This window comes from Diospyros lotus, chromosome 13 (genome assembly GCF_014633365.1).
Source record: "Diospyros lotus cultivar Yz01 chromosome 13, ASM1463336v1, whole genome shotgun sequence".
Taxonomy (NCBI): Eukaryota; Viridiplantae; Streptophyta; class Magnoliopsida; order Ericales; family Ebenaceae; genus Diospyros; species Diospyros lotus.
This window is the reverse complement of record NC_068350.1, coordinates 25014874-25086962: the sequence shown is the minus strand read 5'-3', so window position 1 is coordinate 25086962 and position 72089 is coordinate 25014874. Positions and strand designations below refer to the sequence as shown.

Below are 72089 nucleotides of genomic sequence, written 5' to 3'. Positions count from 1 at the left end.
CCGGTATTACATGGTATTGAAAATAAATAATTTTTGATTATTTTGAAAGGACCTCGGGTGGTCCGGGAAGCCCAAGGGTCAACCTCGAGGAATTAAATAATAAAAATTGCCGAATTGGCGGCCGGTAGTGCCTCGGGACTTGGATGTCCAGGGAAGAGGGCAAGAGATTGATGAGCGTCTCGAAATGAGGCCAATGACGCTGGTGGCGGTCCGACCGGGAATAATTTTCAGAATAAATTCTGTATAAGCCTGAATGGGTGCCAATACCGAATGGTTGCAGGGGACCTCCTGGAAGCTGAGGGGACCCTAGGGGTGCTTCGGTTTTCTGAGTAAGGCAACCCTTTAGTGCTTCAGGATCGAATAAACGTCCCGTGCAGGCGTAGGGACAAGGTCGGTATTCCCGAGTAGCGGTCGATTATTAATTTCGAATAAACCAAGATTTTAAGTGGCTTAATTATAATTAATTTAAGCATTGGGAGGGCCCAAGTGTAATTGGTAAATTCCTAAAGTGCAATTAGTAAGTTGCTTAAGTGGAGTTAAGTGTGATTAAGGGGTTAAATGTGTAAAATTGTAAATTATATATATATATGTATGTAGGCGCGTCTGTGAGGAAGCTTCCTAGCCTCTGATATTTGAAATGGCCGATTGGAGCAGAGAGATGGAGAGGGAGGCTAAGAGATTTCAGAGAGAGCAGAGGAGAGTGAGAGCTCGTGGCTAAGGGGGAGAGCATGGCCGAGAGAGTGAGAGCATGAGAAAGAGAGAGATAGCGATCGAGAGATGGCCTGTAAGGGCCCACTCCCGAATGTGCCCGCTAGCATAGGACATTCGAAAGGAGGTCATCACAAGGATGATATAGAACAATACCTCATAATAAACACACACATTATCTATTTTCACGCAGCGGAATATCAATAACTTTCGTTACAAACCAATGTTGATACATCTAGGCTCTTAGGCCATACAAACCGAATATGAGGCTTTAATGTAAAACAATAATTTAAAATCTCATCAATCTACCTCACCAAAACGCAACTAGGATCTCCGAGTTGAGTGCCTCTGTACACCACTACCCTTGGGTTGTAGTCCCACTGGACTCGCCTTTAATGACTGCTTTACCTTTACCTGGAATGGCATAAGAAGATCAAGTGAGCCACAAGGCTCAGCAAGTTCTAGTACAAAGGAGCAGTATGAAGAAAGAGAAATCATGATGACACCGAGAGGAGTGTACAACGACTTCATATCAATATTCAATTATATAAGTCAGAAATCATATCTCATAAAATTATAAATTTCAATTTTTTGTTCATGTATAATCATACAAGTGCATACATCATAAGTATAAATCCCATAGGCTCATAAGCCACGATGCAAAATATGCGTTAATCATCATATCAGTAAATCAACACATAACGTATCGAGCACAACCTGTCGGGCTATGGCCACCTCGTCCTGCGTCAGGCGCTCCTAGGGTACCCTTTATTTCCGCACAAAATAATAAGTGCGCTAAGAACATATATATATGAGCATCATGTACATGTATGCATCATGTATGCATTTACCAGCAATGTAGAATTTAAATTCTCGTTCTCAATATACATTTAATACCATTGAAGAATGTTATGGCAAAATTTGTTATTTTTCCACCATACAATTGCTCTAATACATTAAGTAAATGTTTAATTAATATTAATAAAAATTTTCGGATGGGTACTGTAGCGGGGTACTATACGGATACGGTATGGTACTGTAGCAAGATACTGTATGTATACTGTACGAATACGGTATTATACTATAGCGAGATACTGTATAGGTACTGTATGGTACTGTATTGAGATACTGTATTGAGATACTATATAGGTACTGTATGGTACTGTATCGAGATACTGTATAGGTACTGTATTGAGATACTATATAGGTACTGTATTGAGATATTGTATAGGTACTGTATGGTACTATATTGAGATACTGTATAGGTACTATATGGTACTGTAGCATCCGAATTTTTCACACATTAACTTGATATTTTTCCACAATTTCATGGGACATTCGGGTATAGACATTAATTATCCAAACATCATTCACATATAAGATATACCAATAAATACACTACAATGAGCAATGAAGGTGAACAAACTCCCATCATAATGGAGGTGAAAAATGCCATTCACAGAATAATATTGGGGTGAATCAAACCCCTTTTGAGACATCAAATAGACTCACAATATTTAGGAATTTTATACTATGTAGATAGAAAAAATTTAATAGAGATGCTACACATGGAAGGGGAGAAAAATAAAACAAGAAGAAGAAGGGATACTTGCCTGAGGATGAATAAATCAAGATGAAGCACCCGCACAGAAGCTCCAATTGCCATAGAAAATTTAACAGAATAGAAGTAGTAGAGGAGAAAAAGAATGCGTATCAGATGAGGAAGAAGAAGAAGAAGAAGAAGAAGAAGAAGAAGAAGAAGTCGGGAGGGAGAAGAAGAAAAGGAGATAAAGAGGAAGAAAAAGAAGGTGTAAAAAAAAAGAAGTGAAAGAAGAAAGTAGGAGTAAAAAGAAAAAGAATAAGTAAAATGAGGAGTGAAAGAAGAAAGGAGAAGTAAAAGAGGGAGTGAAAAACAATAAAGAGTGAAAGAAAAGGTGAGAGAAGAAAAAGAAAAGGGGGGTTGGGAAGTAATGATGCGTAGATGGTGGGTGTTTATTTATTTATTTATTTATTTATTTATTATTCTTTTTTTGTATTGGGCTTAAGCCCAAATAAATGGCCCATCTTCTATTTCCTTAAAGGCCCAAGCCCAACTCTTAGCCCACTTGCCTTAAATAAATTGAAGCCCAACTCATTATCCCATCCATTTAATTTAAACCCATACATACAAGCCCATAGATCTATTTCAACATTAAGAATCAATTTTGCTCAACTTATATAATAACTAAAATAAGTTAATACATCATTCTAAAATTCTAGACCCAATAATGGGTCGTTACATGGCCGGTTAGAGGCTGCGTGATGCAGCAGTGGCCATGGAAGCAGTGTCGGCTTGATGAAGCCGCAGCCATGGCCGCAGGTGTAGGAGCTCGGGGCGACGAGGGAACCAGCGAGGGTGCGATGAAACTCGTGAGGGGCCGAAGTGGCCGCCTTGGTGCGTCGATGGCCGGTCGAGACCCGCGGTGATGGCAGCGGCGGTGCGCGCAAGCTGCTCGGGGGAAGCTTCCATGGCAGCTTGTGATGGCAGCAGCCAAGGCGGGCGAAGGCTGGTTCGGTGGCTGCAATAGCGCGATGGCTGGTTACAGCGGCTTGCGGGGGAGCGAGCAATGGCGGTGAAAGGCGACCGCGATATGGCGGCCAGGAGCTTCGACCGGCAGCCATGGCGGACGCGAGGATGTGCAGCTGCTGCTGTGCACGCGGGAAGCCGGTGGTGGATGTTGCTCACAACGGCGGCGGTAGCGGTGCAGTGGTGGAGGCCGGCGGAGCCAAGCGGCGGCATGCGCAGGCGCTATGCACGCCGTGGGAGAAGAAGAAGATTAATGGAGGAAGCAGCTGCGGGAGTGAATAAACGAAGAAGATGGTGAACAGTAGAGAATGAAGAAAAATAAAGAGAAAAGAAAAAGAAAATTAGAAAATAAAATAAAAGGAAATTCTGAAAATTAAGGAAAAAAGGGAGAAAAATGCTAGAAAATTCCATAAAAATGGAGGAAGAATCTGGAAACTATTTTGGGGCACAAGAAGCGTGTCAAAATCTTGAAAATGGGATGTTGGGCATAAGTGGCAGCTCGGGAGCCAACGCCGGTGTGGGCGTCTAATCAATTTTCTCCTTCAAATTGTTGAGGTAAATTAATTTAATTGTTTTTCAGTTATTTTCATTATGTGAGATATTGAATTGTGTTGTATTGTTGGATTAAACCCTGGGTCGGGGTTGTTTGGAATTTATTGACGGTTGGTGTATGCCGTGGTTAGTGTTGTTTATAGATAGTGTTGATGCGTGATTTTGCGGTGTAAGCAAAAACGAAGGCGTTGATTAATGCTTAATATGTTGGGGTTGTGTGTTGTATCTAGGTTCGACCGAGAAGGCAGTGATCCTAGAAGGACTCGAGGTTCGGGCTGGCGTTCTCGCCGAGGCTGAGATGAGGCTTCGAGCCAGGTAAGGGACGGCCCCATGTGGAGGTGGCCTTATAAGTTGGTAAATGTGTTTGATAATGTTTTTATGTTGCATTGGCATGTAGTGGTTATATCTTGTGTGATGCAAGCTCTAGTGGACCTGTGGCCATAAGGAGGACTAGTGGTGGGGGCTGATAGGTTGATGCCTCAAACCTTAGTGGGTTGTGAGGATGTGTGAGCCTAGCCTCATTTGCATGCATTTGGCATACATAAACATGATTATATTCATATTTACATGCATTGCACCCTTACTGAGTCTTTATGACTCACGAGGTTTTACCTCATGTGTAGATATTGCAAGTCCAGAGGCAAGCAGGGATGGCACCGGGAAGCTGTTGTGGCAATTAAATTTGTTGCCTGAGATGTGTTGTTGTGTATTCCCTTGTAAATTTTTATACGTATTCATGTAATTGAGTGTAAGTGATATTGAGTATTAGATGTATTTAATTGTTATAATCATCATAGTGTGATAAATGATTGTGAGATTGCTTGTTGAATGTGGCATAGTCGGTAAAGCCAAGGTTCGGACCGAGTCAAGATCAGCAAGGTATGTTCTCATAAATCCCCAATACTCAACGAAGTGTTTGTATGCTAGCCTTGTGCCTGGGTCACCTCTGGCTTGCTATGGGGTGAGCTGAAGAGAGGTGAAGCTCACTCGGGTTTCGGGTCTTGGTCCGCTGGATTTTTCTTATTTGAGTTGGGACCGATTCCTGAGTGGAGCGAAGGAAAGGACGAAGCCTAGTTCCCACCTAAGGCGTTTCCTGTTGAAACATAGTCCAACCCTTCAGTTGTGGTTGTCGGGTGAGTAATCCGGTCGATTATTTACCGGTGGCGCCCGTAAGTGGGAGCGGGTCGTTACATAAGGTGCTAGTCTTCCAGACTTAGAAAAAATATTGAAACGTTATCAAAATGAGTTTCAAGACATGATGCATGAACTAAAGGATTTTTCATACGATTAAGTTTCAAGCCAAAACCTTTCATGCACGTTTCAAAATATGAAAGCTTATTTTGAAGTATGAGATTAACATAAATGATTTTTCATACTTAAGATTGGATTTTCATCAAACACATATATGTTCAAGATGGTCTTTTGCCTTAGAACAATTTTAGCTCTATGTTGACCAATGACTTCAAAGCTAATTTGAAAATCATTTTAGGAGATTCTTTTAAGACTAAATACTTGACTTTGCAAATCTCCAACTAATATAGAAAATGATAAATCTTTTTGGTATTCATTTTAACAAAGCACTTGAAATTGATTTTTGTTGAAAACCATAGACTTGACTCATGACTTAGGGATAAAACAAGGTATTTTTTTCATCATCAAAACTAAACACAAGGGTAGAACATCAATCTCAACCCTTGGAAGAAAACACAATCCATGCCATGGTCTCTTTAATTCTCAACCATTGGATTATTTTACCTTTCAAGAGTTAATCTCCCCCATTAAAAGAAAGCACACTTTTAATGTGTTGGCAATCCATGCCATTTACTCTATTTAAATCTCCACCCTTGGATTTATTCTCCTTCTCAAGAATGCATCTCACCCATTAGATCTCTTGAATTTCCCATTTATTTCTCATTTACTTGAATGAGACTATTTTCCAATCATCACACTTGAGAGACATAATTTAATTTCCTTCCCATTTAATTTAATGGGACAATTTCCACCATTAATGCATGACTAATTTATTTTCTTTTGGATTTTTTCTTAAATCCAACACCATAATGCCTCTCATTAAATGCTTGAAAGACTAATATAATTTCTTTTTGCATTTAATTAAATCATCCCATTTATACTTGAACAAGACTTTGCCAAGTGTCACCTTTTAAACCCATACTTGGCTCTCGAGATCTCATCTGATCCATCCATATGGCATTTCCATATTTATTCACCAATTTAGGGAAAATATAATTATTTTCTCAAATAATTCAATATCCACTATTTTCCCTATTTTTCATAATTAAATTCCTTTATGGAATAACTTCAAATGACCAAAATACCCCTTTCATGAATTATTAATCCCATATCTCCACATAAATACAAAATTGGAATTTAATTCACTTACTCACTTAATTCCACATAGGAATTATTTCCAATTTACTAAAATACCCTTTATTGGATTTCACTAACAAATTACCAAAATACCCCTCTTATAGGGCATCCTCAATCTCAAGGATCCATCACCTTCTCAAGGGTATTTTTGGAAGTTTCACACTTCCTTTCTTATTCTCTTAACACCGGGATTACTGGGTGTTACAGCATGTGCAGCCAACGCAAACGGCGCTCGGCTAGCCCAAACGGCCAACGCACAAGGGGGCCCGCGCGAGCCCCAGGAGTGCCAGCAGGCCCCGCTAGCCATTTTTTTTCAAAGAGTTGGAATTTGGGGGGGATTTTGGGGCATTTCTTAATTGATTTTGGGCCCAGGAGGAATTTTCAAAATAAAGGGATTTTTTGGGCATTTTTGGAGATAAATGCCGAATTTTGAAAATTGAAAATTTTTGAGTTTTTCCTCCAAAATTGGTAATCAATCAATGTATGGATTGAGCTTGTGAATTTTCAAAGCCCAGTGAAATTCTTGGATGGAAAAAGAATTAAAAATAAATGAGAAAATGGCAATTGGGCATCTTAATGAGAATTTCTTTTTAGCCAAGTGCGGTGTGGTAAAGCCCAATTCTTCTAGTGAATCCTAGGGTTAAGGGAAGGGAAGGACGAGCCTAGTTCCCATCTAGGGCATTTCATCTTGAAACATGGTCCGCCCTTCACCCAAGATAGGACAGGTGGACAATTCGGGTAATTGTTCACAAGTGGCACCCGTAAGTGGGAACGGGGTGTCACATGCAATTCTTGCAAAAACATCTGTTTACGTTCTTGGCCTGGCAGTTCAATCTCGTCTGGTAGAACAGATCTAGCAAGCTACTATGGAAGACCCAAGGATAAAGTTGTGGGTTGATGACCAGGGTTAGGTTAAAAGCCCAGACTTCAATCTTGTACATGGAATCTTGCAATTTGGGAATCGAATCTATGTGCCCAAAGCTAGGGAACTGAGGTAAACTATACTGAATGAGGCACACCGGGATAAATACACTATCCACCCTGGTGCTACTAAGATGTATCACGATTTGAGGAATTTTTACTTGTGGCCAGATATGAAGAAAGACATAGCCCGACATGTAGCCCGATGCGATGTCTGCCAAAGGATAAAGATCAAGCATTAAAGACCTACTGGGAGACTTCAACCTCTAGAGATTCCCGAGTGAAAATGAGAACATATCATTATGGATTTCGTTACTGAACTACAAAGGGGACCTACGGGCAATGATGCAATATGGGTGATAGTGGATCGATTGACAAAGTCCGCTCACTTTTTACCCATGAGGGTAGGACAACCAGTTAGCAAGTTGGCCCAATTGTATGTGAGGGAGATAATCAAATTGCATGGAGCTCCAGTAAGTATTGTGTCTGATAGGGACCTGAGGTTTACCTCTTGATTTTGGGAAAGTTTACAGAAATGCCTAGGAACACAGTTACGCCTGAGTACAACATATCACCCTCAAACAGATGGATAGTCTGAGCGAACGATCCAAACTTTGGAAGATATGCTACGGGCTTGCATAATCAATTTCTCTAAAAGATGGGAGGAACACCTTCCTCTAGTGGAGTTTGCATACAACAATAGCCATCATAGTAGTATTGGTACGGCACCCTATGAGGCTTTCTATGGCTGAAGGTGTAGGACGCCCTTGTGCTGGGCAGAGGTAGGTGAAAGGCAACTCACAGGCCCAGAATTAGTGCAAGAGACTAATGACAAAGTCAAGATAATTCAAGAACGAATAGAAGCAACCCAAAGTTGACAGAAATCGTATGCAGACAATTGAAGGAGAAATTTGGAATTTCAGCTCAGAGACAAGGTGTACCTAAAAATTTTGCCCTCCCAAGTCTTATACCAAGGTATGAGGCGAGGAAAGCTAAACCCTCGATACATTGGACCGTATGAAATCCTGGAACGAGTTGGATTAGTGGCTTATCGATTGGCGTTACCCCCGACGATGTCTGGTATACATAATGTCTTCCATATCTCCCGACTCTGAAAGTGCGAGCCTGATCCCTCTCAAAGAATTCCTGAAGAAGCTATGGAGCTATAAGAAGATCTAACGTACTTGGAAGAACCCGTAGAAATCTTGGATCAAAAAGAGCAAATTTTGAGGAACAAGACGATACCCTTGGTTAAGGTCCTGTGGAGACATCACAACCTAGAACAAGTAACTTGGGAAAGAGAACAGGAAATGCGATTGAAGTACCCACACCTTTTTGAAAATGCGATGTTGCTGGAGTGAATTTCGAGGATGAAATTTTCTTTTAAGGGGAGGTGGATGTAATACCCAAAAATTTGTAAGCTATTTTCATTAATGAAATGAAGCATTTTCCCGATTTTCCTTAGGTTCTCGAAAACTCAGGAATTTGTGGGATTCAAGGATCTTTAGGGGACCTAAGTGCAATGGACTTCAAAGTTTTATTAAAACTAACTTTGGATTCCAAAAAGTTATTAAAAGTGGCTATGGATTTCAAACCCAAATTAAATCAAGCTTGGGACACATAGCGTAGTAGGAAGAAAGTAATGATGATAGCTCATATCTCGAGGACACATTGTAACACCCGAGATTTTTAGACTGAAATATGATATAATACACAGGATTTTTAGCTTCTAATACTTGAGGAAATATGACATTTCAAGGGAATATAGAAGCCTTGAGACAAATGTTCAATTTTTGAGCCTGTGGCAAAATCGTAAATATTGAAGTTCAAGTAAAATTGTAATTTACCTAAAATCTTGGGGTATTAGCGTAATTTATCCTTTCTTCAGGGGCTAAAATGCAATTAAAAAATGGCCCGGGGACTAAGTTCCAAGGGCCTAACTGCAAATTATTCGAAAAGTTTGGGCCATTGTAGTTCTTGAAACCTTAAAATATTTCATCAAAATATCTCAAACTAAGTGGTTAAGGTAACCAAATATAGCTAACTAGTTAAATGTGTAATGATGGGAAATGTAGAAAATCAATTAACCATGTGGGAGTAATGATGGGAAATGTAGAAAAATGAATCCACATAAGATGTAATGATGGAAGTGTTGAAAATGTAATTAAGCATGTGAGGCTCAAAATATCAAGGACACATGGAAAGCTTCCATTGGTCATTAGAAAGATAAGATAAGATCACATGATGGCTCATAATGACCCCCCTAAGGTGGCTTCGTGTGATTGGCCAAGGAAAAGTTTACTTAGCCTTCAAGTTTACAAAAGTCTCCAAACCTTATCTTAAGGACATGTGGCAAGCATTTATTGGCCACACATGAAAGGTAATAATGAGGCCTCATGATGATAGGACATGTGGTAAAACATGATTGGCCAAAAATGTTTATAAATAGGCCTTAAGGTGATCATGAATGAGGAGATCGGGACGTGGACATGGAGCGTGGTGGCTCGTTGAAAAAGGATTTTCAAGAATTTAAGTTTTAGTTTCCTTTTGAATCAAAGCTTTTAGGGCTGAACTCTGATCTTTTTCTATATGTATGCCATAAAACGTGTCTTGAAATTTTATTTGATTTAAAAAAGGTTTGGATTTGGTTTTAAGCTCCGAATTTCTCTATATGGATGTTGTTGCTGCCAAGCATATTCGTGAAGTCTTTCTGTCTTCTGTTGAAACCATGTTTTCTGTGTCAAACTTTATACATACACTAAACTTGCTTGAATTTTATTATGTTTTGAAACTTTACTTAAGTTTATAAAAGTCTTGTTTCTCAAGTTTTTCTGCGCTAAACCCCGAAGTTCATATGAAAATTATTATTGTTAAGCATGTAAGTAAGTTACGGGTGTCACACACGTGGCGCTGTAGGATGAAAGTAATCATTATGGCTCAAATCTCCATGACACATGGAAAAAATCCATTTGTTGAAGGGTTTAAAATGTCATGATTAGGCCCATATCTCAAGGGCCACTTGTCACAAGGGAAAGAAAGCAATGATTATGGTGCAAATCTCAAGTGCCAAGTGTCACCATCTTAAGAAAGCCAAGTGTCCCAATCTTATGGATTTAAGGGCTCTATATAAGCATGATTTAGGTTGGGTTTTTGGCCACTAAATTAAGGGGGTAAGTTGCTTATAAGAAGGGAGAAATTCTGTAAGAAAAAGGGAAGGAAGCTCTACCCGAGTGGAAGTCGAAAGCAAGTCGCGGGAAGATACGAGCTCGTCTTGAAATCCGTGCAAACATTTACCAAAACTGTGAGCTAGGCTAATTTTTTTGTTTTTTTATAATCACGTAGAGGGTCGAAAGAGGAGTTCGTAGGTTCAAACGAGACTCTAATCGGAATTAAAATGAGAGAGTTATGCCCGTTTTAATTTTTAGGGTCGGAAGTCCGTGCGGCGTGTGCGCCACACGTGCCCAGCAAGGCTGTGCGTCTAGGCGCGTGGTAGCCCCTTGTGGCTGCACGTGTGGGCGCGTGAAAGGCCCTCTAGACTTGAAATTTTTTTTGTAATCTAATATTTTTAATAGATACTTACCTATCCAAAAATATTTTAAGTTTGGGTACCAAAAAGTCTCAGTTTTTACAGAAACAGTTCACTTGGAGCGACGTTTGGCCTTAAATTTGTGCAACCGAGAAGTGAGAAGCTACGGTGAGTGGTTTATGCATCTATCTAATACATACTGATCATGTTTTCTTACATTTGTGTGAGGCTTGTGGTTGCATCTCACATTTCTTTATGTTTCATGCATACTTTTCTTATGTTCATTGCGCTTCGTTGCATTTATGGCTGTGGCAAGTTCAGGGGGCTGACATGTACGATTGGGGACCGTGAAATGGATTCGGTGTGATGGACATGTCAGTGCGGGGGTGATTGCAACACCCTGGCATGGGCTTCCACAGATTATAACACCCGAGATTTTTAGACTGAAATATGATGTAATACTCAGGATTTTTAGCTTCTAATACTTGAGGAAATATGTCCTTTCAAGGGATTATAGAAACCTTGAGACAAAGGTTTAGTTTCTGAGCCAGTGGCAAAATCATAAATATTAAAGTTCGAGTAAAAGTGTAATTTACCTAAAATCTTGAGGTATTAGCGTAATTTATCATTTCTTCGGGGGCTAAAATGCAATTAAAAAATGGCCCGGGGACCAAGTTGCAAGGACCTAAGTGCAAATTATTCGAAAAATTTGGGGCAAGGTGTAGTTCTTGAAACCTTAAAATATCTCATCAAAATATCTCAAACTAAGTGGTTAGGGTAACCAAATATAACTAACTAGTTAAAGGTGTAATGATGGGAAATGTAGAAAATAAATTAACCATGTGGAAGTAATAATAGGAAATGTAGAAAATCAATTAACCATGTGGGAGTAATGATGGGAAATGTAGAAAAATGAATTAAACCATGTGAGATGTAATGATGGAAGTGTTGAAAATGTAATTAAGCATGTGAAGCTCAAAATATCAAGGACACATGGCAAGCTTTCATTGGTCATTAGAAAGATAAGATAAGATCACATGATGGCTCATAATGAACCCCCCTAAGGTGGCATTGCGTGATTGGCTAGGAAAAAGCTTACTTAGCCTCCAAGTTTGAAAAAGTCTCCAAACCTTATCTTGAGGACATGTGGCAAGCATTTATTAGCCAGACATGAAAGGTAATAATGAGGCCTCATGATGATGGGACATGTGGCAAAACATGATTGGCCGAAAATGTCTATAAATAGGCCTTAAGGTAGTTCACAAGTTTTATAAGAATTTGGGTAAGGTTGAGAGAATCAGAAGAGAGGATTTTGTGATATAGAGTGAGGGGAAAATTCTGAAGAAAGAAAGAGAAAATTTGGTGTAAAAATAAGAGCAAAACAACCTCGCCGAAAAAGTTGGATCCTTTCCAACCAAGTTAAGGTAAGTACACTATGAACTATCTACGATGTTTAGGTATGCTCATGAATTATGTTTATGTGGTCCCTTATGTTATGTTTCAAGCAAGTTTCATATTCTCAAGAAAGTTATGGGACCAGGGTTTAGTAACGCTACGCACGGAGGTTCTTTCCCCCTGCAAGTTGGTAGAACCTACCGTGTCCCCTTATGTTATATGTTCATGTTGCAAGTTCATGTCATGTTTAAATACGTTTGTAGTTCTCTTGTACTTACTGAGATTTGCGTAATCTCACCCCTTATGTTTCCCTCCCAGGTGATCATGAATGAGGAGATCGGGATGTGGACATGGAGTGTGATGGCTCATTGAAAAAGAATTTTCAAGAATTTAAGTTTTAGTTTCCTTTTGAAACAAAGTTCTTGGGGTTGAACTCTGATCTTTTCCTATATGTATGCCATAACGCAAGTCTTGGATTTTTATCTAATTTAAAGGAAGTATGAGTTTGGCTTTAAGCTCTGGGTATTTTTATATATGCTATTGCTGTAAAGCATCTTCGCGAAGTCTTCCTTTCTTCTGTTGAAACCATGTTTCCATGTCAAACTTTATATTTACACAAAACATGCTTTGAATTTTATTATATTCGAAACTTTACTTAAGTTTATAAAAGTCTGGTTTCTTCAATTTTTCTACGCTAAACCTTAAAGTTCATTCGAATATTATTATTATTGTTAAGCATGTAAGTAAATTACGGGTGTCACAGAAGGGGAGAAACTGCATAGCATCTCATTTTTGGCATTTTCATGCATTTATTTCTCTCACTTCACAAACCACCTCACTTAGATATAGCTATCTAATTTGAGTATTCATACTCTTGGGATATTTGACGTCCCGGGTAAGTCTGACTTTCCAAGTACCCCGAGCTTAAGTTCTGAAAAAATGCAAGAAGGTGGTAAATGTTTAGATCATTGTACTTTAGTTTTCAATATTATGTGCAAGCTACGTATTGTAATATGATTGGCAGTTAGATTACTTAAACTAAAGTATGTACCAGACTTGTATTTTTTGGTTGTATTATAAGTATTGTACGAAATTTATATATTAATCTAGTAGGAATCCTACCACTCCAGGTTCGATCCTAGCTTTCATATATTAGGATTCCTTTAACACCCAGGATATGTTTATGAGCCTCATGGTTATAGAAGTGGGGGTGTTACTGTAACACCCAGTAATCCTAGTGTTATGAGAATGAGAATGGAAGTGAGAAAATTCCAAAAATGCCCTTGAGAATGTGAAAGATTTTGAGATTAAGGGTACCCTATGAGAGGGGTATTTTGGTATTTTGGATAGTGAAGTCCAATAAAAAAGGGTATTTTGGTAAATTGGAAATAATTCCTATGTGGAATTAGGTGAGTAAGTGAATTAAATCCCAATTTTGGTATTTATGTGGAGATATATGGGATTAATAATTCACAAAGGATATTTTGGTAATTTTGGAATTAATTCCATAGAGGAATTTAATTATGGAATATTGGGAAAATGGTGGATATTCTATTATTTGAGAAAATAATTATATTTTCCCTAAAATGGTGAATTAATGTGGTAATGCCACATGGAGGGATGAGATTAGAACTTAGGAGCCAAGGTTGGTGTCTTAGAGTGACACATGGCTTAATGTGGTCCAAGTTAAATGAGGGAATTAATTAAATACAAAAAGAAATGCTAATCAGTCTCTCAAGCATTTAATAAAGAGAATGATTAAGGAGAATTAAATAAATCCAAATGAAATGGGAAATTAGTCACCCATTAATGGTTGAAAATTGTGGGAGTTATTTAAATGAGAAAGAAAGCATTTATGTCTTTCAAGTGGTCTCTCATGTGATGGTGGAAATTAGTTGTAACGACCCGCTCCCACTTACGGGTGCCACCGGTAAATAATCGACTAGATTACTCACCGACAAACCACAACTGAAGGGTTAGACTATGTTTCAACAAGAAACGCCCTAGGTGGGAACTAGGCTTCGTCCTTCCCCTCGCTCCACTCAGGAATCGGTCCTAACTCAATCAAGAGGACACAGCGGACTGAGACCCGAAACCCGAGTGAGCTTCACCTCTCTTCAGCTCGCCCCATAGCAAGCCAGAGGTGACCCAGGCACAAAGCTAGCATACAAACACTTTGCCGAGTATTGGGGATTTATGAGAACATACCTTGCTGATCTTTACTCGGTCCGAAACTTGGTTTTACCGACTATGTCACATTCAACAAGCAATCTCACAATCATTTATCACACTACGATGATTTCAACAATTAAATACATCTAGTGCTCAATATCATTTACATTCAATTACATGAATACATATAAAAATTACAGGAGATTACACATCAGCACATCTCAGGCAACAAGCTAATTGCCACAACGGCCTCCCAGCACCATCCCTGCTTGTATCTGGACTTGTATCATCTACACATGAGGTAAAACCTCATGAGTCATAAAGACTCAGTAAGGGTGCAATGCATATAAATATGAATATAATCATGTTTATGTATGCCAAATGCATGCAAATGAGGCTAGGTCCACTCATCCTCACAACCCACTAAGGTTTGAGGCATCAACCTATCAGCCCCCACCTCACTAGTCCTCCATATGGCCATAGGTCCACTAGGTCTTGCATCACACAAGATATAACCACTACATGCCAATGCAACATAAAAACATTATCAAACATATTTACCAACGTGCAATGCCACCTCCACATAGGGCCATCCCTTACCTGGCTCGAAGCCTCATCTCTGCCTCGGCCCGAATTCCAGCCCGAACCTCTAGTTCCTCTAGGATCACCGCCTCCCCGGTCAAACCTAGATGCAAAACACACAAAACCCCAACTCCATTAACATCCGGCATTTAACCAATGCCCTCAACTATGCCGTATATCGCAAAACCCCCGACAACAACTTCAATAAAAACAACCCCAACCAAGGCATAAACCATTCAATTGATCACATTTCATTATCTCACATAATGAAAATCTTTTGAAAAGAATTAAATTAATTACCTTGATTAATCTGGAGAAGAAGACTGATCAAACGCCCACACCGGCGTTGGCTCCCGAGCTGCCACTTGCGCCCAAAACCCCATTTTCGAGCTTCCACCACGCTCCTCAAGCCCCAATTTAATTTCCAGAGCTTTCCCCCATTTTCTGGAATTTTTAGCTATTTTTTCAGATTTTCCTTCTTTCTTTTTTTTTATTTTCTTTTCTTTTTTTTTATTTTTTTTCCTTCTTCACTTTTCTTCTTTCCCGCGTGCGCTGGTCCTGTTCATCTTCCTCCTCCTTCATGCGCAGCCTCGGCGCACAGCGCGCCTGCCACCACCGCTCGGCCTCCTCCGTCCATCGCGGCAGCTGCACCACCATCGGCCGACACCGCCCCCCTCGCCCCATTGCAGCCATCGGAACCGACCTTCCCGCGCGCAGCCAGACGCTTCCAGCCCGAGGCCCCCGCGTCTGCCATTGCCGACCACCGAAGGTCCTGGCCGCTTTGCTGCCTCGGCCTTCTGCAACGAGCCCATCACTGGCCACCACCGCAGCCATCGGCCTCCTTCGCAGCACCTCATCGCGAGCCACCGCGGCTGCTGCTGCCTTCATCATGCGTCGGCCATGGCCGATCTGCCTTTAGCAGTTGCCGCTGTCCAGCCAACCTCCATCGTTTTAGGCCGGCCTTCGGCCTTCTCTCTCGCGAGCTCTCTCACTCTCGCTCACGAACTCTCTACTTCAAGCGAAATCCATTATATCTCAAAATGGCCTTCTCCCGCTTTGCATTTCTCGGCCATTTCAAAATGGCAGGGATCATTACATAGGAAGCTTCAAGGAAGCTTCCTCTCACGTAGGGATATATATACATTTATATATATATTACACTAATTACATATAAACCCTCCATATATCTCAAAACTCCCCTTAAGCAATTAATAATTGCTCTTAAGGATCTTTATAATTACACTTGGGCCCTCCCAATGCTTAAATTAATTATAATTAAGCCACTCAAAATCTCGATTTATTCGAAATTAATAATCGACCGCTACTTAGGAATACTGACCTTGTCCCTGCGCCTGCACGGGACCTTTATTCGACCCGAAAACACTTAAGGGATGCCTTACTTGAAAAACCGAACCACCCCTAGGGTCCCCTCAGCTTCCAGGAGGTCCCCTCTGACTATTCGGTATTGGCACCCACTCGAGCTTATACAGAATTTATTCCAAAAATTATTCCTGGTCGGACCGCTTCCAGCGTCCTTAATCTCATCTTAAGAAGCTCATCAATCTCTTGCCCTCTTCCCTGGACATCCAAGCCCCGAGGCACTCCCTGTCGCCAACTCGACAATTTATATTAATAAATTACTTGAATTTGACTTTTGGCCTTCCCGGACCACTCGAGGCCCTGCCAAAATAGTCAAAACTTATTTATTTTCAATACCATGTAATACCGGGTATTACATTAGTCCTATTAAATTAAATGAAAAAGAAATTAATTATATCTCTCAAGTGTGATGGTTGGAAATTAGTCAAAATAAATTAATTGGAAATAAAAAGAAATTTCCAAGTGATCCAATGGTTGTGCTTAAGTCTTGAAAAAGAAAAATAATCCAATGGATGAGATTAATCAAGATAAAGAGCTTGGATTGTGCTTTATCCAAGAGAGGAGACTTGTTTATTTAAAATGAATGGTGGAGATTTAATTCTCCTTAAGCACATGGATTGTGCTTTTAGTGAATGGTGGAGATCCATTCTTGAAAATGGGAAAGGGTAGTATAAAATGGCAAGTGTGGAAGACTTGTCTCCCTTTGGCCATTTGTAGAAAGAATGAAAGAAAGAAGAGATGAGAGGAAAGGAAGAAGAAGAAGAGAAAGGAATCAAGGTAAGTGCATTCTTTTTCTCTTTATTTAGTGTTCTTGTATGCAAAGTAAGTGAGTTCTTGTTTGAATGCCATCTTAGATGGGAGAAGATGTTGATGGAAGCTCTCTTAAAATGAAGATTTGAAGATTCAAGAAGAGGTAAGGGATGGCCCCATGAGTTCTTGATTTTTAAATTGAAATGAGATAGTGGCTTATGGCATGTGGAAGCCTAGGTTAAATCTCACTTTGGTATCAGTTGTTGTGGAAGCATCAAGAGTATTGTTTAAACCTTAATTATGGAGAAATAGAGGCAAAAATTAAATGAAAGTGAAGTATTTTTATTTAATTTATTTTCTGGAAAGTTTGAGTTAGGAAGGCCTAAGAAAAAAAAAAAAATAAGTGTGGAAGGCAGCAGGAGGCAGCAGCAGGCTGCTGGGCACGCGATAGGCGCGCGGCCAGCCTGCGCGCCCAGCACCCAGTAGGGCCCCGCTCGCACCAGCGGGCCCCGTAGTCCAATTTTTTTAAAAAAATTGGAATTTTGGGGCATTTCTTAATTGAATTTGGGCCCCGGAGGAATTTTCAAAATAAAGAGATTTTTCAGGCATTTTTGGAGAAAATGCCGAAATTTTGAAAAATTGAAAATTTGAGTTTTTCCTCCAAAATTGGTAATCAATCAATGGATTGATTTTAATGGTGATTTATGGATGTAACACCCCAAATTTTTCGGGCGTGTTATAACTTAGGATTTCGGGAACATAAAAATTTTTCATACCACAATCGCTGCCATACATCACACAAATTCCCAAAAACCCTAATTTTCACATTCTCAGCTTAACAAACCCAATAATCAAATAGCTAAGACAGGCGATATCATTACAAATGCGAAAGCTGGATCGAACTTGATGTGGTTCACAACCATAATGCTTTATTTATCATAAAATTGTTCAAAACGTTTACAAAAGGTATTACAAGGACATCATCTCTCGTAAGTGATAACTGAACGTCTTAAACATATCCAAGACATACATAAGCTTGCACATAAATAAAGATAATCTAAACATATTACAGATAGCAAATTAAACTTATTCTTCAGCTACCTCCTCTCCCTTAGAGCTGCTCGTCGAACCTGAAACGTTTGAATATTCTAGGGACATAGTCCAATTAGAAGAAGAATCTTCTAGTGAGAAACTAAAAAAAAAAAAAAAATAGTTTATATCGATGCATGATCAGGTATAAAATGTATGAGAAGACAACGAGAACTACTATAAAGTGCCTCGTGAATACGTTAGCCTCCTCCAACGAGAGCTTTCTCAATGGCGCAAGCATAGCACCTCTCGGGAGGTCCCTAACCATGTCACTTTGGCCCGACCTCATAGAACTCATGCAAGCACCACATTCATTGTTCCTTAGACTCACGATCTTCCCCACGAGAGCTTTCTCAATGGTGCACGCATAGAGCCTCTCGGGGGATATCCGACTTTTACCCTCGGTCAACAACAAATAGGTACAACAGTATGGCCACACGAATTTTATAAATGCAACAGTTAAAAAACCAATAGCATATAATTTTCAAAAAAATACATTTCATATATGCAACATGATTTCACGTAAGAGAATAATAAGAGTTTATGTATAAGAACTTCGCGAAACACGTCTCATGCAATAGAAGTCTCTCAAAAGAGAATAAAAAATAGGATTTGGAGTATAGGAGTCTCACTTTGTTAGTTTATCTCTTGGACGGTACGGTTTCACTGCAAACGGCCTAGGTTTCTGCAGAAAACATGCATTTTGGTAAACCTAATCTCAAATATTTTTATATAGGGTTGAGGGGCATTAAATTAGGGGCATAACTGGAACATTTCAAGGAAAAAAGACTTCTCATGCACCCCAAGAATGTCGGCCACGCGCAGCTACTTCCGGCGCGTGTAACTCACGCGCTGCCAAGCAGAATTCGGACAACTTCGTCCCGTTTTCGTATTTCGGTCATAACTTCCTCATTTTAACTCTGATTCGACCTCCATTTGAACCTACGTGACCCTCTCTTCCCCCTCTACAGGATTAACAAAAAAAATGGACTTACCTCACTTTTTTTCTGACTGATTTTGATGAATTCTGGTAAAGACCCGCAACTCCGACGAGGCTCGTTCTCCGCCCCTTTCTTCCCGCCTTCTTGCCGAACTTCTTTCTCTCTCTCTAGAGAAACCTTCTCCACTTAGAGTGCTTCACTCCTCAAAGCTCTCTTGAATGGTTTGAGAACAACCCATGGTGCCTATTTATAGATTTCTTCAACCAATCACATTATGCCACTTGTCACAATCTAAGCCATGGACTCTAATGACTCAAAGATATATTTTACCACATAAGCTTTTAATTTTATCCTTATTTCGTTTGGATAATTCTCTAATTACAATTATACCCTCAAACATCAAATTTATATAGATACTTAAAATCTCAAAATTACTCGATATGTATGATTTCTGCGAAGCCCTTACCATCATTCGGTCTTTTTAGGCTACAACTTAGCTTAACCAAAAAACCGTCTCTGATTTAATTTCTTTCAGCGTCATAAATCTCGCCTCGGGACGCTCATAAAAAATATACCTTTATCCTCATGTATCTAAGATCTAGGGCACTCCCTACGACTGATTTGGTCACTTGTTGCCATTTCAAACATATTTTGCGGTATTTTAAACTCACTTAAAATACGTGGCATCTTCGTGAAAATATGGGGTACTATAATGGAGCCCGGTAAAATTCTTAGATGGAAAAGAATTAAATATAAATTGAAAGTAAAGCAAGATCGCTATGGGGTAAACAGTGTAGTTCAAAATTTTTGAACTTACCCCGATCCTGGCGATTGGATCAATGTTAAAATTGAATCATTCATAAACAAATAAATAAATCTAACCTTTAGATTATCGAGTCGTTCACAGATTCGAGCCGTCCAAGCGTCCGGCCTCTAACTCGTGATACGCGGCACGTGTTCATTGGCAAGGAGAGCGGAATAGGAGTGCTAGTTCATTCTCCTTTACGCGGCTTGTGTATGAACGGTAAAAGAACGCCCTCGTTTCGTATTGATGCCAAAAGAAACGGGGAAGAGTGAATGGTAATGCGTTTTTCAACTCTTGAAAAACGACACCAAAAACCCCTCTTTTTTTTCTCTTATATTTTGGGCAACCCATAAAGGGATATTTATAGTGAAATATCCTAGGGTTTCTAAAACCCTAATGGATTGGGCTAGTCCATTAATTCTAATTTAATTAGAATATTAAATGGGCTTATTCTAGTCCAACTAGAAATATAATTAAATGGCCCAAATTCTTTTATAGGTTTAAATAAAATATTTTGACCCAAATCTAATTCAAGCCCAAATATAATATTTAATATTTAGCCCAAATCTAATTTGGTCCAAATATAATATTTATTTTAATATTTGGCCCAAATCCAATTTAGTCCAAATATTAACTTAAGCCCAAATATATTTTATTTCCTATTTGCCACTCCAAGAAATAGAAAATTATTAAATTAGAAACTCCTTCCTAATTTAATTAATTGCCATTTTCAGAAACTCTTTCCATTATGACGACTCCTTGTCATATCGATGTCATTATGTTTATTTGTTCTTTTTCCATGAGAACCTACGACGGCACAACTTCTTATCGAAGTGTCCCACTTAACCATACGTCCACTCTCATAGTTGAAGCCAGGGACCGTGCCTATTGTGTATGACTCATTAGGCTTCCGAATATGTTGGCAATGTGTTGGAACAAACACATAAGATAAGATTGGCCTCTAGCAAGGCGTCATGCCTACCCAATTATTCAGAAGGATTCATAATCCGCAAATAACCTTTCACAAGCATGGTTACCGTGTAATTCGATCCTCTCATCAATGTATCTTATGTGATCTCAAGTATGGCGATGTGTTGCTTGATAACGATCACATGAGTTTTCTTCGGTCTTCTGGATATCTTCACTTAATAGAAAGTAAATCAATAACTCCTTATTGATCTCTTTTACCATGGCCATGGATTTAAAGTGAATATCCACCGAAGGCGCCTTAGATACATCATCCTCTATCAAGGGACAGACGAGTTCCATCTTGGCTATGAACCCATCTCCATAAGCCTCACGATATACCCAACGATCGCCCATGTGCAGCCTTTGTCTAGGCCTATCGAAACGATGTCAAAGCATACTGGTCTTCTTATGAGATGACCGTGACAACCTCAGGTCCAAGAATTAGTTACACCCATCTCGTATGAGAATTCCATCAACATATAACCAAAATGGATTCTCATGGTGAGTTATGTCCAGTGACACGTTCTTCAACATTGGTCACCTATGTACTTGTCTAGACATCCCCATGTCTATGGGTGTGAAACCCCCATTGCTATGACATAGCAAAAACATAGCACATACAAGTCTTACCGCAATTGTCAATGTCCATTCTTGACATTGCTACGACTTGGGACGTTTAATGATGTCTAGAAACTATGATGCATCATCTCACATCTTTATAGATTAATCACAATATACATCATATGGACTTCTATCTAGTTTCATTTGGTTATTACAATAATAACAAGAAACTAATAGAATGACTTCTTGTGAATTTGAACAACTCCTTATTCAAATAATAAACATGATTACAATTGTCAGTGTACAACATGCCCAATCTGGTTGGGTCTAGAGCACCTACACTAACATTCTCCCACTTGCACTAGAACCAATCACTCATGTATCTTATACCTGACTATCGAACACGACTTTCATGTTTCTCCTGGGATAGAGCTTTAGTCAAGGGATCTACGACGTTGTCATTCGTCGACACTTTCTCTATATATGTCACCTCGGCTGATAATCTCCATTATCATATGGTGATGCCGTAATACAAATTTGGTCCATTGATGAGACCATGGTTCCTTAGCTTACCCGATGGCTCCATTATTGTCCCAATAACTGTTATTAGATCAATAATGCAGGACACCACTTTAAGTTCATCAATGAACTTACGGATCCATACAACCTCCTTAGCTGCTTCGAAGGTTGTTATGCATTCAACTTCAGTTGTTGAATCTACCACTATCTCTTGTTGGAACTCTTCCAACTCATGGCCCTACCATTTAGGCAGAATATGAATCTCGATTGTACGTGATTCAAAATCATCATAGTCAGATTGGAAACTGGCATCCATGAACCCGTTCATGGTATGTTCTCATTCTCCATATGACAAAAACATCTCTTTAGTGCTTCACAAGTACTTAAGAATGTTTTCCACAACAATCCAGTGTTTCTATCCTGAATCAGCTTGATATCTACTACATATGCTCAAAGTATATGCGATATCAGGCCTCATACATAACATAGCATACATGATCATTCCAATAGCCAAGGCATATAGTGCTCGACTCATCCTATCTCTCTCATCTTGTGTCTTCGAACACATAGCCTTGGAGAGATGTATTCCATGTGACATAGGAAGACTTCTCCTCCTAGAATCTTCCATGCTAAACCTCTTTAGCACCCTGTCAATGTACGCGTTATGGGAGAGTGCTAGCAACCTCCTGGATCTATCTCTATAGATCCGTATTCCCAGAATATAGGCTACTTCTCCCAAATTCTTCATGGAGAAAATATTTTGAAAGCCATATTTTAACTAATTGCATCATGGTAACACCATTCCCTATGAGCAATATATTGTCCACATATAGGACTAAAAGGATCACTATGCTCCCACTAACCTTCTTGTAAAAACAAGGATCAACTTCCCTTTTGGGGAAAATCAAACTTTTTGATCTTTTCATCAAAACATTGATTCTAACTCCGGGATGCTTGCCTTAGTCCATAAATGGACCTTTGCAAATTACAAATCTTATTTGCATGTTTATGAGTAACAAAACCGTCAGGCTGTGTCATATACACATCCTTGACCAGGTTTCCTTTAAGGAAAGCTGTTTTGTCATCCATCTGCCATAACCCAGAGTCAATGTCAGACATTGCCTCATCATAGGTAGTAGGCTCATCGTTTTCAGCTAGAAGCACATCTCCATGTGCCGAGATGAGAAATCCATATCTCTCTTGCTCGCGACGAACCGTCATTAACCTACGAGGTTCTTGTGTAGAAGGTTGGGGAATTGACACAACATCTTGTGTCTAATCTTTCTCGAGTTCTTGGAGGGGAGTATTTGTTTGTGGTTCGCCTCGAATCTCTTCGAGCTCAATATTCCTCCCACTAGCCACAGCATCTAAAAATTCCTTCTTAAGGAATACCACATGCTTGGCAACAAAACACCTTTTGTTCATATGGGTGGTAAAAGTAATATCCATTTGTTTCCTTTGGATATCCCACAAACAAACATTCCATCGATTTGGGTTTTAGCTTATTATTGTCAACACGTTTAACATAAATTTGACAACCCCAAATCTTAAGGAAAGACAAATTTGGCTTCTTTCCTTTCCATATCTTATATGGAGTATGAGTAACTGATTTACTTGGAACCCTGTTCAAAACAAAGATCGCGGTGAGGAGTACGTATCCCTAAAATGAAATAGGGAGTTTAGCGCAACTCATCATGGACCAGACCATGTCCAACAAGGTCCTATCCCTCTTTTCAGACACACCATTCATCTCTGGTGTTCCAGGTGGAGTCCATTGTGAGAGAATCCCATTCTACTTCAGATGATCTAGAAACTCACTGTTCAAGTATTCACCATCTCGATCTGATCGAAGTACTTTGATACTTTTCTCAGTTTGTTTCTCTACTTCAAATCTGAATTCTTTGAACTTTTCAAAAGCCTCAGATTTGTGTCTCATAAGATACACATAACCAAAACATGATCTATCATCAGTAAAGGTTATGAAGTAGACATATCCACCTCTAGCTTGGGTGGACATGGGTCCACACACATCAATGTGCACAAACCCTAGCACTTATGTAGCCTCCCTTTACTTTAAAAAGAGACTTAGTCATCTTGCCAAGTAAACAAGATTCGCAAGCACCATATGATTCATAATCAAATGTGCTAATTTATCCATCTTTATGCAAGTTGGATATGCAAGTCTCATTTATATGGCTAATACAACAATTCCATGAATAAGTGCTATTTAAATCACCTGATTTAAGTCGCTTAATATTTATGTTATTTATAGGAGTATCAACATCAAGGACATACAAACCATTACGTATTGTTGCTTTACCATAAAACAACTCATTTTTATAAAATGAACAACTATTGTCCTTAAATAAAAATGAATATCTATCCTTGTCAAACAAGCATTAGAAATTATATTCCTAGTCAAACTAGGATTGTAGTAACAGTTATGTAACTCCAATACAAGCCCTATGGTCAATGTCAATAAATAGGTCCCTACAATTAATGGAATAACTTTTGATCCATTTACCACGTGTAGGTACACTTCTCCTATTATTAATCTCCTCGTACTCCTAAGCCCATACACAAAAGTGTAAATATGAGCACTAGATCCAGTATCTAATACCCATGTGGACTGATCAGAAGTAGATAGATTAATTCCAATAACATAAATACCTGATGTGTCTTGAGTAGAACTCTTCTTACTCTACACTTCTCGGTTTATCACAGTGGAGATAGATCATATCCTCTTTGCTCTTTAAAGTTTTGATCTTCTAAACTTTTCCAGATTGCGCTATGGAAGAACTCTTCTTCCTTTTGGCTTTCTTACTCTTGGGCTTACCCCTGTGCGCCTTGGGCCCTTCAACTAAGAGAACACTTCCCTTGACCTATAATCAATTTTAGGTTCGGTCTCCCTTAGTATGGACAACCACTCTCCAAGAGTCCTTTCCATAACCGTTGGGGAGGGACTGTAGCATTAAGTCTAGGGTAAGTTTCGGCATCCATACCCAAGTTCAACTCTAGCAACCTATTGATAAAACGTATCATCTCCATGACATGCTTCTCAATAGATGATCCTTGAGCCTAGCCATGATCTCATAGGCATCATAACTCTTATGTTGAGACCTATGTTTTGGGGTCATGGCAGCCAAGATGATATACCAAGCGATGATCATATCACCCTTATGCATCGCCCAGGCTTACTGTGCTACTATTTCCTTAATTGGATGCTTCATAAGAAGAGATATCTCTATCGCATAGAGAATCTTTATCATATGTGAGGACTATCCTCAAGATGATCTCCCAATGTAACACCCCCTCTCCTAGAACTGACCGAGAAGAGGTGCTATTGGGGATAATAAAATAAACTGGCTGATAAACTGAAATCTGATACCATGACTGAACATCTCAATTAACTAGAACAAAAACTCTAAGTCAATATAGACTAGAAACCATGAACTCTGTCTAAGGGACAATCCCTCACCTGAAATATAAAATAGATCTAATTTGAGAAAACTCTATAGAACTCAACAAACTCCCAGACATCTTTTATCTTGAGCGGCTCCACGTACACACACTACTGAACACTGCTGCTAGGCCCCACATCTGATACTCCCCTACTAGAACTTGGAGGGGTGAAGAGTACAAGGTGAGCTACAAAAGCTCAGCAAGTAATAAGCTGGAAAGAATATTGAAGCTAAATCGAAGAATATTGATACTGATAAATAACTGACTGAACTTGTACTGTATAATCACTGTCTGATTACATTCATAAAAATGTAATGCACATAAACTGTAAACTAAATGCAGGTATGCAATTTTGGCTCATAGGCCCACTTAATCTGATAATACATACCTATCTGAACTGAAACCTGCATACATAAAAACTGTAAGCACATACTGTGGGCAAAGCCCCTACCCCCTAGTTGCCACCAGGCGAGCAACTCATAAACTGAGTTGAAATTGAAACTGATGGGATCCCCGTGGACAAGTCGCCTGGCGTGCATAATGCAATGCAATGCTCACATAAATGCTAGCACACGATATGTAGTGCTCCATATAAAGTCATGCTCAATGCTCATACCAAAATGTATGCACATAATCTCACAAAATAATGTTGATCATGTTATAATAATGCTGAACATGATATGATCTTCATCTATATATTAGAATACAAAGATTCAATGAACTGTGATTTAGGGTATGGGTATGATTAACTTGTCATGTTCTGGCTTATGAATTCAATGTTGGAAGGTATTGAATACATTAATTGAATTAAACTTGAATTAGGACTCACTGGAAGCTAAATTGGATTTCTGGAAAAGTCATCAGGATATCAGGAAGGATATCCGGATATGATGAAAGACATCCAGATATGAAGAAGGCTCATCCGGATACACTGACATTCAAATCATAAGCTATTCGGATATGTTGGGAAGTATTTGGATATGAACTAGGACATCCGGATATGATTCTGGTCATCCGGATATCTCACTGATGCATTCGGATATAACTGGGGACTATTCGAATGAAAAATTCAACTTTTGAGGGAGGCATTCGGATATTAGGCAAGACATCCGGATATTATCTTGACCTTTCCGGATGTATAAACAAACCATCCGAATATCATACTCGAAAAACTTTAGATACATCCGGATACGATACAAGGTATCCGGATATTAGAACTAAGAGTAATAGAACTTGCAATCCAAAATGGATAAGGATTAATAAAACTTGCAATCCAAAATGGATAAGGATTAATGGAACTTGCAATCCAAAATGGATGAGGATTAATAGAACTTGCAATCCAAAATGGATAATGATTAATGGAACTTGCAATCCAAAATGGATGAGAATTAATAGAACTTGAAATCCAAAATGGATAAGGATTAATAGAACTTGAAATCCAAAATGGATAAGAATTAATGGAACTTGCAATCCAAAATGGATAAGGATTAATAGAACTTGAAATTCAAAATGAAGAAGGATTAATGGAACTTGCAATCCAAAATGGATGAGGATTAATAGAACTTGCAATCCAAAATGGATAAGGATTAATAGAACTTGCAATCCAAAATGGATGAGGATAAATAGAACTTCCAATCCAAAATGGATGAGGATTAATAGAACTTGCAATCCAAAATGGATAAGGATTAATGGAACTTGCAATCCAAAATTGATAAGGATTAATAAAACTTGCAATCCAAAATGGATAAAGATTAATAGAACTGGCAATCCAAAATGGATAAGGAGTAATAGAACTTACTCATAACTTCACTATTATATGCATATATATATATATACGCCTCTGCTTACTAATATAAATCTGAAAACTACAACGAAGAACTGGAATAATCTGAAATCAAAACTGATATGAACCTGTAATGGAAGGGATTACAAGAAGAATACTTGCCTGATAGAACTCTCTGATCGAACCCTGGAGCGATCCTGAAGACTCTAGCAAGCCTCTGCTATCTCTTGGCCTTTCTGTTCTTCACACGGCATGAAGAAAACCTAAGCTAATGAGCTCTATATATAGACATAAAGTCCTAGATCTCTTTCCTTTTATAACTTGGAATCCATCTCCCAATTGAACTTGGAGACTCTCAAAACCTTCTCCTATTGGGACTAGGAGACTCTTAATCCAAATCCATCTCATACATGGATTTTCATTCTTCTTTAAATACATAATCTCACTTGATTAATAATAATACAAAAATTTATTATTAACACTCTCAAATAATAAAACTCCAAAATTACCTTCATGCCCTTGCATTTAATTTCCACGAAATAAATTCCACTTAAATGCTATTTAAATACTATTCTCTCAATTAAAAATCTAAATTGCCACCTTGGAAAATTCCTTTAACTCCAACATTAAAAAGAAATAAATGTTGTTCTTTTCCTTCAAAATCTCTAAATTGCCACATTAAATAATTAATTGGCAAAATCGCTTAATCAAATACTTCAACAATTAATTAAATCATTCTTGAATAAATACCAGGCCCTCTAATGGGTCGTTACACCCAATCATAAAAATTAGTCCCGTTGAAGATATTATTGCCCTCAAGTATCGATCTTATCGATATGTTTCCAAACATTCTGGATCAACAACTGAATAGAGATATTATTATAATCATATTGAATTACGAAATCATAAATTGCAAGAAGTAACATTTTATGATTGTTCCCACTATTTTCTACGAGTTTGCCACCCTCAAGACATAACTCGGGAAATCCTGTTGGAAGATTTCCTAGCGGGCTAGGATCCCATCTCCCCTCGCACAACCTTGAGTGACTCAACAAATTGTGCTAGGATTGATTAGGTAGGTACTTGCTACCAATTGCATCTCCATGCAACTCCTAGATTCATTGGGTTGAAAACTCCTTGTCAAGCACATCTTATGTGACTCCCAATCTTTGCCTCTATACTCAGTAAGGCCTTGAGTGACTCAACAAACCCCACCTTTCTAGTTAAGTCGAACCCATCATTCAGGGACATCTCATGGCCCATGAAGCATAGGAATCATAGGTGACACATGATCTTGAGTGACTCAACAAATCAAGTGCCAGCTAGAAACCTAATGCTTCATAATGATGGAAGGCAAGTTGGCTTAATATTTATGAGGGATTTATTATTTATTTATTTAGGTCTCATCACATGCAATTAATCAAATTAATAATGCATAATTAATGACTCAAACCGATGTATGGTATGGATAACTATGGCTAGTCCCCTCGAGCCATAGAAGGGAAGCTAGCGGGTCAAACCTAGGTGAAGAATCACATCTTGCTTCACAAGCACATTCTTCAAGCCTTCGTTGGTCTTTGAATCCTGTCTTCAATTTAGCTCCATCTCTTGCTCTTCACACAGACTACAACTATCACTACTCTATTCTATTCTACATACATTACATAGAATCAAAAACCCCGAGTTACATTCAGGGAGAGTGAGATGAGAAGAGAATGTACATCAGAGTATAAGAGAGGCAGGACACGTAGACCCTATTTCAACAACCAAATTTACAAGCATTCATTCCCAATAATAAATAAATGGTCGACTCGATCCATACCATACACCCATGCAATCAATCACATTGATTTATTCACAATTATGTTAATTAATTGTCGCATCTATTTCAATCTTAATGAAACGCTTTCAATAAATTGAAAATTTGTATAATCTTGGAAAAATAAAATTGTTTTAATTGTGTTGGGCTTGGGCTCCATCCATTAGTCTAACTAATAAGGCTCAACAGGTCTTGGATCAACCAATGCATGTCAAACATACACTAACAGCCCATTAATTAATAAATAATCTAATTAATGGCCCCGGCCCATTTTTAATCATGGCCCATAGGTGTTATACACTCATGGATTGAATAAAAATATAAAAATAGCCAAAAAATTTGGCCGGGCCTCACTTGAGGGTACGGAACGCACTAGGCCACCGAAGGGTTGGCCCGAGTGCTTCATGTGAACCCCAGGGAAGGGTCAAACAGAAGCCCGAGGGAGCGAGAGGGGCCGGGAGGCGGCTGGACAGCATATCGAACATGCCTGGCATGCGCTGGGCGGGTATGGGCTGTGCCAAGAGCGCTAGGGCCACGCCAGGTGCGCTGGCCGCGGCCGTGAGGGCCCCTGGGGGCAAGCGCAGCCCACTGGGGCTGCATGAGGCGCGCAAGGGACTCGTGGGTCGGCTTCGGCCGTGCGCGGGCCGTCTGCGGGTGCGCGGGTCACACCCGTAGGCCGCGCGCAGGTCGTCTGCGGGCGCACGGGTCGCACCCTCGCTGGGCCTTCTCACGTGCGCACGCGTGGCCGTGCCATGCACGCACGTGGTCGGGCCTGGCCGGGCCATGCGCGCGCCTAGGCCGTGTCCAACGCACGCGAGCCCTGCTCGGCTGCGTCTTTCGAAGCCCCGGTGCATCCGTATGCACCCCGAACCCCGTTTCTCCTTTTTCATGTCATATACGATCTTTTGCCCTTCACCCAAAAATGTTTTGCAATCCAAAAATACAAACGCAACAATTAATTAATCATTTCACAAATAACAACATAACCAAATCTGCACGTAAGGAATTGAAATATTTCGACGATGGCTCTAATACCACTGAATGTAAAGTAAGATCGCTACGGGGTAAACAACATAGTTCAAAATTTTTGAACTTACCCCAATCTTGGGGATTGGATCAACGTCGAAATTGAATCATTCACAAAAAAATAAATAAATCTAACCTTTAGATTATCCAGTCGTTTGCGGATTCGAGCCGTCCAAGCGTCCGGCCTCTAACTCATGATACGCAGCACACGTCCGTTGGCAAGGAGAGCGGAATAGGAGTGTTAGCTCCTTCTCCTTTGCGCGACTTATGTATGGACGGTAAAAGAACGCCCTTGTTTCGTATTGATACCAAAAGAAACGGGAAAGAGTGAACGGTAATGCGTTTTTCAACTCTTGAAAAAAGACACCAAAAACCCCTCTTTTTTTTCTCTTATATTTTGGGCAACCCATAAAAGGATATTTATAGTGAAATATCCTAGGGTTTCTAAAATCCTAATGGATTGGGCTAGCCCATTAATTCTAATTTAATTAGAATATTAAATGGGCTTATTCTAGTCCAACTAGAAATATAATTAAATGGCCCAAATCCTTTTATAGGTTTAAATAAAATATTTTGACCCAAATCTAATTCAAGCCCAAATATAATATTTAATATTTAGCCCAAATCTAATTTAGTCCAAATATAATATTTATTTTAATATTTGGTCCAAATCCAATTTAGTCCAAATATAATATTTAATTTAATATTTGGCCCAAATCCAATTTAGTCCAAATATTAACTTAAGCCCAAATATATTTTATTTCCTATTTGCCACTCCAACAAATAGAAAGTTATTAAATTAGAAACTCCTTCCTAATTTAATTAATTGCCATTTTAGGAAACTCTTTCCATTATGACGACTCCTCGTCATATCAACGTCATTACGTCTATTTGTTCTTTTTTCGTGAGAACCTACGACGGCACAACTTCTTGTCGAAGTGTCCCACTTAACCGTACATCCACTCTCCTGGTTTAAGCCAAGGACTGTGCTTATTGCGTATGACTCATTAGGCTTCCGAATTTGTTGGCAATGTGTTGGTACAAACACATAAGACAAGATTGGCCTCTAGTAAGGCTTCATGCCTACCCAATTATTCAAAAGGATTCATAATCCGCAGATAACCTTTCACGAGCATGGTTACTGTGTAATTCAATCCTCTCATCAATGTATCTTATGTGATCTCAAGTATGACGATCTGTTGCTTGATAACAATCACATGAGTTTTCTTCGGTCTTCTGGATATCTTCACTTAATAGAATGTAAATCAATAACTCCTTATTGATCTATTTTACCATGGCCATGGATTTAAAGTGAATATCCACCGAAGGTGCCTTAGATACATCATCCTCTATCAAGGGATAGACGAGTCTCATCTTGGTTATACACCCATCTCCATAAGCCTCACGATATACCCAACGATCGTCTTGAAACATGGTCCACCCTTCACCAAAGGCCGGGTAAGTGGACAATTCGGGTAATTGTTCACGAGTAACACCCGTAAGTGGGAGCGGGGCGTTACAGTTATAGTTGTAAGAAATGTGTGTGTGGGTGTCCTACAATTGTACCTATAATGGTGTGTTGAGTCTTTTTAGAGTATTGAAAGTCATGAGCATTTCTTGTACTTGTAAAGGAAATATAGTGGAAACCCCATTTATTTAGCTTTGGTTAAGCTTTCATGTTCGATCCAACACTGCTGTTGGTAAGGGCTTCCATAACACCCATAGGTGATGTCTGCTTATATTTCACGTTGTTGCGTATCTAGAAAAGCGGGGCATTACACTCTTGCTTGTAATGCTAATGAGTTCCCTTTAACAATCTTGTTATATTCTGAACGCATTGTGGTCTTTCCTTGATTCCCCGCGTTTACTGAGCAACACAATTGCTAACACCCGATCAATGATTATAGGATGACTGTGATCACTGAAGGACTTCATCCTAGGGCCGCTGAAGGTTTCTTGAAGCCCACATGCGATCTCTAACAACTTCATACTAGAGAACTCAATCGACAAGCATACCCCCCAGCCCCCCAAAAGAGGTGTGATGAGTTAATTTTTCTAAATCTTAATGAATTATATCCTTATTTTTTATCTTATATTAATGTTTAATTTAAATAATTATGCACATTATGTACTATTGTCAGGATGATATAAAGAAATTGACATTTGCTAAGTAATTGAAGATGTTAAAGAATCAATCGGATGGCCAACGTTACTACTCAAAATCTAGGGCAATTGGGTCAACTATTCAATGGAGTCCAACGAAAGAAGGCCCAAGCATTTTAATTCCAAGGAAGGCCCAAATCCAACATAAAGAAGACCCAAAACTCAACTTGTAAAAAATCTAATTTTTTATTTTTATTTTTAAATATTTATTTTATGAGTGTTTTTTTGTGTGTGTCTTTTAGCTAAAATCCATTTAACTTTAGGTGTGTATTTTAGCTAAAATCTATTTAACTTTAGGTGTGTGAGTTCCCATTAGATATAATTATGTCTAGTTGAATAGTTAAAATTATGTGGTTTGTATTGCATCTTGTGGGCTATAAATAGCTCACTTGGTTGCACTTGTAAGTGTGATTATTATTCTTGAATCAAAGCTTAGTTGTTTTCTTAGATTTTCTCTTTGAGAATTGCTCTTGTTCTCTTTTCTTTTCTCTATTGTCTTCTCTTGTGATCTTACTTTCTTTCTTTCTTCTGTTGAATTCTTATGTCATTTATTGTTGCTTTATTATCCACCACCTAAATGGCCGGTTAATTTCTGCCTTTAAGTTTCTGCAATTTTAATTCATGTCTTTTTATTATCCACCGCCTAAATGGCTGGTTAATTTCTGCTATTTTAATTCCTGTCGTTTAAATTTTGTTATTTAAATTACGCTATTTAAATTCCTGTCAATTAACTTTCAAATGGAGATGAGTAGCTAAATCCAATCTTGGGTTAAGGGAAGGACAGTGTCCAATGCCAATGATTCCCAAAGAAAGCTACGTTTTAAATGAGTGACATTAATTTAAATTTCAGTATGAGTGTGTATTAATTATTGAGAAATCACTAGGTTTGGATTGGAGCGTAAGCCTAGCTTAGAGCTTTCATGTCACACATGGGAGTTACTAGATTTGAAAACGCTATCATACCCAAATCTGAATGATTAATTTAGTTGTTTTGTGTATTAATTGCAATTGGATTTATTGTAGTTGCTTAAATTAGAATCTCGCAAATCATGTATGGGGATTGCTTAAACTAGAACTATCATTATCTCTAATTGCATTTAATAACAAACCCTCATATCTGAAATTAAATTAATGTTACTAATATTTTCTGCTAAAAATTGGGGATCAATGGGTTGGTGCTGAAATTGTCTTAATTCAAGTGCTATCCAATTTCATATTCTCACATTTAGTGTTTATTTCAACTTCTGCCTTGCTTTATTTCCTAGTATCTATTATCTAAAAATCCATAAAAAAATCTTGTTGCCAATTCGTCCAAATGCGTGTGCGTGTGTGTGATATTCTTTTTCTTTTGCCATAAATAAATCTCTCAGTGGATGACCTGGACTCATCCAGAAAATACGGACTACAACTGCACTCGTACACTGATGAGTATAAACCTCTCATAAAAATAAAGAAAAAAATATAAAAGTCTTATTGTATTTTTTTTATTGTGTTTTAATTGCAGGGTGAGAGTGCAACCAAATTTGGTGCCATTGCCGGGGAGATTGAGGCAAAACCAAAAAGAAAAAAAATAAGAATAAGCATCTCCTGATAAATTCAGTAACTCTGTTTCTTTTTTACTTTATTTTTGTTTTTGCATGGTGTATGATACTTATGTCAGGTAGAATTGTAAGATATCAAAATCCTCTATATAATCTTATTGACTCTTTATCTACCACTAAACTATCACTGACACAATCACTCATATCTCAACACAACGAGAACATGCCACCTGTACTTGGGAGTGATCATGGTGATGAAGATTCTTTTGAACCTGATACATGTAGGCCTCTTAGGGAATATCTCCACCCTCCTAGGAACACTACACCATCTTGCATAGTGCTTCTGGTTAATCATCACAGATTCAATCTTAAACTTGGCACTATCCAATTGTTGTCCACTTTTCATGGGATGGACTTTGAAAATCCTTACACTCACATGAAAGAGTTTGAGGAAGTTTGTGGAACTTGTATGGAACAAACTATCAATGAGGATGTGGTTAGATTAAAGCTCTTTCCATTATCATTAAAAGATAAGGCAAAGATGTGGTTAAACACGCTTGCGCCTTGATCTATTGGAACATGGAGAGAAATGCAAACCACGTTCTTGAAAAAATACTTTCCAGCAAATAGAACAACAAATCTCCAAAGGCAAATGATGAATTTTTCCTACAAACCTAATGAAAACTTTGCTCAAGCATGGGAACGATTCAAGGACCTTCTCAATGCCTATCCACATCACGCTTTCAAGCAGCGGAGAGTGGTTAGTTTCTTCCATGATGCTTTGTAATACCTCATATTTTCGTAAGGTTGCCACGTATTTTAAGTGAGTTAAAATATCAAAAAATATGTTTGAAATGGAAACAAGTGACCGAATCGGTCGTAGGGAGTGCCCTGGAGCTTAGATATCTAAAGACAAAGATATATTTTTGACGAGCATCTCGAGGCGAGATTTATGGCACTAAAAGTAATAAAATAAGAGACGATTTTCGGTTAAGCTAAGTTGTAGCCCAAAAAGACCGAATGATGGTAAGGGATTCCCGAAAATCATATATATCAAGTAATTTTGAGTTATTAATTTTGAGATTTTAAGTATCTCGATAAATTTGATGTTTGAGGGTGTAATTGTAATTAGAGAATTATCCAAATTAAATAAAGATGAAATTAGGAGCTTATCTGGTAAAAATATTAAAGTTTGAGAACTTGAAATAAGGGCCAAAATGTCATTTGGAAGAAGTTAGGGAATTAGCTTGGATCTCAAAGGTTTAATCCATTATAGTTTTAGATTTGAAAAGCCATTCAAATATATCTTTGAGTCTTTAGAGTTCATGGCTAAGATTGTGACAAGTGGCATAATATGATTGGTTCAAGTAATTTATAAATAGGCACCATGGGTTGTTCTCAAACCATTCAAGAGAGCTTTGAGGATTGAAGCACTCTAAGTGGATAAGGTTGCTCTAGAGAGAGAGAAGGAAGTTTGGCAAGAAGGCAGGAAGAAAGCGGTGAAGAACGAGCCTCATCGGAGTTGTGGGTCTTCGTCGGAATTTGTCAAAATCAGTCAGAAAAAAAGTGAGGTAAGTCCTTTTTCTGATAATCCTATATAGGGGGAAGAGAGGGTTGCGTAGGTTCAAATAAGGGTTGAATCGGAGTTAAAATGAGGAAGTTATGGCCGAAATACAAAAATGAGGCGTTGCTGTTCGAAATCTGATGCCCGCGCGTGAGTTACAGGGCACATGAGGGCGTGTGAGAGGCCTATTTTCCTTCAAATTTTTTAATTATGCCCCTAATTTAATACCCCACAACCCTATGTAAAAATATTTGAGGTTAAGTTTACCAAAACGTGTGTTTTTTGCAGAAACCTAGGCCATTTGCTGTGAAATTATATTGTCTACGAGATAAACCAACAAGGTGAGACTCCTATACTCCAAATCCTATTTTTTATTCTTTTATCAGAGACTTCTATTGCATGAGACGTGTTTCATGAAGTTCTTATACGTAAACTCTTGTTATTCTCTTATGTTAAATCATGTTGCATATATGAAATGTATTTTTTCTGGAAAATATAAGCTGTTAGCTTTTTAACTGTTGCATTTATAAAATTCGTGTGGCCATACTGTTGTACATATTTGTTGTTGCTGAGGGAAAAAGTTTGATATCCCCTGAGAGGCGCTATGCGTGCGCCATCGAGAAAGCTCTCGTGGGGAAGACCGTGAGTCTAAGGAACAACGGATGTGGTGCTTGCATGATTTCTACGAAGTCGGGCCAAAGTGACATGGTTAGGGACCTCCCGAGAGGTGCTATGTGTGTGCCATTGAGAAAGCTCTCGTTGGAGGAGGTTGACGTGTTCATGAGGCACCTCGGAGTAGTTCTCCTTGTCTTCTCATACATTTTATACCTGATAATGCATCGATATAAACTATTTTTGGAGTTTCTCACTAGAAGATTCATCTTCTAATTGGACTATGTCCCTGGAATATTCAAACGTTCCAGGTTCGACGAGCGGCTCTAAGGGAAAGGAGGTAGCTGAAGAATTAGCTTAAATTACTGCCTGTAGCATGATTGGCATATTTTGTGTGAACCTATGTAATTTTGGATATGTTTAAGATGTTCAGTTATCACTTGCTAGAGATGATGTCCATGTAATATATTTTGTAGACGTCTTGAACGATTTTATGTATGATAAATAAAGCATTATGGTTGTGAACCATATCAGGTTCGATCTAGCTTCCGCATTTGAAATTTTAACACCTGTCTTAGCTATTTAATATTGGGTTTGTTAAGTTGAGAAGGTGAAAATTAGGGTTTTTGGGAATTTGTGTGATGTATGACAGCGATTGTGGTATGAAAATTTTTTATGTTCTCGAAATCCTAAGTTATAACACGCCCGAAAAATTTGGGGTGTTACATGCTTTGTCTCCCAATCTTAAGATGATAGTGTCAACCATGTGCAATGGGGAATTCTTCGACAAATCGCCTGATGAGGCATTTCATTTCTTTGACACTTTATTAGAAAATACTAGAAATTGGGAAGTTCATTCACTATCAGCCAATGATTCAAGAGACTATCCACAGCCCAAGGGTAAACATAAGCTGAATGAGAGTGATGATTTGAATGCCAGTTTAGCTACATTAACCTAGAAGATTGAAACTTTAGAGATAAAGAAAGCCCAGACTGTTAATGAAATTGAGGTTAGGTGTGCTGTGTGTGAGACTTTAAAGCACAAGACAGAGGATTGTCCTATATTACCTGCTTTTAAGGAGGTATTGTATGGTCAAACTGGAAACACACACTCACACAAAAATGAATGAAGGCAATATTCAAACCAGAATCAAGGGGGAAATTTTCATTCTGAGGGTCACCATACGAACTTCAATTATTATCATCCCAACCTCCGCCATCATCCTAACTTCTCATGGAGAAATGATTCTGCAGCCCAGCTGTCATTCCCTTCACAACCTCCACAATTTCAGGCTAATCAGGGGTCTATAACCAACACATACCAACCTCCTCATAGGAGATCCTTAGAAGACACCCTCAATCAATTCATGCAAGGCCAAATGGGAACAAATTCACAAGTGGCCAAATTCCAAGAATAAACCATTAGAGTCATGGAAGACATTAGAAGCCAATTGACCAAGCTGACCCAAACATTGAGTGTAAGAGAACTTGGATGGTTTCCTTCCCAACCCAATCTAAATCCCATAGGTCAAACCCATTAGGTAGAAGCCTCATCTAGTGAAAATAAAAGTCATGAGCAAGTGCAAGCAATAACTGTCCTAGGAGTGGAAAAATAGTTGAGAAACCTGAAGACCCTAGGATGTCATACCCTACTGTGCAAGAAGAAGAGATAGTCGATCATAGTGATTCGGTTATCAAAACAACCTTAGAGGAAGAACAAGTACCGAGCAAAAAGGAAGACAAAAGTAAAAATGTTGTAGAGGGAACTCAATTCAAGCCCAAACCTCCTTTTCGTCAAAGATTGATCAGTGCAAAGAAGGAACAACAAAATACGGACATATATGAAGTGTTCAAGCAAGTGAGAATCAATATTCCGCTATTGAAAGCAATCAAACAAAAACCTTCATATGCAAAATTTTTGAAAGATCTGTACACTGTCAAAAGAAAAATAAATGTGCATGAAAAGACATTCTTGACCGAACAAGTCAGCGCCATTCTCCAATTGAAAACTCCTCCCAAATACAAAGACCCAAGTTGTCCAACCATTACATGCATCATAGGAAGTCAAAAGGTTGATCGGGCACTCTTGGATTTAGGAGCTAGTGTCAATTTGTTCCCATACAGTGTGTATCAACAGTTCAGATTATGTGAGCTCAAACCCACTAGAGTGACCCTTTAGCTAGCTGATCGATCGGTTAAAGTTTCACGATGAATTGTGGAGGATGTTCTAATACAAATCGATAAGTTTTACTTTTCGATGGACTTCATCGTTTTGGATACCCAGCAGCATCAGAGGCCTCAGCCTCCTATGCCAGTCATCTTAGGTCGACCATTCCTTGCCATATCAAACGCCATCATCAACTGTAGGAATGGAATCCTGAAATTGTCATTTGGAAATATGACTTTGGAAACAAACATTTTTAGGGTTTCCAAACAACCTGACGTGCAGAATGAGATGAAGAAGCTGATCTGATACATACATTGAGTGAGGAGTACATTAACTGTGAATTTTGTAACACCCAGTATTCCTAGTGTTATGAGAATGAGAAAGGAAGTAAGAAAACTTTCAAAAATACCCTTGAGAAGGTGTTAGATCCTTGAGAATGTTGGTGCCCTATGAGAGGGGCATTTTGGAAATTTAGATAGTGAAGTCCAATAAAAAGGTATTTTGGTAAATTGAGAATAATTTCCATGTGGAATTAGGTGTGTAAGTGAATTAAATCCCAATTTTGTATTTATGTGGAGATATATGGGATTAATAAATTCACAAAGGGTATTTTGGAATTAATTCCATAAAGGAATTTAATTATGGAAAATGGAAAAATGGTGGATATTCAATTATGTGGTAAAGTAATTAATTTTTCCCTATATTGGAGAATAAATGTGGTGATGCCACATGGATGGATGAGATTAGAACTTGGAAGCCAAGGTTAGTGTCTTGAAATGACACATGGCTTAATGTGGTCCAAGTTAAATGGTTAAATTAAATGCAAAGGAAATTCTAATTAGTCTTTCAAGCATTTAATGTTGAGCATGATTAAGGAGAATTAAATAAATCCAAATGAAATGGGAAATTAGTCACCCATTAATGGTTGAAAATTGTGAGATTTATTTACATGGGAAAGAAAGTATTTGTCTTTCAAAGTGGTCTCTCATGTGATGGTTGGAAAATAGTCAAAATAAATTAATTGGAAATAAAAGCAAATTTCCAAGTGATCCAATGGTTGCGCTTAAGTATTGAAAAGGAAAAATGTAACGCCCCGCTCCCACTTACGGGTGTTACTCGTGAACAATTACCCGAATTGTCCACCTGCCCGATCTTTGATGAAGGGCGGACTATGTTTCAAGAAGAAACGCCCTAGGTGGGAACTAGGCTCGTCCTTCCCTTCCCTTAAACCCCAGGATTCACTAGCAGAAGTAGGCTTTAAAACACACCGCGTTTGGTTAAAAAGAAATCTCGCGAAGACACCCAATCATTATTTTCTCATTTGAATCTAATTCTTTTCTGACCAAGAATTTTACCGGGCTCCAAAAATCACCATTTAAACCAATCCATTGATGGATCACCAATTTTGGAGGAAAAAACTCATCATTTTCAAGTTTCCAAAATTTCGGCATTTTCTCCAAATATGCCCGAAAAGTCCCTTTATTTTGAAAATTCCTTTGGGGCCCAAATTCAATTAAGAAACGCCCCAAAATTTCCCAATTTTTCAAAAAATTTGGCCGGCGGGGCCCACGGCGCGCCCCGGGGCCCGCGTGGGGCCCCACGCTCCCATGGGGCCATCCCTTACCTCTTCTTGAATATTAAATCTCCATTTCAAGAGAGCTTCCATCTTCATTTTCTCCCATCTAAAATGGCATTCAAACAAGAACTCACTTTGCATACAAGAACACTAATTAAAGAGAAGAAGAGAATACAACTTACCTTGATTCTCTTCTCTTCCTCTTCTTCTTCTTCTTTCATCTTCTCCCTTTCTTTTTTCTTTCATTCTCTCTACAAATGGCCAAAGGGAGACAAGTCTTCCACACTTGTCTTTATATACTACTCTTTTCCATTTTCAAGAATGGATCTCCACCATCCATTCAAAGCACAATCCATGTGCTTAAGGAGAATTAAATCTCCACCATCCATTTTAATAAACAAGACTTCTCTCTTGGAGAAAACACACTTTTAATATATTGGCAATCCATGCCATTTCCTCTCTTTAAATCCCCACCATTGGATTTATTCTCTAATTCAATAATACATCTCATCCATTAGATCTCTTGAATTTCCTATTTATTTCCCATTTAATTAAATGAGACCATTTTCAAAACCATCACACTTGAGAGACATAAATAATTTCTTTCCCCATTAATAAAATATCCATATTTTCCAAGGCATTAATGGTGACCATTTACCATTTTCTTTTGAATTTTCTTTAATCCATATAATCATGCCTCTCATTAAATGCTTGAAAGACCATTTAACATTTCTTTTGTATTTAATTAATTCACCCAATTATACTTGAACCACAAAATGCCAAGTGTCACAACAAGACACTAACCTTGGCTTCCAAGTTTAATCTCATCTCTCCATGTGGCATTACCACATTAATTCACCAACTTAGGGAAAATATAATTATTCTCCTCAAATAATTTAATATCCACCATTTTCCCTATTTCCATAATTAAATCTCCTTTATGGAATTAAATTCCAAAATTCCCAAATACTCTTTGTGAATTTATTAATCCCATATATCTCCACATAAATTCCAAATTAGGATTTTTATTCACTTACACACCTAATTCCAGATAGGAATTATTTTTAATTTATCAAAATACCCTTTATTGGATTTCTCTATCCAAATTACCAAAATACCCTTCTCATGGGCATTCTTAATCTCAAGGATCATCACTTCCTCAAGGGCATTTTTGGAAGTTTACTTACTTCCTTTCCTATTCTCTTAACACCGGTTACACCAGGTGTTACAATACCCTTTATATTGGATTTCACTATCCAAATTACCAAAATACCCCTCTCATAGGGCACCCTCAATCTCAAGGATCCAACACCTTCTCAAGGGCATTTTTGGAATTTTCTCACTTTCTTTCTCATTCTTTTAACACCTGTAACACCGGGTGTTACACAAAATAATCCAATGGATGAGGTTAATCAAGATAAAGAGCATGGATTGTGCTTTCTCCTAGAGAGAAGACTTGTTTATTTGAAATGAATGGTGGAGATTTAATTCTCCTTAAGCACATGGATTGTGCTTTTAATGAATGGTGGAGATCCATTCTTGAAAATGGGAAATGGTAGTATTTAAGGGCAAGTGAGGAGGACTTGTCTTCCTTTGTCCATTTGGAGAAAGAAATGAAGAAGGAAAGAAAGAAAGAGAGATAAGGAAGTCTCCCATGGAAGAAAAAGTGAAGAAGAAGAAGTAAGGGATCAAGGTAAGCTTTGTTCCTTCTTCTCTTTATTTTAGTATGCTTGAATGTAAAGTGAGTTCTTGTTTGAATGCCATCTTAGATGGGAGAAGATGATGATGGAAGCTCTCTTGAAATGAAGATTTGAAGATTCAAGAAGAGGTAAGGGATGGCCCCATGGGAGGGTGGCCTTGCAATGTGTTGTAAGTATGGTTCATAAATGTATATGTTGCATTTGGCATGTTGTATGGTATTCATGAGACTTATAGCCGTAGGTTAGTTTGGGAACATGGTTGAAATGGTGGGTTGATGCCTCTAACCTTGGTGGGTTGTGAGGGAAAAGAGACCTAGCCACACTTGCATACATTTGGCATCATATAATCTTGTTATGTTCATATTTATTTTGCATTGCACCCTTATTGAGCTTAATAGCTCATGAGGTTTTACCCTCACATATAGGTTGTGGAAGCATGGAATTGAAGATTCAAGTGTATTGTATGGCTTAGGGTAGCTTATTTTGTTGCTCTTGATTTATGTAATGTAATGTATTGGGTTGGTAATGGCTTGTTAAAGCCTATTGTTTTTTATATTTGGGAGTGTTTGATTTATTTTAAAATGAGATATTGGCTTATGGCTTGAAGAGGCCTAAGTATGGATGTAAATTTCTCATTTGGCATGAGTTGTAGGAAGCATTAAAGGGGTTAAATAAGATGGTTTTTGTTGAAAATGTGATGCTTTGGGGTGCAAATTTTGGAAGGAGAAATTTGGAAATTTTGGGTTTGGAAAGCCCAAGAAGAAAAAAAAAAGGGGGGGGGGGGGCGAAGTAGTGGAGGCGATAGCAGCAGCTGTCGAGGCCCGCAGGGGGCCATAACGGGCGGCAGCAGGCGCTAAGGGTAGCGGGCGCGCGTGGCCAGCTGCCAGCCGTGAGGCCAGCGCACCGCAGGGCCCCGCGTGGGCCCCGGGGGCGCTAGTAGGCCCCGCCGGCTAATTTTTTTTTTAAATTTGAAATTTTGGGGGGGGATTTTGGGGCATTTCTTAATTGATTTTGGGGTCCGGAGGAATTTTCAAAATAAAGGGATTTTTCGGGCATTTCGGGGAAAAATGTCGAAATTTTGGAAAATTGAAAATTATGAGTTTTTCCTCCAAAATTGGTAATCAATCAATGGATTGATTGAAATGGTGATTTTATGGAGCTCGATAAAAATTCGTGGATGGAAAAAGAATTAAATATAAATAAGAAAATGGCGGTTGGGCATCTTCATGGGTTTTCTTTTCAACCAAATGCGGTATGGTTGAAGCCCAATTCTGCTAGTGAATCCTAGGGTTGAGGGAAGGGAAGGACAAGCCTAATTCCCACCTAGGGCATTTCGTCTTGAAACATGGTCCACCCTTCACCAAAGGCCGGGCATGTGGACAATTCTAGAAATTGTTTATGAGTAACACCCATAAGTGGGAGAGGGGCATTACAAATTTGCTCAAGAAAATTTTGAGTTGGAGGAATTTATGGAGCAGCAGGATTGCTCTTGAGAAACTGAATTTGTCTTATCCATAGCCTACGGTAACCCAAAATCAGAACCTCTCGGATCTTCACTAAGTAAACCTCTACCATCATCAAGCTGCTCACCCGCACCTAAAAGGAAACCATTGCTAAATAACCTTAAGTATGTATTCCTAGGTGAAGGAGAATCTTTGCCGGTGGTGATCTCATCAAGTCTGAATCCTCAATAGGAGGAACAACTGTTGAATCTATTAAAGGTACACAAGAAATTTCTAGGTTCCACTATAGCAAACTTGCATGGCATTAGTCCCTTAATTTGCACCCACAGAATTTTCTTGGAAGAAGATGCAAAGCCGGTTAGACAGATGCAGAGAAGGTTAAACCCAAACATGAAGGAAGTGGTTAAGGGGGAGATGTTGAAGCTCTTAGATGCTGGCATCATCTACCCTATATCTGATTCCAAATGGGTTAGTCCAACTCAAGTTATACCTAAGAAATTAGGAGTCACTGTGATAGCAAATGAGAACAATGAGCTCATTCCTACACGCATCCAGACTGGATGGCGGATGTGCATAAATTATAGGAAGCTCAACTTTGTGACTAGGAAGGATCATTTTTCGCTCCCATTTTTGGATCAGGTGTTAGAGAGAATAGCGGGACATGCCTTCTACTGCTTCTTAGATGGGTATTCTGGGTACAATCAGATTGAAATTGCCTTAGAGGATCAGGAGAAAATCACGTTCACATATCCATTCGGGACATTTGCTTATAGACAAATGCCATTTAGTCTGTGCAATACCCCTGCAACCTTTCAAAGATGCATGATGAGTATTTTCAATGAATTGGTTGAGAATGTGGTAGAATTCTTTATGGATGACTTCTCAGTGTACGGAGACAGTTTTGAGAGTTATCTAGAAAATTTAGAGAAAATTCTGGTCCGGTGCAAAGAAACAAATTTGGTGCTAAATTGTGAGAAGTGTCATTTCATGGTTACTCAAGGAAGTGTCCTGGGACATATTATTTATTCCAGGGGTATTAAGGTTGATCAGTCCAAGGTTGAGCCAATTCAAAAATTACCTGCCCCAAGGAACATGAGAGAGGTTAGGTCTTTTCTTGGCCATGCTAGTTTTTATAAGTGCTTTATCGCTTCATTCAGAGCCATAGCCAGACCTTTATGCCGCCTCCTAGCCTTTGACATACCTTTTGAGTGGAACGATGAGTGTCAAGTTACTTTTGAGAAGTTGAAGAAATCACTCATTTCTGCACCTATCATTCAGTCCCTTGATTGGTCCCCCCCCCCCCCCCCCCCCCCGAGTTTGTGTTAGATTTGAATAGCAATGTATAACGACCCACTCCCACTTACGGGCGCCACCGGTGAATAATCGACCGGATTACTCACCTGACAAACCACAACTGAAGGGTTGGACTATGTTTCAACAGGAAACGCCCTAGGTGGGAATTAGGTTTCGTCCTTCCTTTCGCTCCACTCAGGAATCGGTCCCAACTCAAATAAGAAAAATCCAGTGAACCAAGACTCGAAACCCGAGTGAGCTTCACCTCTCTTCAGCTCACCCCATAGCAAGCCAGAGGTGACCCAGGCACAAAGCTAGCATACAAACACTTCGCTGAGTATTGTGGATTTATGAGAACATACCTTGCTGATCTTGACTCGGTCCGAAACTTGGCTTTACCGACTATGCCACATTCAACAAGCAATCTCACAATCATCTATCACACTATGATGATTACAACAATTAAATACATTTAAGCTCAATAACACAGACATTTACTCACAAGGGTATACATACACCACGTCCCCTGGCTACATACAAGCAATATTAAAAATACATAACTCGGGCAACACAGCTAGTTACCACAACGGCCTCCCAGCGCCATCCCTGCTTGCATCCAGACTTGCATCATTTACACATGAGGTAAAACCTCATGAGTCATAAAGACTCAGTAAGGGTGCAATGCATGTAAATATGAATATAATCATGTTTATGTATGCCAAATGCATGCAAATGAGGCTAAGTCCACCCATCCTCACAACCCACTAAGGTTTGAGGCATCAACCTATCAGCCCCCACCACACTAGTCCTCCATATGGCCATCGGTCCACTAGGTCTTGCATCACACAAGATATAATCACTACATGCCAATGTAACATAAAACATTATCAGACATATTTACCAACTTGCAAGGCCACCTCCACATGGGGCCATCCCTTACCTGGCTCGAAGCTTCATCTCTGCCTCGGCACGAATTCCAACCTGAATCTCAAGCTCTTCTAGGATCACCGTCTCCCCGATTGAACCTAGATGCAACCACACACAAAATCCCGACTCCATTAACCTCCGGCATTAAACCAATGCCCTCAACTACGCCGTACATCACCAAAATCATTCATTAACAAATTTCAAATAACCCAAACATAGGGTTTAATCCAACTAATACTACACAATTCATTATCTCATATAATGAAATATAATTAAATTAATTTACCTCAATTAATTTGAAGGAGAAAATCGATCAGACGCCCACACCGACGTTGGCTCCCGAGCTGCCACTTACGCTCAAAATCCCATTCTCGAGCTTCTAGTATGCTCCACGAGCCTCGAAATAATTTCTAGAACCTTTTTGAAATTTTTGGGAATTTTCTCCTATTTTTCCCATTTTTCCAGATTTTCCTTTTTTTTTTCTTTTATTTCTTTCTCTTCTCCCTTGTTTCTTTCTCCCACGCATGGCCACTGTTCACTGTCTTCTTCCTCGCCGAGCGCCGCCTGTGCACGCCGCCGCCTGGCCAAGCTCCGCCGTCCGCCTTTGCTGCCAACGCCCTAGCACCGCAGCGAGTCGCCACCGGTAGCCTCCGCCACGAGCTTCCATGGCAGTCGGCCTCCCCTGCGCGCAACCTGTACGCTGCCATGGTCGACCCCCTGCATCAAGCAACCTCCAACGCCTGGTCGCTTCTCATGCTGCTGCCGGACATTGCGACCATCGCCATTGGTCGCTCCATGCTAATGTGAGCCTGACCAGCCACGGCCGTGAACCACTGCAGCTTACCTCAGCCTGCGCACACAGCAGCTCGCTGCTGCCCGTCCGCCATTGCTGACCACCGAAGGTCCTGGCCACCTTGCTGCCTCGGCTTTCCGTTGTGCACACATTGCCAGCCCCCAGCTTAGTTGTTGCTGCTGTTTCTTCGCGTCGACCATGGCCGATTGGCCTTGCTTCTTGGTCATTGCAACAGCAGCTCAAGGCTGCTTCTTCCATGGCCGAGCGCAGCCATCTCCCTCTCTCGGACTCTTCATCACTCCCTCGCGAGCTCTCTTCCTCGATCTCACTCTCCTCTGTTCTCTTTCTCTATCTCTCACTCTCTGCCATTCGGCCATTTCAAATGATAGAGGCGTACACTAGGAAGCTTCAAGGAAGCTTCCTCACGCCCGCGCATATATACATCTATATATATATTTAAATTACATCTTTGCCCCACTCTAATTCTCATAATCTCACTTAGGAAATTTGGGTAATTGCATTTGAAGAATCATCAATTACACTTAGACCCTCCCAGGTTTTAATTTAATTACCCTCAAGCCACACAATAACTTGACTTCTCAAAAATTAATTGCCGACACTTACTCGGGAATATCAATTTCGTCCCTATGCCTGCACGGGACCTTTATTCGACCTGAAAACACTTAAGGGTTGCCTTACACCGAAAATCGAACCACCCCTAGGGTTCCCTCAGCTTCCCGAAAGTCCCCTGCGACCATTTGGTATTGGCACCCACTCGGGCTTATACAGAATTTATTCCGAAAATTATTCCCGGTCGGACCGTTTCTAGCGTCATTAATCTTATCTCGAGACGCTCATCAATCTCTTGCCCTCTTCCCTGGACATCCAAGTCTCGAGGCACTCCCAGCCGCCAATTCGGCAATTTATATTAATTAATTTCTTAAAATTTACTCTTGGGCTTCCCGGGCCACCTGGGATCCTTTAAAAAAATAATCAAAATTATTTATTTTCAATTCCATGTAATACCGAGTATTACACAATGGCACCAACACTAAGAGGGGGGTGAATTGGGTTGTTTTAAAAATTTGATTGAACTTGAAAATCCTTTTGATGAAAATCGAGATTTTAGAGCAAGTGAGGATTATTGAAATGCTTGAAATAATAAATGAAAGAAAGAGCACAAGCATATAAGAGACACAACGATATATAGTGATTCGGCTTAAACTAAGCCTACTCCACTACCTTATCTCTTCACTAAGGATTTTTCAATCAATCCACTAAAAACCTCATATCTCTCAAGATAGGCCCTCTAGCAACAAGATAGGAAATACAACCCCTTTCTTCAACAAGCAAGTCCTTTAGCACAACAAGCTAGATATTCAACCCTTTGCTTCAATAAGCAAGTCCTCTAGCACAACAAGCTAGGAAAACCAAGAATAATGCAAAAGAAAGGATCTAAGAGTAAACACTCTTAGTTACAAGATCTCTTATTATAAATACAAGGCTTGGACAAGATAATACAAATGATAATCAAAGCCTTTAGAGAGAAAAAAGAAGCACAATTGAAACAATTAACCTCTTGAATGAATGAACCTTTGTAAGCTTAAAATCAATCCTCTTATAAGCAATGTAGTCCCTCGAGAGCCCATTCACGAATCTTGCAGTTGGTAGTGGGAAAGCTTCTTTGAGTGAGTGGAAAAACTAGTCGTTGGGGATTTCTGCGACACAAACGGTTTACAGATGCAAGGAATCAGTCGAAAGATTAGCAAGAATTCAAAATCCGATCGACATATCATTTGAGCCGGTCGACAGTTCCTTGTGCAAGCATTCTGTCGGTGGACAGATGGTGCACACTATCGAAGCACCACGAAATGGCATTCTGTCGGTCGACAGATAGACAAAAAATATAAGGCCAGTCGACAGATGGAGAGAAATCTGTTGATAGATAAAGCCATCCTTCAGGATATGCATACAGTATAACTTATTTACATTTCTTTAATACATGTCCTCATTTTGTTTACATGTCCTCATTTTTTTTTATTTATATTTTACCTTCCATTTACTTTAATACATAAATGTAAATAAGAAAGTACCCCCCATTTGGATTCAATAAAAATATCTAAAAAATCAAAATCCATAAGAATAAGAAAGTAGAATTTGGGTTTTAGTATAAACTTAGGATTTTGTGATTTTACCACCTCCAAGATATACACTTTCTATTTCTTGAAAAATTCGTTAAAAATCGTTTTAGCACTAATGGATAGAAGATATCAAAATACCGGGAGATAGTTTTCCAAAATGAAATCATTTTCTTATATGTCTCCTTATAAGGTGCTAGTCTTCCAGACTTAGAAAAATACTAAAAATCTTACCAAAAGGAGTTTCAAAACATGATGCATGAACTAAAGGATTTTTCATACATTTAAATTTCAAGCCAAAACCTTTCATGCATGCTTCAAAATATGAAAAGCTTATTTTGAAATATGAGATTAACATAAATGATTTTTCATACTTAATATTGGTTTTTCATCAAACACATTTATGTTCTAGTTGGTCTTTTGCCTTACAACAATTTTAGCTCTATCTTGACCAACAACTTCAAACCTAATTTGAAAAATCATTTTAGGAGATTTCATCATAATACATGTTTGAGCCAATCTCCATGTATAAGAATATAAATCATTTGATTTTCATTTTAACAAAGTATTTGAAATTGATTTTTGTTGAAAACCATAAACTTGACTCATGACTTGGGATTAAGTGATAGAGCACATATTTTCATATTATTTAGCCCTCATATTTAGTCTTTTTGCACGTTAGTTGTGTCATTTTATTTATCTTGATTTTGTTTTATTTTATTTTATAGGAATTGGGCTTCACACTATTTTATTTTATTTTGGACAGATTTGGGCTTCCTGGGTCATGAGGAATTTTGATGGCAAGAAGGGAAACAAGGAGATTGGAGACAAAGAAGCTGATAGATTTGACCTTCTGTGATTCTTTCAAATGTTTGGCCAAGTTATAATCCCAGAACGTGAATGATGTCTTCAGAGATATTGTATATTATTTCTTGGGCTTTCTGGAATGATATGGTTTGTTCAAACCCGAGTTCGTTTGGGCCTCCAAATATCACTTCAAAGTCGAGACCAGATAGCTGGGTTAAATTAGGAAAGCTGCACAGACACTGATTCTTTAAAAGGCCATAACTTGGGCGTCCGATATCCAAATCAAGTGATTAAAAATCCCAAATTCATATACTCTTCTTGATCTACAATTTTTATGAAGGGGCCGAAGCCCAGAACGCATGTTATCCTATTTGAAATCAGCTGTGGAGTTTCGGTAACCTAGGGTTTCCTCCCTAAGCTCTATTTAAACACATTAAGAGGCCATTAGAGAAAAGAATTCTTTTCTCACGTAAACAGTAGCTGATAGCATGCATATTTATGCTATATTTTGGCATTTCACCTCAATATTATTACACCATTTGAAGTAATTTTTGCTAATCTTTCATTGTTTCTATTTTATTATACTTCAAACCATCCTTACACTATTTTCTATCTTACTCCTATGGATCCAGGCTTTAGGGAACATTGGATGGGCTAGAGAAGTGGCTCAACTAAAGGAGTTTGGGCTCACTTTTAAGGAGCAGACTTGGGCTTCTCAATTTTGCTGTTTTTGGGCTCACTCATTTTCTGTTGGGCTAGGCCCAACCCTAGCCTCCCTAGCCTTTCCTTTCTTAGCCATGTATTTAAGGCCTCTTAGCATTAATTTCTAGAGGATTTTTGAGAGGAGAAAAGGGAGGATTCTTGCCGTTTTTGGATTGTTAGCATTTTTCTGTTTTCATCATCTTTTGTTCCATTTTGTTTTCCTTGCTGTAATGATAGGCTAGAGCATTTGTAACCGGTTGTGTACCTTGAATCCATGTGGAATCTGAGTTCCGGATGAGCTACAAAAACCTGGTTTGTTTGTTTTAATCTTGTTCATTTCCATTTGGTTTAGTTTGAGCAGATTTGTGAATGCATGGAGTTCATGGCAGGTTTGTGTGAATTTGCATGGTTTCATTTTCTGTTAAATGCTTAAGAGAACAGAATGTTATAGCCGGTTGGTATAACATCTCAGAAATGAGCATTATGTGCTTGAACGGTTGTTCTTGCATAGGTTCGGATAGGTTGAATAGAGAGTGGATGGTTGCATTTTGTTTATAAGAGGTTTCTATATTCATTTTGTTATTCCAATCCTTCTAATCCTTGGACGGTTGTTGGGGATGCTTTAAGTTTGATATCCAGAGATTAAAACACCTAACAAGCTAAGATTTATAGAGTGGACGAGGAAGATTTCACATAGGGGACAAATACACAGCCGGTTGCATTCCATTTATTGATTTTCATCCATCATTGTCTTTCTGTTTTGATAATTAGTTTTCTGTCAAACCCCCCCCCCCCAAACAAACTGTTGGTTATGTTGGTTCTCCTTTGTTGGTAGAAAAAAGTGAGGCTCCTTGTGAGAGATGACCTAGAGTGCACTTTGCTGCAAACTAGAGAAGAGATGCAAACATAGATCTCTAATTCTGGAGTGGTTCGACAGCCGGTCAGTAGCCGATTTTCCTTTTTCTCCATTGTTCTTGTCAAGATGGAAGGCTAAGGATTTTGTAACTGGTTGCATGCCATACTCCTTATCTGGTTTGAATCTTTGGACGTTTTTGTATATCTGTTTTCATCTTTAATCTTATGGTTTTGTTTCTTTGCTTCTTCTCAAGTGTGTATGTATTTTATGCAATCGTACGAATGCATGCATGATGCTTGGGCAGATTTGACTAATAGGCTCGATTGGGGTATTGGTTTGCAAGAAACAACATAAACTTAGTGGGCGATTGTTCATGTCGATTTTAGATCTATGTGCTAAAAGAAATTGAAACTTGTATATTGATCAAGAAGATCTTCTGTGATTTTTATATTTGTTTCGATTTAGTCTTCGACGATTGTCAAGCATATTTTGTTAGATCTGGGGATTAAAGATAAATAGGTTTTTTATATGGTGGATGATGATAACCGGGTAGGGAGGAAAGGTTGCAACTAGTTGCATCTCGGTTTACTGTCTTCGTGTTTATTTTGTTTTCTGTTTTTCACCAAATCCCCCCCTCGTTTAGTCTTGTTTTGACAGATCCGTTTGAGGTTAATTGGGAGACGACTTTGGGTTGCACCCTTGCTGCAAATCATAATCATTATTCATCTAATCTATCGGTGTTCGACAGCACCGATCATTAAGCCAATAGATGTTTTTCATCATCAAAACTAAACACAAGGGTAGAACATTAGTTTGAAGTTATATGCGATGTTAGTGATTACGCGGTAGGAGCTGTGTTAGGGTAGAGGAAGTCAGGAAGGATAAGAAACCTCATGTGATATACTATGCTAGCAAAACTCTTAATGAGGCGCAAAAGAATTACACCACTATAGAGAAAGAGTTACTAGCAGTTATCTTTGCCCTGGACAAGTTTCGATCTTACCCCGTAGGGTCACTAGTGATCATTGTAATATCTGGTATTACATGGTATTGGAAAATAAATAATCTCCTATGATTTGGAAAGGACCTTGGGTGGTTCGGGAAGCTCAAGGGTTAATCTCGAGTTCTTAATTAACAAAATTGCCGAATTGGCTGCAGGGAGTGCCTCGGGACTTGGATGTCCAGGGAAGAGGGCAAGATAATGACGTTGGAAGCAGTCCAATCGGGAATAATTTTTGGAATAATTTCAATATAAGCTCGAAAGGGTGCCAGTCCTGAATGGTTGTAGGGGACTTCTGGGAAGCTGAGGGGACCCTAGGGGTGGTTCGGTTTTGCAAGTGAATTAACCCTGAGGTGTTTTCGGGTAGAGAAAAGGTCTTGTGCAGGCGCAAGGATGAAATCAACATTTTTGAGTAAAAAATGATTATTAATTTTGCGAAATCAAGTTTTGGTGTGGTTTGATGATAGTTAATTAAAACTTGGAGGGTCCAAGTGTAATTAATAAATCCCTCAAGTGTAATTAAAGTGAATGAGGAGGGTTTAATATGTAATTATATACATGTATATATATATATATCTGCGCGAGAGGGTTGCTTCCTAAGTTTGCTACATTGCCAAATTCTGATATTTTTCTCCTATTTGAAGCTTTGGCCGAGAGCAATGGAAGTGAAGGCAGAGAGAGAGCTCTTGGCCGAGTGAAGCAAAGAGAGAGAGAGAGAGAGCTATGTGAGAGAGAGGGAAGATTGGCCATGGCAGTAGCTGCCGTGGTCGATGATTGAAGCAGCGACAATGGCTAAGGCGAGCAGCAGCCATGGCGTGTGGTGGAGCTGAGGCGACATCGAAGCTAGAGCGGCCGATGGAGGTCAGTTGGGCCGATGGTGGCCGAAGGCAGCCGCGACCTGTAGTAGCGGATGTCAGCTATGGCAGCGTTGTGTGAGTAGGGAGCCGGTGATGGCTGGAGGTGCAGGCTGCAGTGGTGGCCACTGTGTGCAGCAGAGCTGCGGTTGTCCCCGGTGGCATTGCAGGGCAAGCGACGGCGGTGGGCAGCCGCTAGTGCATGCGTAGGCAGTGCGCTGAGGAAGAAGAAGGAGCAGGCGCGCAGGAAGGAAAGGAAGGAGAATAAAGAAAAGAAAAAAAATGGAGAAAATAGAGGAAAAATAACCAAAAATTCCAGAAAAATGATGGAATAATTCTGGAAATTATTTCAAGATTTGAGGGTGTGTTAGAGGCTCGGATATAGGAATTCGGGCACTAGATGACAGTTAAAGAGGTGGCGCTTGTATGGGTATTTTCAAAATTTCTCCCCCCCGCATTGGCAAAGGTAATTAATTAAATTTCTTTTCGAATTAATTTCCATTATTTGAGATAATGTGGAATAGGTTATGGTTGGATTATGACCATGGTTGGGGTTGTTTTTACGGTGAATAACAATCGCGTAGGCCCTAATGTGATGTTAATAGAGTTAGGGTTTTGTGTGTTTGCCTCTAGGTTCGATCGGGAAGGCAGTGATCCTAGAGGAACTTGAGGTTTAGGCTGGAGTTCGTGCCGAGGCAGAGATAAGGCTTCGAGCCAGGTAAGAGATGGCCCCATATGGAGGTGGACTTGCAAGTTGGTAAATATATTTGATAATGTTTTTATGTAGCATTTGCATGTAGTGGTTATCACTTGTGTGATGTGAGATCTAGTGAACCTATGGCCATATGGAGGACTAGTGTTGTGGGGGATGATAGGTTGATGCCTCAAACCTTGGTGGGTTGTGAGGATGAATGGGCCTAGCCTCATTTGCATGCATTTGGCATACATAAACATGGTTATATTCATATTTACATGCATTGCACCCTTACTAAGTCTTTATGACTCATGAGGTTTCACCTCATGTTATAGATGATGCAAGTCCAAATGCAAGCAGGGATGGTGCCAGGAGACTGTTGTGGCAACTAGCATCGTTACCCGAGATGTGTGGATATGTATTCTCCTGTATTTTCTTATATGTATTCATGTGTTTTAATGTAAGAGCTATTGAGCACTAGAGGTATCTAGTTGTTGTAATCATAATAATGTGATAGATGATTGTGAGTCTGTGTGATGTATATGTAGCTTTAGTTGTTGAAGCCAAGTTCGAACCGAGTAAAGATTAGCGAGGTCTGTTCTCTTGAATCTCCAATACTCAGCGAAGTGTTTGTTATGCTAGCTTTGTGCCTAGGTCACCCTTGGCTTGCTATGAGGCGAGCTAGAGAAAGGTGAAGCTTACTCGGGTTTCAGGTCCCGGTCTGCTGTGTTTTCTTATCTGTGTTTGGGACTAATTTCTCAAGTGAAGCGAAGGGAAGGACAAAGCCTAGTTCCCACCTAGGGCGTTTCCCGTTGAAACATAGTCCATCCCTTCAGTTGTGGTTTGTTGGGTGAGTAATCGGTCGATTATTCATCGGTGGCGCCCGTAAGTGGGAGCAGGTCGTTACAGTTGGTATCAGAGCATGGCTAGCTATATGAGTGGGGAAGGCTAGTGTGTTTGAATGTCATGTATGGTCAATTAAGTGATTGATGTGAGCGATTTCTAGAGTTTTGAGTCGGGGATTATCGGGCATGATTTTGGTGTAAGTCAGAATGTCTTAACTGCTGAGTTGGGTTCGGGAACGATTTTGAGATTTCAATGTAAGGTTGATTCGATGGCCTCGAAAGTAAGGACATATGGTCCGAGGACGTTAGGCATGGGGTTGAAGGGTTGAGGCTTGTGATGGTTTGAATGGTGTGCTCGGATATTCCTGTTATAGGAATGAGAGAATATCATGGGTCGAGATGATATACCCGTAAGTGGTATACAGGTCAAGGCAATGAGGAACCGAAAACCCAAGTGTGGGTGTTGGTGTAAAAAAAAAAACTCGAATGTGGCATTTCAGGGATATGAAGTGTTTTAAGGATGGGAACTCCTTTAGATTGAAGTGTTGAGGCTCGTGTGGGGACACGAAGCCAAAGTATGACTAGTCCGGGAGAGGATTAGTGGAGCGTCCCTATGTCAGGGATTTGTCGAGCATGTTCGAGGGAATAGAGTTATCCCTTGGAAGTGGTGCAATAAGGCTTGTGCGCTTGAGATAGAGTGAGCTAAAGTGGGAGTTAGCTTGGGGCTCAAGGAAATGAATCATCAGCGGGCTAGGTGGCGAGCCCCAGTAAGGGGGTAAGCTTAATTGCAGTGAGGCTCTATGAGGAGTGTGCATGTAATGCATCTGTATAGCATGGCCATTGAAGGCATGACGTAAGTAGAATTCGGAAGGACTTTGAGGGGAGTCAGGATGCTAGATGTATGTGATGCGATGTGATTGTATTGTTATGATGATCCCGAAGGGGATGTGCCTAGGGTATGAGTGGACCCTAGTTGGTTTCATAATGAGTCAAGATCTATCATTAGGAATGATAGGTGTGTGGCAAATGGACCTTAACAAGTGTTTATATGAGATGGAAAATCCCTAGTGGGTCGAGCAGGAATCTAGGGGAATCCAGATTGGGGATAAAGAGTTGGGCATGCGTTGATATGCGTGTGAGAGCCATTGGGTTAGAAGTCCTTGTTGTGTAGGGCCAAATGACTGTTCATGGGAAGGAGGAATGAGGGGCCAATCAAAACTCTCATTATGAAGCTTGGGGTCTGGTGGGATGCCTAAGGTCGGGAGATGAGAGGTGAATAGACCCTCATTGTGATGCTTGGGTCGGGATGACGCCTAAGGTCATGAGACCCTTGATGGGAGACGAGGAGGTCACCCAATGAAGGGTATGAACGAGTGTGTGGGCCGAGGGAAATGAGTTGTGGCAACAGGACATCCATAGGCTATGCGCTCACCGAAAATGCCAACGTTGGATGCTGAGCGTGTTAATGTAGGTGCTCTAAACCCAATCAGATTGGGCATGTTGTACACTGACAATTGTAATCATGTATTATTTGAATAAAGAGTTGTTCAAATTCATAAGAAGTCATTCTATTAGTTTCTTGTTATTATTGTAATAACCGAATGAAACTAGATAGAAGTCCATATGATGTATATTGTGACTAATCTATAAAGATGTGAGACGATGCATCACAGTTTCTAGACATCATTAAACGTCCCAAGTCGTAGCAATGTCAAGAATGGACATTGACAATTATGACAAGACTTGTATGTGCTATGTTTTTGCTATGTGATAGCAATGGGAGTCTCACACCCATAGGTATGGGGATGCCTAGACAAGTACATAGGTGACCAATGTTTTAGAACGTGTCACTGGACATAACTCGCCATGAGAATCCATTTTGGTTATATGTTGATGGAATTCTCATACGAGATGGGTGTAACTAATCCTTGGACCTAAGGTTGTCACGATCATCTCATAAGAAGACCAATATGTTTTGACATCGTTTTGATGGGCCTAGACAAAGGCTGCACGTGGACGATCGTTGGGTATATCGTGAGGCTTATGGAGATGGGTGCATAGCCAAGATGTAACTCGTCTGTCCCTTGATAGAAGATGATGTATCTAAGGCACCTTCGGTGGATATTCACTTTAAATCCATGGCCATGGTGAAAGAGATCAGTAAGGAGTTATTGATTCACTTTCTATTAAGTGAAGATATCCGAATGACCGAAGAAAAACTTATGTGATCATAATCAAGCAACACATTGCCAAGTTGAGATCACATAGGATACATTGACGAGAGGATCGAATTACACGGTAACCATGCTCATGAAAGGTTATTTGCAGATTATGAATCCTTCTAAATAATTGGGGTAGGCATGATGCCTTACTAGAGGCCAATCTTGTCTTATGTGTTCGTACTAACACATTGCCAACATATTCGGAAACCTAATGAGTCATACGCAATAGGCACAGTCCCTGGCTTAAACCAGGAGAGTGGACGTATGGTTAAGTGGGACACTTCAGCAAGAAGTTGTGCCGTCGTAGGTTCTCACGAAAAAAGAATAAATAGACGTAATGACGTCGATATGATGAGCAGTCGTCATAATGGAAAGAGTTTCCTAAAATGACAATTGATTAAATTAGGAAGGAGTTTCTAATTTAATAATTTTCTATTTATTGGAGTGGCAAATAGGAAATAAAATATATTTGGGCTTAAGTTAATATTTGGACTAAATTAGATTTGGGTCAAATATTAAATTAAATATAATATTTGGACTAAATTGGATTTGGGCCAAATATTAAAATAAATATTATATTTCGACTAAATTGGATTTGGGCTAAATATTAAATAAAATATATTTGGGCTTGAATTAGATTTGGGCCAAAATTTTTTATTTAAACCTATAAAAGGATTTGGGCCTTTTAATTATATTTCTAGTTGGACTAGAATAAGCCCACTTAAGATTCTAATTAAATTAGAATTAATGGGCTAGCCTAATCCATTAGGGTTTTAGAAAACCCTAGGATATTTCTCTATAAATATCCTTTTATAGGTTGCCCAAAAGTGTGAGAGTTTTGGTGTCGTTTTTCAAGGGTTGAAAAATGTATTGTCGTTCACTTTTCCTCGTTTCTTTTTGGCATCAATTTGAAACGTGAGCGTTCTTTTCTGTCCATACACAAGCCGCGAAAAGGAGAAGGAGCTAGCACTCCTATTCCGCTCTCCTTGCCAACAGACGTGTGCTGCGTATCACGAGTTAGAGGCCGAACACTTGGACTTCTCGAATCCGCGAACGACTCAAAAATCTAAAGGTTAGATTTATTTTATTTGTATGTGAATGATTTGATTTCGACGTTGATCCAATTGCCTGGATCGGGGCAAGGTTCAAAATTTTTGAACTACGCTGCTTGCCCTATAACGATCTTGCTTAACTTTCAGTGGTATCAGAGCCATCGTCGAAATATTTCAATTCCTTATGTGCGGATTCAGTTATGTTGTTATTTGTGAAATAATCAAATAATTGTTACGTGTGTATTTTTTTTTTTGGATTGCAAAACATTTTTGGTGAAAGGGAAAAAGTTTGTGTATGACACGAAAAAGCGAAAAACGGGGTTCAAGGTGCATCCGGATGCACTAGGGCGTCGAAAGACGCGGCCGAGTGGGGCTCGAGTGCGCATGGCGCGCCCAGGCGAGGCCACGCGCTCGCGCAAGCATTGCAAGGCGGCCCGGGCGCAACCCGTGACCCGCAACCCACACGCGACCCCCGGGTGTGACCCGCGACCCGCGATCCGCGGGTGCGACCCGCAACCCGTGCACGGCCTCCTCGCCCCCCAGGCACGGCCCAACGCACCCATGCGCGCCCCTGGCTGGCCCTTTTGGCCTGGCAGCATGTGTGACATGCTGCCCAGCCCCTCCCGCTACCTCGGGTTTGGGTTTAACCATTCCCCGGGGTCCATGTGAAGTACCTGGGCCGACCCTTCGGTGGCCCAGTGCGTTCTGTACCCTCAGGTTGGGCCCGGCCAAATTGTTTGGCTATTTTTAATTATTTTTATCCAATCCATGAGTGTATGACACCTATGGGTTGTGATTAAAAATGGGCTGGGGCCATTAATTGGGTTATTTATTAATTATTGGGCTGCTAGTGTATGTTTGACATGCATTGGTTGATCCAAGGCCTGTTGAGCCTTGTTAGTTAAACTAATGGATGGAGCCCAAGCCCAACACAATTAAAACAATTTTGCATTTCATTAAGATTGAAATAGATGCGACAATTAATTAACATAATTATGAATTAATCAATTAGATTGATTTCATGAGTGTATGTTATGGATTGAGTCGACTATTTATTTTATGTTGGGAATGAATACTTGTAAATTTGGTTTTTGAAATAGGGTCTGCGTGTCCTGCCTCTCTTATACTCTAATGTACATTCTCTTCTAATCTCACTCCCCCCAAATGTAACTCGGGGTTTCTGATTCTATGTAATGTATGTAGAATAGAATAGAGTAGTGATAGTTCTAGTTTGTATGAAGAGCAAGAGATGGAGCCAAATTGAAGACAAAATTCAAAGACCAACGAAGGCTTGGAGAATGTGCTTGAGAAGCAAGATGTGATTCTTCACCTAGGTTTGACCCGCTAGCTTCCCTTCTATGGCTCGAGGGGGCTAGCCGTAGTTATCCATACCATACACCGGTTTGAGTCGTTTATTATGCATTATTAATTTGATTAATTGCATGTGATGAGACCTAAATAAATAAATAATAAATCCCTCATTAATATTAAGCCAACTTGCCTTCCATCATTATGATGCATTAGGTTTCTAGCTGGCACTTGATTTATTGAGTCACTCAAAGTCATGTGTCACCTATGATTCCTATGTTTCATGGGCCATGAGATGTCCCTGAATGATAGGTTCGACTTAACTAGAAAGGTGGGGTTCGTTGAGTCACTCAAGTCCTTGCTGAGTATTGAGGCAAAGATTGGGAGTCACATAAGATGTGCTTGACAAGGAGTTGTCAACCCAATGAATCTAGGAGTAGCATGGAGATGCAATTGGTAGCAAGTACCTACCTAATCGATTCTAGCACAATTTGTTGAGTCACTCAAGGTTGTGCGAGGGGAGATGGGATCCTAGCCAGCTAGGAAATCATCCAACGGGATTTCTTGAGTTATGTCTTGAGGGTGGCAAACTCATAGAAAATAATAGGAGCAATCATAAAATGTTACTTCTTGCAATTTATGATTTCGTAATTCAACATGATTATAATAATATCTCTATTCGGTGTTGATCCAGAATGTTTGGAAACATGTTGATAAGATCGATACTCGAGGGCAATAATACCTTCAACGGGACTAATTTCTATGACTGGGAGATCATCATGAGGATAGTCCTCACGTATGATAAGATTCTTTATGCGATAAAGAGCTATCTTCTTACGAAGCCACCAGTTAAGGAAATAGTAGCACATTAGGCCTGGACGATGCACAAGGGTGATATGATCATCGCTTGGTATATCGTCTTGGCTTCTATGACCCCAAAACATAGGTCGCAACATAAGAGTTATGATGCCCATGAGATCATGTCATGGAGATGATACGTTTTATCAATAGGTTGCTAGAGCTAAACTTGGGTATGGATGCAGAAACTTACCCCAGATTTGGTGCTACAGTCCCTCCCTAAAAGTTATGGAAAAGACTCTTGGAGAGTGGTTGTCCATACTAAGTGTGACACCCGAAACTTACTTACATGCTTAACAATAAATAATAATATTCGAACGAACTTTAAGGTTTAGCACAGAAAAATTGGAGAAACCAGACTTCTATAAACTTAAGTAAAGTTTAGAACATAATAAAAATTCAAAGCACGTTTTGTGTAAATATAAAGTTTGACATGGAAACATGGTTTCAACAGAAGAAACGAGACTTCGCGAAGATTCTTTATAGCAATAACATATATAAAAATATCCGGAGCTTAAAGCCAAACTCATACTTCCTTGAAATTAGATAAAAATCCAAGACATGCTTTATGGCATACATATAAGAAAAGATCAGAGTTCAACCCCAAGAACTTTGTTTCAAAAGGAAACTAAAACTTAAATTCTTGAAAAAATCTTTTTCATTGATCCACCACGCTCCACGTCCCGATCTCCTCATTCATAATCACCTACGGGGGAAATATGAGGGGTGAGATTACGCAAATCTCAGTAAGTACAAGAGAACCATCATATGTATTGAAACAAGTCATGACATAACATAACATATCATATGGAGACACGAGAGGTTCCACCAACTTGCAGGGGTAAGAACCCTCGTGCGTAGCGCTACCGAGCTCCGGTCCCGAAACTTGCGTGAACATAACATAACATGAGGGACCACATAACATAGTTCATGGACATGCTTAAACATCATAAATAGTTCATAATGTACTTACCTCAACTTGGTTTGATGAGATTTGAATGTTTAAGGCTTCACCTTTACACCTCTCAATATGGCATAAACTTAGCTTCGATTGATTTGGAATACCCAAAACTCACCCAAAGGTTCTGTTTATAGAATTATCCAACAAATCATAACCTGCCACGTGTCATGTAATTATTTGGGACTCATCATGACTCCCAAGTGTTCACATTGCCAAATATCCTATATAATCATTTCTATCCATGTGTTCTTATCAAATGGTGCCATGTGTCCCATATAATCATTTATATCCATGTGTTCTTATCTTATCTTTGTAATGACCAGTGGAAGCTTGCCATGTGTCCTTGATATTTTGAACCTCACATGCTTAATTACATTTTCAACACTTCCATCATTACATCTCATACGATTTAATTCATTTTTCTACATTTCCCATCATTACTCCACATGGTTAATTTATTTTCTACATTTCCCATCATTACTCCGACATGGTTATTTGAGTTTCTACATATCCCATCATTACACCCACATGGTTAATTGATTTTCTCCATATCCCATCATTACACCTTTAACTAGTTAGCTATATTTGGTTACTTTAACTATTTAGTTTGAGATATTTTGATGAGATATTTTTAGGTTTCAAGAATTGCACCTTGGCCCAAAATTTTCGGATAATTTGCACTTAGGCCCTTGCAACTTAGTCCCCGGGCTATTTTTTAATTGCATTTTAGCCCCCGAAGAAAGGATAAATTACGCTAATACCCCAAAATTTTAGGTAAATTACATTTTTACCCGAACTTCAATATTTACGATTTTGCCACTGGCTCAAAAACTGATCATTTGTCTCAAGGTTTCTATAATCCCTTGAAAGGACATATTTCCTCAAGTATTAGAAGCTAAAAATCCCAAGTATTACATTATATTTCAGTTTTAAAATCTTGGGCGTTACAATCTACCCTCCTAAAAAAAATTTTCGTCCTCGAAAATTTACCTTACTTCTCGTCATCAAACAGCTGAGGATATTTGGATCGCATCTCGTCCTCACGCTCCCATGTTGCTTCTTCAACTGAATGATGTTGCCATAACACCTTAACCAACGGTATATCTTTATTGCGAAGCCTTCGTGTCTCTCGAGTAACAATGCTTATTGGTGCCTCCTCATATTTCAAGTCTTGCTGTATCTCTAATGGTTGATGCTTTATTACATGGGTTGGGTCGGGGACATACTTTCTGAGCATTGATACATGAAAAACGTCATGTACTGCTGAGAGATTTGGTGGTAAGGCTAGCTGATAAGCAACGTTCCCAACCCGCTTTAAGATCTCAAACGGGCCTATAAATCGAGGTCTAAGCTTTCCTTTCTTCCCAAATCGTAAAACTCCTTTTATGGGTGTAACTTTTAAGAATATCTTATCACCAATGGAAAACTCCAAATCCCTTCTTCTTTTATCTACATAGCTTTTTTGTCTATCCTGAGCCTTCTTCATACTATCATTGATCTTTTCAATAGCTTGTACAGTTTGTTCCACAATCTCTGGACCCAAAATCTTCCGCTCGCCTACTTCATTCCAATGAACAGGTGATCTGCATTTCCTTCCATATAGCGCCTCATAGGGTGCCATGCCAATAGATGCATGGTGACTATTGTTGTATGCGAATTCAATTAATGGTAGATGTTTCTCCCAATGTCCACCAAATTCTAGGGTACAAATACGAAGCATATCCTCTAAAGTTTGTATTGTCCTTTCAGATTGTCCATCTGTCTGAGGATGAAAAGCTGTACTAAAACTCAATTTGGTTCCCATGGCTCTGTGTAAGCTTTTCCAAAAGTTAGATGTGAATCTCGGGTCCCTATCCGATACAATGGAAACTGGAACACCATGTAGTCTTACTATTTCCTTAACATACAGTCGTGCCAGCTGATCCATTGTAAATGTCATCCGAATAGGTAAGAAGTGAGCTGATTTGGTAAGTCAATCCACGATCACTGATAGCATGCATATTTATACCATATTTTGGCATTTCACCTCATTCTTATTAGGCCATTTGAAGCAATTTTTGCTGATATTTCATTGTTTCTATTTTATTATGCTTCAAATTGTCCTTGCACTATTTTCTATCTTACCTCTACTCTATGGATCCAGGCTTTAGGGAATATTGGATGAGCTTGGGCCTACTTTCAAGGAGCAGACTTGGGCTACTCATTGTGCTGTTTTGGGCTCACTTGTTTTCTGTTGGGCTAGGCCCAACCCTAGCCTCCCTAGCCTTTCCTTTCTTGGCCATGTATTTAAGGCCTCTTAGCATTAATTTTCAGAATATGAGGAGATAGAAAAGGAGGAGAAAAGAGAGAGGATTCTGCCCGTTTTTGTTGTTGTAGCATTTTTCTGTTTTCTACATCTTTTGTTCCATTTTGTTTTCCTTGCTGTAATGATAGGCTAGAGCATTTGTAACCAGTTGTGAGTCTTGAATCCATGTGGAATTTGAGTCCCGGATGAGCTACAAGAATCTGGTTTGTTGTTTGTTTCTTATTCATTTCTATTTGGTTTAGTTTGGGCAGATTTGTGAATGCATGGAGTTCATGGCAGGTTTGTGTGAATTTGCATGGTTTCATTTTCTGTTAAATGCTTTAGAGAGCAGAATGTTATAGCCGGTTGGTATAACATCTAGGAAATGAATATTATGTGCTTGAACGGTTGTTCTTGCATAGGTCCGGATAGGTTGAATAGAGAGTGAATGGCTGCATTTTGTTTACAAGAGATTTCTGTATTCATTTTGTTGTTCCAATCAGTCTAATCCTTGGACGGTTGTTGGGGATGCTTTGAGTTTGTTATCCGGACATCAAAACATCTAGCAAGCCAAGGTATATAGGTTGGACGAGGAAGATTTCACATAGGAGACAAATACACAGCCGGTTGCATATCTTTTACTGATTTTTCATCCATCTTTATCTTTCTGTTTTGCCAATTAGTTTTCTGTCAAAACCCCCCCCCTAAACAAACCGTTGGTTATGTTGGTTCTCCTTTGTTGGTAGAAGAAAGTGAGGCTCCTTGTGAGAGATGACCTAGGGTGCACTTTGCTGCAAACTAGAGAAGAGATGCAAACATAGATCTCTAATTCTGGAGTGGTTCGATAGCCGGCCAATCACCCAAATAGCCTCATGTCTTGTTACTGATTTTGGAAATCCTACAACAAAGTCCATCGTCACATGTTCCCATTTCCACTCTGGAACCTCCAATGGTTGCAGTAACCCTGCTGGTCGTTGGTGCTCAGCTTTCACTTGCTGACATATCAAACACTTCTCAACAAATTTAGCTATGTCTTCTTTCATATTTCTCCACCAAAACACTGCCTTCAGGTCACGATACATCTTTGTACTTCCAGGATGTACAGAATAAGGAGTGGAGTGGGCTTCTTCTAGAATTTCTTGCCTTATTTCCTCAAAGTTTGGCACACACAGTCTCCCATGGTAGTAGAGTGTGTCATCACTAGCTATTGTGAAGTCCTTCCGCTTCTCAATATTAACCTCAGCCTTGATGTACTCAAAGAATTGGTCTCCCTTCTGATAGCTCTTAATCCGATCACAGAGAGTCGGTCGGACAGAGAGTGCTGCCATACGAGCATTAGAATTAGATGGCGTAGTGACAATCTCGAGGCTTAACCTCTCGAACTCCTTCCACAAAGGCTTTTGTGATGTCAAAGTTGCTACTTGGCCCATTTTCTTTCTACTCAAGGCGTCAGCCACTACGTTTGCTTTGCCGGGGTGGTAGTGGATTTCACAATCATAATCCTTCACCAATTCCATCCATCTCCTTTGCCTCATATTCAACTCTTTTTGTGTGAAGATGTACTTAAGGCTCTTATGATCGGTATAGATATCGCATTTACCTCCGTATAGATAGTGTCTCTAGATTTTCAAGGCATGCACTACTGCAGCAAGTTCTAGGTCATGTGTAGGATAGTTTTGCTCATAAGGCTTCAACTGCCTTGATGCATATGCAACTACCTTACCTTTTTGCATCAATACGCATCCAATTCCTTGTTTGGACGCATCACTATAAATAACAAAACCTCCTGACCCTTCAGGAATAGTTAATACTGGCGCGTTGACCAGCCTCTTCTTTAATTCTTCAAAACTAGTTTCACATTTCTCTGTCCATTCAAACTTAGTACCTTTGCGAGTCAGCTGTGTCAAAGGCCCTGCCAATTTGGAGAACCCTTCAATGAACCTCCTATAGTATCCAGCTAAACCCAAAAAGCTGCGAACCTCATTTACATTGGTTGGTCTTGACCAATTTAATACCGCTTCTACTTTGCTGGGGTCCACTTCTATTCCTTGAGCTGTGACAACAAGTCCAAGGAATACCACCCGCTCCAACCAAAACTCGCATTTCTTGAATTTTGCAAATAGCTTCTTTTCCTTCAAGATCCCTAAAACAACCCTCAAATGTTTTTCATGCTCTTCTTCACTTCGAGAATACACCAATATATCATCGATAAAGACAATGACAAATTTATCCAAGTACTCATAGAAAACTCGATTCATTAAGTCCATAAAAACTCCAGGCGCATTAGTCAAGCCAAAGGGCATGACTAAAAACTCATAATGACCATACCGAGTTCTGAAAGCTGTCTTCGAGATGTCACTAGATTTGATCCTCAACTGGTGATATCCTGACCTTAGATCAATCTTTGAGAATACTCGTGCACCTTGTAACTGATCAAACAAGTCCTCGATCCTGGGAAGAGGATACTTGTTCTTAATACTAATCTTATTCAATTCTCGGTAATCGATGCACATCCTCATTGATCCATCTTTCTTCTTGACGAATAATACCGGTGCTCCCCAGGGGGATACACTTGGTCGAATAAATCCTTTCCCCAAAAGTTCCTCTAACTGGGTTTTCAACTCGTGTAGCTCCTTTGGTACCATCCTATAAGGAGCTTTAGAAATAGGTGCGGAACCGGGCACTAGATCAATAGTGAACTCTACTTCTCGTTCTGGTGGCATTTCAGTCAGGTCATCAGGGAAGACCTCTGGAAAGTCCTTTACTACTTTAACATCATTCACTGTTAATTCTTTTCCTCCCTTAACCATCACTGACATTAAGAATCCAATACATCCTTCTGACTGCAATAGTTTCTTAGCCTTTAATGCTGAACTGACACGGGGAAGGTGTTTTGTCTCAGCCATTGAAAGGCAAAGTTCTATCCCTTCAGGATACTTACAAACTATTTCCTTTTTGAAGCATAGAATGGTCGCATAGTGCTTGGAAAGCCAGTCCATTCCCAAAATCACGTCGAATTCTTGCATATCTAAGACATATAAGGTCGTTTCTAAAAAATTTCCCTTGACCTCCACCTTAGCTGTTCTTACTACATGATTCGTGCTTATTATACCTCCTGAGGGTATCGTTACTCCTAAGGGAGTACTTACATGTTCCACATATGCGTTAAGTTTACTTGCAAACTTAGGGGATATAAAAGAATGGGTGGAACCAGAATCAAACAAAGTATAAGCAGGTATTCTAGAGATGAGGATGTTACCTGCGAATACGTTATGATCTTGATCCTCCTCTTGCCTTGAGAGAGCATAAACCCTAGCTTGACCCTTTGGGGGATTTCCTGGCTTCTGTTGATATGGCTGTTGCTGTTGTTTCTTTAGATGACCCTTGGGACAGAATTTGGCAACATGACCCATTTCACCACAATTGTAACAGGCGCCGGTTCCCATGAGACACAGTCCAGTATGACGCTTCTGACATTTGCCACACACTAGGTTCAGTTGATAATACCCTGATGTTGGATCGCCTCCTTTATTCTTCTTCGAATAATCCTGCTTTCCTTTACCTTTATCCTCCCACTTACATTTTTCTAGTGGTCCAGACTGCGATAGCTTGCTATTGCTGCTGGAGCTTTCTCTAAAGTTCGCCAGTTGGGCCTTAGCTAGCACCTCATGATACGTGCCTAACTCAAAAGTTACGACTGCCTGCCGTAAATCATCTCTCAACCCTTGTTCAAAGCGCCTTGCCCGCTTTTGTTCTGTATCCACTAAGGCTGGGGTAAAACGTGATAGCTCATCAAACTTCCTTTCGTATTCAATTAAGGTCAAGCTACCTTGTTTTAACATGAGGAACTCTGCTTCCTTCTGGTTACGGATGTTAGCGGGGTAATACTTCTTAAGAAAAAGTTCCTTGAACTGATCCCAGGTCCACCCATGTCCCTGGGGTCGGGATCTGGCAGTAGAATCCCACCAATGCCTTGCTCCATGTTGTAACATATATGTAGCACAAGTTACCTTCCTAGGGTCTGAACAATCTATGAGATTAAAGATCCGTTCAATTGCTGCTATCCAATCTTCAGCTACCAGAGGGTCCAACCCACCCTCAAAAGTTGGAGGTTGAAGCTTCCAAAACTGCTCAACCAGGGTAGTATTATTTCTTAGGTTTTCTTGGGGAGGTGCAACTGGTGGTGTGGCAAGTGGCGTCATGTTGCAGATGGCATCAATGAACTGCATGAACTGCCCGTTGAGGTTGTTGGTTTCGCTAGCCTCATTTTGCGGTTGCCTGCCCCTACTATTGGCACTTCTTGCACGGGTTTCCATAACCTTATGTGAAAAAGAATAATTAATTCCTGAATGTAGGGTCCTTAAGGATAAAGAGTACTATTGTGGAACTTCGTATTAACTATGATTTGTTAGTCCATCATTTCATATACCAATATGTATAACACGCAACTAAGGAGCTTCCAGGTAAGGAGGGGGGTCACGTGGACCACTTAAGTCCCAAGCTCGCCTTAGACAGTTTAGGTCTTTTTGACAAAGCCCTTAGCGCGATCACACATATCAATAAACTCAACAATAGATCTATGTTTAATTACGATTCATTATGCAAGCTCTTCTTGATAGACTTGATTCCTAATTGCTTTCATTCTAATAAGCCCTTCCTAAACAAGTATTTCCGCTATAATCATAAACTCTTGAGTTTGGAGCAATATCACTAGCGAAAAACACATACTAATTAATGGCAAATAAGAATCATATCTCTCACATACTTATTCCAACATGAGCTTCATACGTGTGCATACATATAACAACATATGCTCATAAATATAGCTTGAGAGAATAATTGCATAGTTAAGGGGGATATGGCTTGCATGAAGATAGTATCCATAAAGAATAAGCATAGCAATTCTTATAACTTACCCGGAGATCAGAAGCTTGAACGGGACGTGGTGGATTTTCATGTTTCCTTAAAAGAATTTCCTTACAAATTTTACTAAAAGTACAAAATTTTCTTTCAAAACAATTTGAGTCTACAGGAAAGTAAAACTTGCTCTGATACCACTATGTGACACCCGTAACTTACTTACATGCTTAACAATAAATAATAATATTCGAACGAACTTTAAGGTTTAGCGCAGAAAAATTGGAGAAACCAGACTTCTATAAACTTAAGTAAAGTTTAGAACATAATAAAAATTCAAAGCACGTTTTGTGTAAATATAAAGTTTGACATGGAAACATGGTTTCAACAGAAGAAACGAGACTTCGCGAAGATTCTTTATAGCAATAACATATATAAAAATATCCGGAGCTTAAAGCCAAACTCATACTTCCTTGAAATTAGATAAAAATCCAAGACATGCTTTATGGCATACATATAAGAAAAGATCAGAGTTCAACCCCAAGAACTTTGTTTCAAAAGGAAACTAAAACTTAAATTCTTGAAAAAATCTTTTTCATTGATCCACCACGCTCCACGTCCCAATCTCCTCATTCATAATCACCTGCGGGGGAAATATAAGGGGTGAGATTACGCAAATCTCAGTAAGTACAAGAGAACCATCATATGTATTTAAACAAGTCATGACATAACATAACATATCATATGGAGACACGAGAGGTTCCACCAACTTGCAGGGGTAAGAACCCTCGTGCGTAGCGCTACCGAGCTCCGGTCCCGAAACTTGCGTGAACATAACATAACATGAGGGACCACATAACATAGTTCATGGACATGCTTAAACATCATAAATAGTTCATAATGTACTTACCTCAACTTGGTTTGATGAGATTTGAATGTTTAAGGCTTCACCTTTACACCTCTCAATATGGCATAAACTTAGCTTCGATTGATTTGGAATACCCAAAACTCACCCAAAGGTTCTATTTATAGAATTATCCAACAAATCATAACCTGCCACGTGTCATGTAATTATTTGGGACTCATCATGACTCCCAAGTGTTCACATTGCCAAATATCCTATATAATCATTTCTATCCATGTGTTCTTATCAAATGGTGCCATGTGTCCCATATAATCATTTATATCCATGTGTTCTTATCTTATCTTTGTAATGACCAGTGGAAGCTTGCCATGTGTCCTTGATATTTTGAACCTCATATGCTTAATTACATTTTCAACACTTCCATCATTACATCTCATACGATTTAATTCATTTTTCTACATTTCCCATCATTACTCCACATGGTTAATTTATTTTCTACATTTCCCATCATTACTCCGACATGGTTATTTGAGTTTCTACATATCCCATCATTACACCCACATGGTTAATTGATTTTCTCCATATCCCATCATTACACCTTTAACTAGTTAGCTATATTTGGTTACTTTAACTATTTAGTTTGAGATATTTTGATGAGATATTTTTAGGTTTCAAGAATTGCACCTTGGCCCAAAATTTTCGGATAATTTGCACTTAGGCCCTTGCAACTTAGTCCCCGGGCTATTTTTTAATTGCATTTTAGCCCCCGAAGAAAGGATAAATTACGCTAATACCCCAAGATTTTAGGTAAATTACATTTTTACCCGAACTTCAATATTTACCATTTTGCCACTGGCTCAAAAACTGATCATTTGTCTCAAGGTTTCTATAATCCCTTGAAAGGACATATTTCCTCAAGTATTAGAAGCTAAAAATCCCAAGTATTACATTATATTTCAGTTTTAAAATCTTGGGCGTTACACTAAGGGACACCGAGCCTAAAATTGATTATAGGGCAAGGGAAGTGTTCTCGTAGTTAAAGGGACCAAGGCGCACAGGGGCAAGTCCAAGAGTAAGAAACCCAAAAGGAAGAAAAGTTCTTCCATAGCGCAATCTGGAAGTGTCCAGAAGACTAAAACCCAAAGGGTAAAGAGGATGCGATCTATCTCCACTATGATAAACTGGGAAGTGTAGAGTAAGAAGAGTTCTACTCAGGGCACTTCAGGTATTTATGTTATTGGAATTAATCTATCTACTTTTGATCATTCCACATGAGTATTAGATACTGGATCTAGTGCTCATATTTACACTTTCGTGTATGGGCTTAGGAGTACGAGGAGATTAATAATAGGAAAAGTGTACCCAGACGTGAGAAATGGATTAAGAGTTGTTCCATTAATTGTAAGGACCTATTTATTAACATTGCCTATAGGACTTGTATTGGAGTTGCATAACTGTTACTACAATCCTAGTTTGACTAGGAATATAATTTCTAATTCTTGTTTGACAATGATGGATTATCATTTTTATTTAAGGACAATAGTTGTTCATTTTATAAAAATGAGTTGTTTTATGGTAAAGCAACAGTACGTAACGATTTGTATGTCTTTGATGTTGATACTCCTATTAATAACATAAATATTAAGCGAATTAAATCAGGTGATTTATATAGCACATATTTATAGCATTGTCACCTTGGCCATATAAATGAGACTCACACATCCAATTTGTATAAAACTGGATATCTTGGCACATTTGATTATGAATCATAAGGTGCTTATGAATCTTATTTGCTTGGCAAAATGACTAAGTCTCCTTTTAAAGTAAAGGGAGTGAAGGCTACATAAGTGCTAAGGTGTAATACCCTTGATGAGTCATGATAGATTTTATCAATTAAGAGAATATTGGTACATGGAAATTTCCATAATTTCCCTTGAATTAAAGAAAAGGCACATAATATATAGGATGCCTTGGGAGGGGCAAAAAGGTAATTTGGAGTCCCGTCCCATAAAAGAGCAAATTATTTTGGAGAAACTATTTATATTGGAGAATTTATTTTGGGAGAATTTAATTCTTGTTTAAATGCATGGATAATTAGAAATTAAAATGGAAGCCAAGTAGGTTAGATTGGTGACACTTGGCAAAATCTCATGGAATGGGATTTAATTTAATTTGGGAATAAGAAATTATTTGATTAAGTGTAATTGGTGACACTTGGCATGATCTTGTGAAGCAAGACTAGGATTTAAAGAAATTCAAAAAGAAAAAGAAATTAGTCTCTCAAGCATTAAATGAGAGTCATTATGGAGAGAATAAAAGAAATTCCATATTAAATGGAAATTAGTCATGCATTTATGTGGGAAATTGGTGGATTAAATTAAATTCCAAAGAAAAAGGCATTATGTCTTTCAAGAGCAATTTAAATTAAATCAAAAAGAAAAGATAATAGTCTCCATTAATTGCTTGAAAAGTTATGGGATTTAAATTAAATGGAAAATGGAGAAAATGGTCAATCTTGAAATTAGTCATTATTTATTAATTTTGAAAAATTGGAGAATTATGAGAGATGTAGCCTTGATCCAATGGTGGTGATTGAGACTTGAAATTTGAAGAAATCCAATGGCTGGGATTTAAGCCTACATGGGTAGGATAGTTTCAAGAAGAAAGATAAGGGAGGGAGAGGATTTAATCTCCAAAGAAAATAAAGGGATGAGATTTAAAGAGACTAAGTCTCTTGGATTATGTTTCTCTAGAGACTAGAGATGAGTTCTCTTAAAATCAAAGGCTAAGATTGAGTTTAGAAGAAGCAAAAGGATTGTGCTTGTATTTGAGGGTTTAGATTTAGTCTCTTGAATTAAAGAAAAACCAATGGCTAAGATGTAATCTATAGTTTTGGCATGGATTGAGTAAGAAATCTCTATAAATAGGGAGTTGAGAATTTAGTTCAAGGTTTTCCCACATGTAAAGAGAAAGAAAATAAGAAGAAGACTAGGAGAAGGAAGAAGAAAGGCAAGCAAGAGGTAAGTCTTAGTTAAATATCTTCAAATGAGTAGGAAAGTCTTCATTCTTCTTTCATTCTTTAGTCTTCAAGATCTCTAATGTTTTAAGAATATTTTCTTAAGGTGGTTGAAAGCCAAAGAGAGAGTCTTGGCAAGTGGAGGCTTGAAGCTTCAAGAAGAAAAGAGGTAAGGGATAACCCCAAGTGGTGGGGTTTGCTTGCATTTGTACATGTTTTGAATGAGTTACATGTAATGGTCTTATTGCATGTTTTGTGTTCGAGTGGACCTATGGCCATATGGAGGACTAGTGATGAGAGAGGGGTTGGCAACAGCAGCTCTGCGGCTGCATGGCCGCACATCCGGCCATCCCCATCGATTCCGAGCACCTCCTCGCGCTTCCCCCAATCAGCGACGACACCATCGCAAGCCAGCTTGCGTGCTTGCTGGACCAACTCCGCCGCAGCTGGCTCACCCGTGCACGCACACTGCTCGTGCTGCTGTTGCTGTTCGCTTGGCCATGACCACCATCGCGGCTACTTCAAGCCGCAGCCATGGCCAATTCTTCTTGCTTTGAGCTGCCTTCAATCGGCCAGCTTCCTCCTTAAGTGAGCAACCTCGGCTCCCTATGTGTGCTTCCAGCTCTGCTCAAGCTTTGAGTGGCGCTGCCTCCCTTGGCCATGGCCGATTCTGCGGCTTCTTCAGGCCGCTACAGCTACTACCGGCCTCCATCTTCCATCATCGGCCCCTCTCTCCCGCGCATTGCTCTCCCTCTTGGCCACTAGCTCTCACTCTGCTCCCCTCTCTCAGTCACTTCAATTTCAGAGGCAAAGGAAGAGACAAAGGAAGCTTCCTAGAAGCTCCCTCACGCCCACAGTACATATATATATATTTATACATATTACACATTAGCCCATCAATTTCCTCATAATCTCACTTGAAGGTTTTTGACAATTGCACTTGGAGATCTACTAATTACACTTAAGTGATTGATGTTAAAAAAAATGCAATATTTGTTATGTTTTTATTACCTCCTAATCCATTTGATCGACTTAAAATCTCCAGAATTGCTTGTTG

At 39.3% G+C, this 72089-nt stretch overlaps 1 pseudogene; it reads right to left on the bottom strand.

Moving 5' to 3' along the window:
• Positions 1-34262: 34262 nt before the first annotated feature.
• Positions 34263-34362, bottom strand: LOC127789393 (small nucleolar RNA R71; annotated as a pseudogene).
• Positions 34363-72089: the final 37727 nt, after the last annotated feature.